The following is a 59040-nucleotide window of genomic DNA, read 5'->3' on the forward strand; positions in this document are numbered from 1 at the left end:
CTCCAGAAATGTCCATGGTCACAGTGTAGCACATCATCATATTAGGGACAGTGGATATTATTCGTGGTTCATTCACTCTTTTCTTATTGTCAATACCATGAATAAACTCGTTTAGAAGGGAGGGTTGGGTTTTGTTTTGTTTTGTTTTGTTTTTAAAGATAGAGTTTTGTAATGCATTCCTCCTGAGCTCCTGGCCTGATTCCAGAGAGTAGCACCTAGCCCTAGGCCTTCCTTTGTTTAACCGCGTCTTTTGTTTCTCTTATTGCCCTATGTGAATCTTGTTTGAGAGTCAAGGATCAGAGAATCCCCCAAGGATCAAAGGCCTGTGCAAAACTTGGTCCAAGAAACCCGGAAAACCGAGGTACCTGATAAATCAAGTAATTTGCACTTGGCTTTTGGTCTCTGGGAGCTCCTTTTAAGTTGCTTTGATGGTATGGAAGTTAATTAGCTAAACTGTAATAGAGAGTAAATAAATATGCCCTAGGCGAAGGGAAAGGCTTCAGTCCTTCAAGGCTGGAGCCCCCTGCAGCCATGAAAGGCTATATTCATTCTTAAGATGCCTCTGAGTCTTCACTCCATGGACCTGTTTGAACCCACACACCCGTGTCTGACACACAGATACAGAGTTTTTCTGTGTAGCCTTGGCTGTCTTTGAACTCACTCTGTAAACCAGGCTAGCCTCCAACTTAGAGATCTGCCTGCCTCTGCCTTCTGAGTGCTGGGATTAAAGGTATGTGCCACCACCACCCTCCTGGGGGCGGGGGTGGGGGCGGATTGATTTTAAAATTTTTCTTAATTTTTTTGTGTGTATGAGTGTTTTACCTGTATGTACATATTTATGCCATTTGCATGTCTGGTCCCCTCAGAGACCAGAAGAGGGCGTCGGATCCCCCTTGTGAACCACCATATAGGTACATAGGATCGAATCTGGGTCCTCTTGAACAGCCTTAACTGCTGAACCACCTCCATAGCCCTGGAATGGTGATTTTTTTTTTTAAGATCCCTCAAAGTTGCTCTATAATCCAGTCTGTGGGATGGTCTGTATGTCAAATGTGTTGCTGATTGGTCAATAAATAAATCACTGATTGGCCAGTGGCCAGGCAGGAAGTATAGGCGGGACTAACAGAGAGGAGAATTGAGAGAACAGGAAGCTGGGTGAGGGAGACACTGCCAGCTGCCACCATGACAAGCTGCATGTGAAGATGCCGGTAAGCCACGAGCCATGTGGCAAGGTATAGATTAATAGAAATGGATTAATTTAAGCTGTAAGAACAGTTAGCAAGAAGCCTGCCACGGCCATACAGTTTGTAAGCAATATAAGTCTCTGTGTTTACTTGGTTGGGTCTGAGTGGCTGTGGGACTGGCGGGTGAGAGAGATTTGCCCTGACTGTGGGCTAGGCAGGAAAACTCAAGCTACAAGTCTGGCTTTACCTTTCTCTTCTCTAAACTTGTCTGCACCAGTGTGGTGTTTTACAGTCTTGTACTGCTGCGGACCGCAGCGCAGCTGGAACAAGAAATCTGGCGAGGGACGCCGAGGTTAAACAGCACTCTAGACACCCAGTTTCAGTTCGTCAGGGAATCAGCTCTTTATTCGTACCAGCATGGGCTTATATGCCCCTCCAACAACAGGGGTCAAGGAATGGTTACTCTGTATCCGGAGGCAAGCCGGACACTGTTTTCCAAACAGGAAAAACCACAGGGGAACTGATCCCCAGCACCCTCCAGAACCCAACTGCACGTTTTTCACACAAACAACTTAACTGGGACAGGACAAAAAAGGGCATTTAAGATTAAGGCAGCAAACTTACTGCTGCCGACATTGTACTAGTTACTTTTTCTTACTGTTGTGATCCCATCAAAAAGCGGTGTAAAGGGAGGAAACATTTACTTGGGTTCCTAATCCAAGGGGAGATAGCTATAATTCAGGAAAGAATGGCAGCCGGGGGGCTCCGGAATGCTGGGAGTGCCTGCAGAACTCCCTTACTGTCTCACATCTTAGAGGAATGAAAGGCAGATGGCAGACAGGAAATAATCCCTGGGCTATAACACCTCAAGGTCAGCTCCCAGTGGCCCTACTTCCTCCATTAAAGCGCCACCTCCTAAAAGTTCCACGACCTTACAAAACAGTACCATCAGCTGGGGACTTAAATACAGGAACCTGTGGGGGGGACTTCACATTCAGACCACAAACTCTAAGCTTGTAACAAAGTTTTAAGGGCAGTGGTATCCCAAAAGAACATTAATCTGCTGATCACAACTCTGGGACCATTTCTCATGCAAACTAACCCTAGGGGAGGTCACATACTATCCCAAGATAGTATGGAGGTTAAAGCTTGTTGGTATTGTTCCTAAGGGCTCAGCAACTGAGGCTAGTACACATCATCACAGGCTGTGGCAGTGGCCACACATACGGCCTCTTCTTCACAACAAGAAGGTTGCCTCTTTAACAGTCAAGTTTTCAGTCTTGTGTATCTTCTGCCCAAATGACCAGGGGGGCACTCTCCCAGAAGCTGAGGTACACATGCCATTGACCTCTGCTCTGTCACCGTGCTTCTTGACTAGTCTCCAATCGCAGCATCAAAAATGGACACCTTTTTGAGACTTCCACACTGAAGGAAACTTGAGGAATTATTGTGTCATCTCTATTACCAGTACTTCCCTGGGTGTGTGTGACTCAACCCTCTAACAAGGTCATTTCCCATCCTAGCCAATGCTGTGGGTTGATTTCAGAATGTCCCCCTCACAGGCTCATGTTTTGAACACTCGGTCCCCAACTGTTAGTGCTGTTAGGGGGGAGTTCTTGAAACTGGAGCCCTAGCGAGAAGTAGGTCACAGGAGAGAAGGGGTCTTTGGGGATGTCTTGTCCGTGGTCTCTTCCTGTCATGCTTACTACTTCCTGCTTACATGAACAGCTCTCCACCAGAGCATGCTTCACCATGGGCCCAGGGTCAGTGGAACCCACCATGATGGACTAAACTCTCTGAAACGATGAACCGAAATAAACCCTTCCTCCTTGAAGGTGTCTCTGTCAGCTAGCCAGCCTGTCAAGGTGATGAGAAGTGACGGACACAGCCTCCAGCTGGACCTCTGTAATGACACATCGGGTCTTCCTCCACAGAAGTCTCCACCACTGGATTTCAGATCTGGTCTCCCACTTGCCTCATGGTTTAGAAGGTGACGTCTTTGGTCCATCTGAGTTCTGCCCACCACACACAGTGATGAAGAAAAGAGCGTCTCACCCAAAGGCTCGCACAGCGCTGCCATCGATGCTGTTCCTCCACGGAGCTCCTTACCTCCACAGTCACCTCCTCTCTAGTCTGAGCACTTGTACCCTGCTCCTACATTCCTCCTGCTCCCAACCAAAGTTCTGCTGACTCTGCAGGGGAGGGGCTTCCAGCACTCCTTCCAAACCACCTGATCAGCCTGTGGATCAGAATGGAGAGAGCACTAAACACAAGTATGCTCAGTTTGGTTTGTGTCCTTCCCTGGAAGCTGACAGCATTACATTCTGTTCTCACAATTCTCTAAATTTTCTCAGCTTGTAACTCAACAATGTCATCAGTTGAGGCTCGAATCCTGCTCCTGCTCTATGGATTTTCTTGCTTTCTTTTTTTTCCTTTTTTTGGGGGGCAGGTGGTGGTTGTTTGGTTAGGTTTTTTTTTTTTTTTTTTCCAAAATAGGGTTTCTCTGTGTAGCCCTGGCTGTCCTGGAACTCGCTCTGTAGACCAAGCTGGCTTCAAACTCACAGAGATCCACCTGCCTCTGCCTCCTGAATGCTGGGATTAAAGGTGTGTACTACCACTGCCCGGCTGCTCTATGGGATTTCTAAGTGAACTTGATTTTCCAGACTTGATCGTCAAGTTCTTAAGGACTATACATTGCGTTAACTTCTCTGGTACCTAAGGACCTATGTCAGCCTTGTTGGGTTAGGGCAGGATACAGTAGTAAATAAACAGTGTATATCAACAGCCCAGAAACCTAAATACAAGAGGTTGCTATTGTCTGTCCATCTACATGATGTATAGGGCCGCTCATCGTTTATCAGGGGATCCAGACTCTTGGGGACTCTATATCAACACCTGCTATGTCATGGTTGTGCTAGGAAGTTGTGATATATGCTGGCCATGGTAGCTCATACCCATAGTCACAGCACAAGGGAGACAGAGGCAGGAGGATTGCAACAAGTTCTAGGCTAACCTGGTCTACAAAGCGATTTCCAGTCTAGCCAAGGCTACAAAGTGAGGCCCTGTCCCAAGACATTAATTAGATAATTAATTAAATACCTCCTCAGGAAATAACATGTATCTCTACTCACGTTTTATGCTCATGCCTAACTTCAAGGAGGTAGGAAAGTACTGTGAGGTACAAAGTGGGCCCCCCAAATGGCAGTGCTGCTGACCATATCCTAAATGACAGTCTAGGCTCAGCTCAGGCTGGACTCTGACAGGGTAAAGAGGGTTGTTACCTAAACTCAGCACTCCGCAGGAACCTTGTGAAGTGGGTTTCTGGTTGTCGTGAAAACTATTACTTACCTTATCTGCCCCCTACAGCCAGCTACCTCCAGCAAGGGCATCCAGTAACAGGTCAAAGTCCCAGGCCGTTCTAGCTCTCTCTCTCTCTTTCTCTCTCTCTCTCTCTCTCACACACACACACACACACACACTCACACACTCATACACACTCACACACCCATACACACGCTCACACACACATACAAACACACATACTCTCACACACTCACACACATACACATTCTTACACATACTCTCACACATACACACACTCATACACATACATACACACACTCTCACACATATACACACACTCTCACATACATACACACACACATACACACACTCATACATACTCTCACACACATTCACACACATACATACACACACTCCCCTCGCACACACATGCATATACACACATACACTCACACACACACACAAACACACACACACACACACACTCACACACACACGCTGCCCCTACCTGCTCCCCCTAAAACTGGCAAGGCTCTCCCCTTTCTGCTGTTCTCTCTGCCTGCTGAGAGAATCTGTCAGTTTGATTCCCCAATAATCCTTTCTTTCTACCCACAGGGTAGTTTAGTTTTGTAGTTGCATTGCACCTTTGCTTACAAGTACCATTTACTAAATAGAAAAACCACTGGGAGGTTTGCAAATGGTCCAGATGAACAGGCACAGTAAGGCACGACCCACTGTGTGAGCCACATCAGGGCCCACCCCGATGTCCTAGTCCTCTCAGCCACTCCTTGTTCTTAAAAGTGGTCCAGTTTCCTTTCTATTGCTGTGATAAAACACTCTGGTCAAAAGCAATTTCGGGGAGGAAAGAGTTTCTTTGGTTTACACTTCAGATTCCAGTTCATTATTTGGAGAAGCCAGGACAGGAGCTGAACAGAAACCATGGAGGAACACTGCTTGCTGGCAGCATTGTCAAGGCTCATGCTTAGCTAGCTTTCTTTTATTTTTGTTTTTTGAGACAAGGTTTCTCAGTGTAGCCCTGGATGTCCTAGAACTCACTTTGTAGACCAGGATGGCCTCTGAGAACTCAGAAATCTGCCTGCCTTTGCCTCCCGAGTGCTAGGATTAAAGGCGTACGCCACCACTGACCAGCTTCGCTGCCTTGCTTATACAGCCTACGTCCACCTGCCCAGGGAAGATGCTGCCCACAGTGGGTTGGGTCCTCCCACATCAATCAACAATAAAAAGAAGCCCCCGTAGACATACCTGCAGGCCAATCTGATCTAGGCAACTCCTCAATCAAGGCTTTCTTCTCAGATGACTCTAGGCTGTGTCAAAGCTAACTAAGACAAAAGGCCATTCTCCATACCTGTGCACACATTCCACATTGTCTCTCTACCTGGCTACTGCTCTTCCCATCAGTAACCAACCGTCTGTGTATGGTTTCTTTTCTAGCCTTTGACGCTGATCTCAACCCTCTGGCCCCATGCCATGGAAACAGGGAAGAAGGTATTTTTCTTTATAGGCCATGCCTGGAGCCCTTCAAAGCCAAGCTAGTTCTTCTATAACCCCCATGTAATAGAGGAGACTTAGAGACTCCGTGTTCAGAACTTATAAGTAGAGGACAGATTCCAAGGCTCTGTCCAAGAGTGGATGCTGCTGAGGTGACTCTGCCAAACCCATCTATCATGCAAGGAGCCAGAGGCAAGTAATGAGATCCTAAAACAAGGTCAGGGAGCTGGAAAACATGAGAGTGAATATTAGCAGAGAAGGTCCTACAGATAAAAACTCTGTAACCATCCCAGAGTCACACCTTGGTATTCTCTATGGAATTGTATTTGGCCAAAGCAATGGGGATAATTCGTAAAATCAGTTGGCTTTACGAGGCCCATAGTGAAAAATCACCAGTCTACTTCTTCTCCATGGAGGCAACATTTTAAACATTTTTAGCTGCTTCTTTTGATGATAGATAGGTATATATATAGAGAGAGATAAGATTATAAGTCGATAGGTAATAGACATTAGGTAGGTGACAGGTTGATATGTAGATAGATGATAGATAAACAGATGATACATAGATAAATGATTGATAGATCAAATAGATGATTGATTGACAGAAGAAATATATATGATAGCTACATAGATAATAATAGGCAGATGATAGATACATAGATATCCTCATATTTCAATAACATGCATATATATTTACTGTTGTAATTGTTTTAGTTTTAAGCTACCTAATGTATCTATTGCCTTTCTGCAATGAACTATGGAAAGTCTGCTCTCTTATGCCATTCATAGTTTTCTATTCTCTATCCTCTCCATATGGATAGCTCCAAATTTTGTTATGTTCGATATGCACAAGATCACAATATGTAAACACTGCTACAGAGCACAGCAATGAAGAACTCTGCACCTAGATTTCCTGATGTGGGTCTGGCTTTTCCCCAGAGCTTCACATTGCATTTTGAAGGATGTTTGTGAAGAGATGACCACATACTGGGCCCCAGAAGCTATGGAGGTTTGACCAGCCAGTGTGGGACAGACTTTGTATGTGTGCTTAAATTTGGGATTCTGAGCTGGAGAGATTATCCTGAGTTGCCGAGGGGGAGGGGGTCAGCAGCATCATAAGAGTCCTGGAAAGGAAGGGAGAAGAGTCAGTCAAGAGGTATGAGGACAGGCAGATAGCAGAAGGTGAGAAGTCGTTATATTTCTGGCCTTGAAGATGAAGGAAGAAGGCACAAGCCAAGGAATAGGAGGTAACCCCTAGATCAGTGGTTCTCAACCTGTGGGTTGTGACCCCTTCAAGGGGGTCCAATGACCCTTTCATAGGAGTCACCTATCAGAAAACATAGATATTTACATTATGATTCATAACAGTAGCAGAATTACAGTTAGCAATGAAAATAGTTTTATGGTTGGGGGTCACCACAACATGAGGGACTGCGTCACAGCATTAGGAAGGTTGAAACTTTGCCTTTAGAGGAAAGAACTGAGTTCTCTCTGAGATCCTCTATAAGGTATTCAGACCTGCCTTTACTTTAGCTCTTAGAACATTCCAAAAGCAGAGGATGTAGCTCAGTGATGGAGCACCTGCCTAGCATGTATCAAGCCTTGAGTCCCACCACTAAACTCAACGACAAACCCCAAAACGTATGGATTTCTGCCTCTCAGACCTGTACAGATGTGTTGTTTTAAGCAACTCAGTGCTGCAAGAAGGAGCTGGCGCACACTGTGGGCTCTCTGTCAGGTGTATACCTTTACTCAGCCTCTGCGCTGAAGATTCCTTCTGCAAAATAAGCGGATAGGAGCAGCACATGAGTTAATAAACTCAACACTTAGAACAGAAGGGCAGTGAGGGACTTGTGCCTGTAGTCCCAGCGTCAGGCAGAACAGGAGGATAGTAATGGATTGAAGGCCAACCTTATCTATATAATGATAACAGACCACTCAGGGCTACACAGAGAGACCCTGTCTGAAAGAAAAGGGAATGCTTGGAGCTTGAGAGATCACCCAGTGGTTAAGAGTGCTCGCTGCTCTTGTAGAGCACCTGGGTTATCTTCCCCGCACCCATATGGCAGCTCACAACCTTCTGTAACTCCAATTCTACCGCATCTAACACTCTCTTCTGGCCTCCAAGGACATACATGTTGTACATACATGCATGCACAAAAACACTCATGCACATAAAATAAAAATGATTAAGTGTTTTTAAAGGAAATGTAGTTTCTCTCTTACCAGATTTTTTCCCAATGTCACACATCATACTATACAGAGAATTAAAAATAGAGTCAACATAATGGTATACATAAAGGGTCCCTGAGAGGTATATTCCTGGCTCCTTGCTTCTCGGTAAATGTCTTTATTTCACTCCCACGCTGCACTGATCAAGTGGCTGAATATAGATTTCTAGCTCAGAAGAATCAACCCTCAGAGTTTTGAAAGTATTCCCCCACTAGCTTCTGTCTTCCTGTTTTGGCTTTAAAAAGTGTGGTTTTCTTCTGATTCCTGATTCTTTTTTTTTTTTTTTTAATTAAATTTTTGTTTTGATGTTTTAAGACAAGAGTCTTGCTGTATGTCCCTGGCTGGCTTGGAACTTGGCAAGTAACGACACTGGCCTCAAACTTGCCACTGCGGTCGAGTGCTGAGATTACAGACAGGCATGTGACACCATGCCCAACCTGATTTATTTTTGTATGTGTGTGTGGATGAATTTGTGCAGGTGTGCGCACATGTATGTAGATGCACAGCTCTGCATGCCCACGTGGAGGATGTAGATTGACATCAGGTGTCTTTCTCAGTCTCTCTCCAACTTGGTTGTTTGTTTGTTTGTTTGTTTTTGAGATAGTGCCTTTTACCAAACCTGGAATTCCTTGATTCAGCTAGACTGTCTGGCCAGCAAGTTCCAAGTTCCTCCTCTTCCTCCCTCCCCAGGGCTGGGATTAGAGGTAGACACTAGCTTTTCCAAAGGTGCTGAGGATCTGAACTCAGGTCCTCAATGCTGGCATAGCAAGCACTTTACAGAAGAAACCATTTCCCCAGCCCCCTGACTCATCTTTATGAGACTGTTTCCTTTCTGGAAGTTCACAGGATCTTCTTTTCTCTTCTGCTTTATGAAGCTGGGACTTGAGTTGGAGCAATGAAGCCTCTGACCCCTCTTGCTCCCAAACAAGTAGGAAGTGCTTCCCTTTAGCCCTAATATTCCCTCCTTCAGAGATTCTAAGTTTGCAAGCATACCTATGATAATCCTTGTGCAATTTCCATCTGAACGGAATTAAACCTGAAGGCGGTCACATGTCTTGTCCTCTCAGGGCATTTCTGATCTGCCTGGGAGCTTAGACACAGGACCTGTTGCTGGATTTATAGCACATCTCTCCATGCCTCCTGGTATGTGTGTAATTTTGTTAGTATGCTATCTGAATCCATTCCTTCTCTGTGGGAACACAGAGTGCCTCCAGCGGCATGATCTGTCTCAGCTTGGCTGTTTCTAAAGTGGACATCATCCAGCACTCCTTCTGTGGCTTAGAAGATGTAGTGAGATAATACATATTTAGTGCTTAAAGTCATATTTGACTCGTAGTTAAAACTGATCAAGTATTGATCATTACTGATATTGGCCCTCTACACTCAAAATGTGTGGTTTTTGTTAGTCTGTTGCTTTGTATTTGAGACAAAGTCTCACTAGGTAGCCTAGGATGACCTTGAACTCAAGATCCCCCTTTCTCCTGAGTTCTGGGTTTATAGTTGTGTGCCATCATACTGGACTTCTTGTGGAGCTCATTTTAATAAGGGACTTAGGTTATTTCAGTTAAGAAATGTCTTCATTATCATTTTTATCCTTCCCTATTGGAAAGAAACTACTTTCTCCTACAACATTTCTCATGTCTCTCATGTCTTCTGTGTAAGTTTTTGTTTTCATCTTGCTCTGTGAGACCTTTAATCAACTTTATCTTTAAGTTCCCAGCTCTTTCGTCGTCTTCTACCCCCATTTTCCTCATTTTACTTAACCACTTGTTCATAAATATTCCGTTTTCTAGATTTCCTTGCAGCTAAGTTTGTCCATGATGACTAATTCTGGGTGGTCAGTGGAAATGCAAGTTTCGGGTGAAACAGAGTTCCTAAAGTCACACCCTGTGTGTGTGTGTGTGTGTGTGTGTGTGTGTGTGTGAGAGAGAGAGAGAGAGAGAGAGAGTCTCGTTCATTGCAGCCTGTCCTTGAACTCACTCACTATTCAGCCTAGGATGACTTTGAACTACTGATCTTCTCATCTTTACCTTACAACTGCTGGGGTTACAGATGTGTGCCACCATGCCTGGTCCAGGCAGTGCTGGAGGTGGAATCTAGGGCTTCACATAGCCTCCCTGTCCCTGTTGACGTGTAGGACATGGGAACCTGCTCTATTTCTCGGAAGTCTTAGAGTAAAACAATGCTCTAGATCCTGGGGAGTTTTTCCAACTTCCAAGAACTCTTTGGTACTTTCTGAATGTTTCTCATTGGAGAGCTTACTTTGTTGTCCTTAAAGAGTATAGAAGTTTGTCTCACTTTTTCATTGTTTCTGTTGGAGACAGAATCTTATATTGCTGTACAAACCAGACTAGCTTTGAACTTGTGATCATCCTACCTCAAGCTCTCCGGTGCTTGGTAACAGGTGTGAACCACCATAGCCAGGTTGTTATCACCCCCACTCCCCCCCCCCACCCCCCACCCCCCCCCCGTCCTGTTTTTTACATTGTTTCTGTCTCCACTGAGCTCATTTTTGTCTGTTTCTCTATGCTTACCTTTGTCTTTCTGGTGATTGGTTTTCCTCAATTATCTGGCTGTCATTGACTGTGTATATTAAAGAATGGGGTACAAAGGGCTCTGGCATGTTCAGCAGAGCACCTACTTAGCATACATGAGACCACAGTTTCAATCTCTAACACTGAAAATAGAACCAACAGGCATTATAAAATTAAGTGTACAGAAAGAGGATTGCCGACCCACTGATCTGTCTGTGAGGACTAAGGTGGCACCCAGATGTTTATTGAAAAGCTCAAAATACTGCATCTCTAGGTCTTTTACGTTGGGTTAGTCAGTGTCGGTTAGTCAATGTCTCGGCAGGAAGATTCTGGTGGTAGAATCTTGACTGCCTAGACTTATCAGTCAGCGGATGAGTGAATTATGCAACATCAAAAAGAAGTGTTGTAGGGAGTTGGAGAGATGGTTTAGTGGCTAAGAGTGCTTGCTGCTCTTACAGAGGTTCCAGGTTCTCTTTCTAACACCAGCCACCCCCACCCCCATGCACATCATGTGGCTCACAACCAAGTGTAATGCCAATTGCAGGGAATATAATGCCTTTTTCTAGCCTTAAGGACACCTGCGGAGCACATACATATGCTCAGTTTCTTACACAAACATGTAATATCTCATAATAAAATTCTTTATTTAAAAAAAGTTTATTAAAAACATATTCCCCCAGGGTTGGCAACCTGAGTTGTAATAGTCTTTTTGTTTTGAGTATGCAAGGGGAGAATAAAAAGGTCAAAGGGATCTCCCTGGGAACCCACTACAAAGCCACATAATCTTGAGGATGTACTGCAAGGTCCCAGTGTGGCTGCACCTTATCCAGATCCAGTGAGCATCCATCCATGTCTTCATTTGACCTCTTGAGTTGATCTGATTTTCTACTAGGCATCTTGCTGGATTGTGCAGCCCAGTCTCCGCCCTGCCCCCTCCCCCGTGTGTGTGTGTGTGTGTGTGTGTGTGTGTGTGTGTGTGTGTATTCCTGAAATCCAGAGAGACTCTGGATTCTCCACTATAGTTTGAATCTTCATCTGGCTCAGCTAAGCCACTCCTGGGTACTGACCCCAAGAACTGCAAGTCAGCACATCACAGACCCTTGCACATCCATGCTCACTGCAGCACTATTCATCATAGCTAAGCTGTGGGAACAATCCAGATGTCCATCAACAGAGAAATGCATAAAGCAAATGTGGTATTCATACACAATGGAGTTTTTTCAGCTGTAAAAGAGAACGAAATTGTGTAGGAAAGTGGATAGACCAGGAGATCATCATATTAAACAAATTAGGTCAATTGTAGGAAGGTAAATACCATATGCTTTCTCTATATGTGGGTCTTAGGTTTTTATATAAACACATTATATAAAATAATGCAGGTGTGTATGACATGAAAGTAGATGCCAAACTGTCTAGAGGACACAGGAGGCTATCTGGAGAGGGGAGTGGTAAGAAAGCAGGCAGGGGGGAGACTATGCTGGACATACAATATACACGTGTATGAAAATACCCTTGTGGGCCGGGCGATGGTGGCGCACGCCTTTAATCCCAGCACTCGGGAGGCAGAGCCAGGCGGATCTCTGTGAGTTCGAGGCCCACCTGGACTACCAAGTGAGTCCCAGGAAAGGCGCAAAGCTACACAGAGAAACCCTGTCTCAAAAAAAGAAAGAAAGAAAGAAAGAAAATACCCTTGTGTAACACAGTATCATGTACAATGAATATATACACGAACAAATCTGAAATCTTCATCAGGCTGTCAAATGGACCCTCAACTCTTAGAGAGGAAGAAAAGCTCTGTCTCCACAGCAGGCTTCCCATGCCTTCCTCTGCTTCTTCCTGGGGTGCTTGTTGGTGTGTGCTGAGAAAGGATGCCTTAGATGATCTCAGGCTCCCTGGTTCCACACAATCAGATACTTTTTAAACATTAAAGGCACTGTCAACAGACAAAAAAATAAATAAAGACAACCCAGCTAGGCATGATGCTACTGGCTTTTAATTACAGCACTCAGGAGACTGAGGCAGGAGAATTGTGAGTTTGAGGATAACCTGGGAATATACAGTTAGACTCTGTTTCAAAAAAGGAAAAAGGGAGTGAAGGAAGGAAGAAAGAGAGGGAAGATCAGGGCTATTCACAGAACAAAATATCTGCAAATAATGTATCTAAAAAGTAACAATATCTAGAATACATAAATAATTCCTAGGCAAGCATGGTGGCACACACCTTTAATCCCAGCACTCAGGAGGCAGAGGCAGGTGGATCTCTGAGTTCAAGGCTAGCCTGGTCTACAGAATGAGTTCCAGGACAGCCAGAGCTACAGGAAGAAATTCTATTTTGAAAAACAAAACAAAATTCCTGTGAGTCAAAACAACCAGATTCTAAAGCAAACAAAGGATTTGAAACAAGAACGTCCATCGTGGATATGAGCAATGCATCCAGCTTCGGAATACTGTTAAGCCTGAAAAGGGAGTGAACTACAAATACAGGAACTTGGATGGCGTTGAATTACAAAAGGACAAAGACCACGTGATTTCTCTTATATGAGATCCCCAGAGTATTTAAGTTTGCAGAAACAAGAAGTAGAATTGAGGCAAAAGCAAGAGGCTAGTTTAGCATCTGCGACTCCACTTAGCCTGGGCTCTGCACACACCCCTCTTCTCACAATGCACCTAGAAACCCAGGGGACGCCCTCTTTTAGCTTCTGTAGGCACCGTGTGTACATAAACACACACACATACACACTTAAGAGCAAGTTCTAGGACAGCCAGGGATACACAGAGAAACTCTGTCTTGAAAAACCTAGCTAGCTAGACAGATGGACAGACAGACAGATCTTTTTATTTATTTATTTATTTATTTATTTATTTATTTATTTATTTTGGTTTTTCGAGACAGGGTTTCTCTGTGTAGCTTTGCGCCTTTCCTGGGACTCACTTGGTAGCCCAGGCTGGCCTCGAACTCACAGAGATCCGCCTGGCTCTGCCTCCCGAGTGCTGGGATTAAAGGCGTGCGCCACCACCGCCCGGCCAGATCTTTTTAAAAGGAGTTAAGATAATAGATTCCGTGTACCCATGAAAACAGAGGGCCAACCTAAGGGACCTGTTCTAGCTTGCTTCCTGTTGCTGTGATAAAATACTATGGCCAAAAGCAACTTAGGGAAGGAAAGGATTTATTGGGCTTACACTTCCAGATCAAAGTCCATCACTGAGGGAAGTTGGGACAGAACTCAAGCAAGAACTTAAGCATGAACTAGAGGAATAAATACTGCTTACTATTTCACTGACAGCTTCCTGCTCAGCTGGCTTTCTTGTACAGCCCAGGACCACTTGCCCAGGGAATAATGCTGCCTACAGCAGACTGGGCCCTCCTATGTCAATTAACAATGGAGACAATCCTCCACAGATAGACCCACAGGTCTGTTTGATTTTGACAATCCCTCAATATCTCTTCTCAGGTGATTTAGGCCATGCCAAGTTGACAGTTCAAGCTAACTGGGACAGGACCTGAGTGTGCATGGATTTTGTTCAGGGATCCACAGTTAGGAGTCACAGGATCATCAAAGAAAGCCTTAAACTTGAGTAGGCATTCTTCAATGGATTGCTTAACTACCTAACCACACAGCTTCATAAGGAATGAGGTCACATAAGAGAGATTCTGGAGATGTGTATCTTAGTGGCTGTTTCCCAAGTTTCACTTTGTCACTTAATTTGTGTCTCTGTGTTCAATGATGTCTTTGCAGGGCTCTTAAACTAACAATTCTACTTAAAATAGCCATTTTCCCTGGCCATTCAGTAATTCTGCCTTTTCTTCGTTAGCACTCATAACACGGCACTTGAATTATCTTGGGTTACTTCTTTGCTGCCAATCAGAGCCACTGCACACAATCCACATATTTTCATTCTTTCAGCCACATCATTTGCACAGAGCCTGGAATGTTGTAGATGCTCAGGAATATTTAGTCAATCAGTGGATTTACTTGTGTATTTATTATTCATTATTATAATATTTAACACTTAAGTATATATCTAATGCATTCATTTAGAGTGTTACTTTGGAGTTTTGGTATTTTCCAAATTTCTTTTATTTTTATATATTTAAGTGTTTACTGCACATATGTATGTGTACCAGGTGTATGTCTGGTGCCTAAGGTCAGAAAAGGACATCAGATCCCCTGGAACTGGAGATACAGACAGCTGTGAACCACCATGTGGGAACCAAACCTGAGTCCTGTGCCAGAGCAGCAAGTGCTCTTAACCTCTGGGCCATCTCTCCAGCTCCTAGGGTAGTATTTTTGAACAGTGGTACAATTTATGTAGACAGAAAACCCTGGTTGAGGCATAAGAGCAAGACTTTGGGGTCAGATCATTTTATTTTGTTCTGTCTCCCAGGCTACTGAGTTAGAATTTCTACTGGGCAGTTGTAAATATGATTCTGGATGGACATAAGATGAAGGTAGACACAGTTGTTAAGATTCAGCTCCTAGGGCCTGGAGAGATGGCCCAGCCATTCAGAGAACATACCACTCCTACAGAAGATCAGAGTTCAGTTCCCAGCACATTGGGCAGCTCAACTGCCTATAATTTCAGCTCCAGGAGAATCCAATGCCTTTGGCCTCCATGGGCACCTGCACTCATGTGTACTTACCCACACACAGGCACCCACATACACACAAATTAAAAATAAATATTTTTTTTAAAAAAATGAATCAGATTCTGGGCTATCAATAAGCCCAGAGAATAAAAGGTACCTGCCACATGTGAAAGGACCGAACTGACTCCTGCAAGCTGTCCTCTGGCCTCCACACATGCCCACACACATTAATAAATACATAAATAAGCAAATAAATGTGTACATTTAAAAAAATCTGTGCCTTAGAAGTAGATTAGGTTCTCCAAAGGTGAGAAAAAGAATGGGTGATAGACCTGGAGTATCCAGAGAGACCAATCAGGGTAGGAGATTCCCTGAGGAGGGAGAAAGGAAAAGTTAATGTCAGATGATGAATTTATCCAATTATCTTCATTATCTTTATCCACTCCTTTACTAAGCGTATACTTTGTGTTGTGGTTTTAATTAGCACAGTAGTAGGTAGGAGGATGTATGAAGAGTTCCATTTTTTTAAATGTATGAATAAGTTTAAAAGAGTATGAAAATGATGTATAAAGAGCTCCGTGTTTTTAAAAAAAAATCCACTTTAATAAAAAGATTTATGTGCATGAGTGTTTTATCTGTGTACCATGTGCATGCAGTACCACTGGAGGCCAGAAGAGGGCGTACGATCCCTGGAGCTGGAGTTAACGCCGGTTGTGAGCCACTGTGTGTGCTAGAAATCCCTTATGCAAGAACAGAAAATGCATTGAACTGCTGATCCACCACTCCAGCCACCAATATTCCATTTCCTTTTTATGAACATAACTCAAGATTTGGATATCGTCAATCCAAAGAACAGACAAGGTTTTCTGTATGTGGATTGCCTTGTTTTTCTGAGACTTGGTCACACAATGTAGCTCAGGCTGGCCCAGTAATTTTTGATCCTCCTGCCTCAGCCTCGAGCCTGCTGGGACTGAAAAAGTCAAGTTTGTTTCTAAAAACGTGGAAGCGTCACTCTCCGTTCTTCCAAGTAGTCCCACTTCTTAACCTGGGGACCTAACACAGAGGCAAATCCCTGCTCCATAGCTCTTAAAACTCAGCTCTAGCTAGTAGACAGCCGAGGAAACCCCTTAGAGACCCGCCTCCCTCTTCCTGAGTTACCAAAACAGGCGAGAATGACTGCCATCTTAGCCAATGGGCGAAGTAGAAGCCGAAACCATTGTAAACAAACCCGGAGTCGCGGCGCTCGGGCTCCTCCCCAATGTGGGGATGATTCATCCTAGGGTTGAAATCTAGGCGTGACCAGCGCCTTCTCAACCAATCAGAAATGGTGGTCTCCAGTGAGGGCGGAGCGAATGGACAGATGCGAAGACCAATCACAAGCTGGAACTTCTGAAAGAGGTGGGCGGGCATTGTTTCACATTTAGACCAATCAAAACCAGGTCAGTGAGCGGCATTCTCTGCTATCCAATAGATGCATGGGGCGGTGTCCAGCAACCAATGACTGGCGCCAGGGGGCGGGGCGAGACGCGTGTGTGCGGCCAAGGTACCTTGAGCGTTTGTGCGCCGAGGCTCGCGCTCCGAGAAGGCGGCGCTGTGCTGTGATACGGACCTCGGGGCGGCGTTGTCCGCGCGGCCAGGTGGGTTCGGGCGTCAGGACTGGACCCTCGGCCGTCCGGGGACACGCACAGCCTCGCTCCTTTTGGACCTCCCGGGAGCGCGCAAAGCCCCTCTCCCTCTCCCCGCGGGCTGTCCGAGAACGCGCAAATCCCCTTTCCCGGCGCGGCCCGGGCCCAGCCCTCCAACGCTCTGGCGCTGGCCGGCCAGCTTCTCTCACCTCATCCTCTTTCACCATCCTTGCTATGACCCGCCTTCTCAGGCCGCTTCTCCTCTCTCCTGCCTTCCGTGACTGTCCCCCTCAACCTCGGGATTTCAGCCTCTTTTTCCCTGGAAACTAACGTCTCTCACTTTGCTTCTTGTAGGCACCTGGAAGGGTGAAGGCGAGAGAGGCAGATGACAACACTGAACACAGGCTCTGCAAGGTACGGAACTGGAATGGGCTTTCTTAAAGTATTTCTGCCTCCCTCCCTTTACGTGTCATTTGATCACTCTCCTCTTTTAGAGTCTTTGTCCCCCCAAAAGTGCTTTTGCTCAAAACTGCTGAAAATCCAGGTGAAAAGGCTTCCCAGTAGCAACCGATTTGAAATCTGTTACGTGGATGGAACTGGATTCTATTTGACAGAGCTAGCCAGAGCATGAGTTACCTTGTAAGGAGGGGCCTGGTCATCCAGGACGTCCATAGGATACAGGACATTTATCACACACAACCTCTGAGTGAATTACAACGGCTCAGAGACGACCTTCAGCATTGTCTTTTTACAGAGAATGTTTGCACCTTCATAGTATGGCAATGTTTGGCGTCCAGTAGCAGTTCTAGCCGTGTTTTTAGATGGTCTTTTACACTATCTTATACCCAAATAAAATTATACCAGACATTTATTGGGAAGAAATTAGCTCATCACTCGTAATTTTGACTTGAGTTTTAGAAGTTGAAGAATACTGGACAGTGAGAGTTTTATTTTGGAAGCTGGAGGAATATTGGAATGAATATTGGAATGAGAGTCCAGTACCTTGGGCAGAGAGGGAGGGAAAATGAGAATATAAGTGTGTACAAAACTGCACTGTTCTCATGTCATTTCATGACTGTCTGGAGTTGTTTTTCTTAGCTCTCAAAAGAGAAGAATAAGCTGTGAATTTGGCATCAGATTCACTGTGTTTTGGAGTTTGTAGGCTTTTGTGGAAAAGCTTTACTGTTTTGCTTACCTGACCTGTAGCACATAACAATATAGTTCCTTGTGTTTTGCTGTGGTAAGATTTTAGTCTTAATAGAGAAAGAAGTCAAGTCTGTTCCTGTGACTTGAAAGCAGTCTTTACTCTGAGGTGACAGCATTGTCTCATAAGCCATATGTTTGAGCCTTGTTAGTGAAACACACTGGAAGGAGCAGGCTCTTACAGCTGTTGTAATTCATGTCAGTTACAGTAGTTGTCAAAGTCATGGGCAAACTGCAGATCTCTGAGTTGGTCACTGTTATCAATTGTTGTCAGTCTGCAGTTGAAAACCAAATGTATATGTCATGTCTTCGGATAAATCTGTACTTGGTGGTTACTTGTTTAGAGATTTAGATGGTAGCTTTTGCTTCCTTCCCAGAGATCTGACCTTGATCATAGAGTTTAGTAGAAGAGAGACCGATAAGCCGAGGATTAAATGCATAGAGGGTTCTGCAGTTCAGCTTGTGGGACAAGGGAGAAGTCCTATTCCTCCATGTTCTAACCGCTTCTTTCATTGCTCTAGACTTCCTGAAGTGCATTTCCTTAACCTACCTAACCCATGTAGATTATAATCTTAAATCCTGGAAACCATTTTCCTGCTAGATTTCTGTTTCCTGTATTTTATACAACAGGAAATGATTTTCAGAAGTGTGATTTGCCCACTAATAGGTGCCAGAGTTAAAACTCAAACTCTCTCCGTTTAACCCCAAAACTAGAGTTTATAGCACAAAACTACCAGACTGCCTCTGTCCTCCGGCCGTCTCTGTGTGAGTGCCAAACCAAGAAAGCCCAACCTTGCCTTACTGACCCAGTTTGGGACAAGCACAAAGAACAATAGACATGTGCTCCTATCATATCCATGTGCATGACTTAGTTTTCTTTTAATGACAAATACCTAACAAAAACAGCTTAAGGAAGGATTTGTTCTGGCTCACATATTGAGGAGTACAGGTCATCATAGCATCTGGAGCTGGAAGGAGCTGGTCCCATTGCATCCACAGTCAGTAAGCGGAGAAATGAATACTTGGCTCACTTTTTTTTCTTCCCTAGTTTGGGATGTTGCTGCTCACTTTCCGGCTGTTCACATTTCCATGGTGATTCTAAATCTAGTCAAGATAACAATGAAAAATAATGATTACACCATGCATGGCTTCAAAGGCACCACCAGTATTAGTTTGGGGATTACATGCAAATTTTAGCAAGTAAAAAGATTTGCACACAGAATTGTACTTGTGAACGATCCCTAGTTCTCATTTCATGGTATTCCATGCCTCCAAATCTATCTAGAATGATCCTTTGATGTATTGGGAGTTTTCTCACTTATTCATTTAACAAGTATTTATTAAGCACTTACTATAAGCTGTACTCTACATGATAGCAAATGAGCAATAGATTAAGGTCATGTCCTCTAGGTCTTGTGTTTGAGTTAGAGAGATAGACAGCTAAGGCTTGCATAGGTTGAAATTAGAGATTATCTCATCTGGGTTGATACCAAGTGTACTCTTTACTGCTTCAAAGCCCAAGAGGACTTCCAGACCACTTCTACTCTTTTTCAGATTTTGAGCCTTTCTCCAGTAACCTGTATTTGTGTGTGTGTGTGTGTGTGTGTGTGAGAGAGAGAGAGAGAGTGTGAGTGTGTGTATGCTGTGCGCATGTGTGGGGGTGGAAGGGGCGGTATGTATGTATGCATGTGAATATGAAGACCAGAGGGCAACCTTAGGTGTTCCTTATGACCTTTTTTTGTGTGGGGAGGAAGCATAGGATTTCTCACTGGCCTGAAACTCACCAATTAGACTAGGTAGATTGGCCAGCATGTTCCAGGGATCTGCCCAGCTGCCCCAGCAGGGCTGGTATTACAAGCTTACAACACCATGCTTAAATTTTAAGGTGAGTTCTGGGGACCATTATCAGGTCCTTATGTTTCTAACACAAGTACTTTACTAACTAACCATCTCCTCACTTGTGGGATATAATGCTGACCTGTTCTTTGAAATCTGGATCTGTCATCTACTAAATGAACAGCTGTGGTACAACTTGGACTTTTGAACCTGTGTCCTAATTTCAAGATTGATGATGTGTAGACACTTTTACATTTCAAGGGAGAGGCATACACATGCTACCTGTGGTGATGGGAGATGAATATAAAGGAGAATGGGAAATCATTTCAGCATCCATATTTAGACCTTAGTGCTTTCAAAACTGTATAGAGTAGTGGTTCTTAACCTTCCTAATGCTGTGACCCTTAGTACAGTTCCTCGTGTTGTTGTGACCCCCAACCATAAAATTATTTTTGTTGTTACTTCAAAACTGAAACATAGCTACTGTTATGAATCATAATGTAAATATCTGATATGCAGGATATCCAATATGTGACCTCTGTGAGTCATTTGACCTCCAAAGGGATTGTGACCCCCAAGTTGAGAATCACTGATACAGAGCAACAACTTGACAGTACTTAAGATATGGTTTTAGTCCTGGATACCCACCTTCTCATGCTTTGTCCACCTAACCTTTTTATTTTCCAAAGGAGACTACGTGATCTTTCATCTTCTAAAATGGAAGAGTCCTATTGGGCAGAATTTTGAGTCAAGCCAGGTTTTTGGTTCCTGATCTCCAAGTTTAACCTGTATGTCATCTTTAGCTGAGGTACTGAGTCCTGGTCTGGTCTCTCATAGACAAAGAAAAGGGATTGTTTCATGTATTTGTCTGTCTCACAAACTAGTATATTTGAATAGGATTCTGGAGACAGTTACTTTTCTTCAGAGAGTAACTGAGGCATCCTAGGATTTTGTGGGCTTTTCTTTAGACACTATCTTACATGATAATACTGTCAGATAAAGCATCTAGCAAAATGGTTGGCACGTGTCAAATATTCAATACATCTTCTTCTTCCTCCTGGTGCTGCATCTAGTTGTGTTGTGATAGAACTACTTGTTCAGATGGCTGTCTTCCTTACTACCCTGTGAGCTCCATAGCAGGTTCCACAGTTCCATCCTTCTGCCTTTGAGAATCTGATGTATGGCAACTGTTGCACAGGTATCTGATCTGGGGACTTCTCAACTCCTCCTGAAAGGGCGGGGGGGCGGAGGGGGTGGAGGGGAGCAGGGTTACAGGCTTCCCAGAAAAGGTGTCATGTAAATTGATTCCCCCCTCGCACTCAGCCACCTCTCCCAATCTTTTCTTCTTCAGCACATAGATCATCTTTCTCCTCTGCACTTCACAGAGTACCACGGTTTACGTAGCCGTTTCCCTTTGGTGGATAACATTGTGCTATTACAAACAACCACGCGTCCATTTCATGCTCATGCACCTTGGTGAAGCCTCTGGAATAGTTTAGATTGGATCCCCAACTGGTTACATGTTTACCTGGCTAAAAGTTAGCCCCATTCATAATTCTTATTATGTACAGAAACATGAAGCAAGACTTCTTTGGACAAAGCTTGTGTACACTTAATGGATGTTTATGTATCTCATCAAAATGACTAAACACCAAAGATTAACCCATTTCTATTTTATAAATGCATATATCTGTATGTATACACATGAACATACAGAGCAAGTATAAAATAATTACTGTCTGAGGAAGCTGGCTCTGTGTAGTGCTCTGTAGGCTCCCATCATTTTGTCTATCCTAATTTTTTGTGCTTTCCAATTTTTACAACAGTATGTGCTATTTCTGTACTATAAAATTTTAATTGAAAATACCAATTCAAGTAAAGTAGGACCCACTCCTCTTATCTGCATGTCTGTCTGGTACCTCTGTGTGCTCAAAGAGCACTTCTGAAAAAACATCCCTCAACAATCTGCATGTTACTAATCACGCCTTTCCTTTAATTTAGACTGCATTTCACTGTTTCTTTTACTTCCCATTACATGGTAAATCAGTTGTTCGTCTGTCTCTTCGCTGGCTTGTGAGCTCTATGAGAATGTGTTTCATTATATTTTCACCAATTAAACAGTGTATGATGCATGGGAAATTCATAGGTAGTGAGTGAGTAAACACAATGTCACTGTGTTATAGACTGCAGAATTTAATACCTGCATTAGTAAGTTGTCACAGACCCTTCAGTCCCAACCACAGTTTTACATTCTCCCCCTAAAACTTATATCTGTTGTAAGTTTCTGCAGTCATGGTTAATTCATTTGGACCATGCTCTCTGGCTGAACCATTTGCAGGGTTTTTTTTTCCCTTGAGTAAATTTTCATTGTTTATTTTTTATTTTTATTGTGATTTGTTTTAATCTGCCAGCCATGCTCAGGAAACTTCATCATCTTTTCATATCTGTGCCTCCTGCACCTGCTAGTCTCCTTGAAATGCTAATTCAAGGTTTTTGTCTATCTAGAAAACAGTCCAGAAATAATCTTGAGGGCTGAGTGCAGATCAGTGCTAGAGCCCACTTTCTCTCTCTGTGTGTGTGTGTGTGTGTGTGTGTGTGTGTGTGTGTGTGTGTTTTAAAGTGGTTTGTCAGTCCACTGAGTGGTAACAGTAAATCCTGAAAACCCTTTGAAACTAAAAATGGAACTAGAGAGAGGGCTCAGTGGTTAAGAGCACTGGGTGCCTTCCAGAGAACCTAGGTTCAATTCTTAGCACCTACATTGTGTCTCACAAATGTCAGTAACTCTAGTTTCAGGATATCTGATGCCCTCTTCTGTCTTCTTTGGGCATCAGCCATGCATATGATACACAGACATACACAAATAAAATAAATAATTGAATATTTTTAAAAAGGAAAGAAAAAGTGAAAAATGAAGCCAAAGTCAGGCCTGACATAGAAGCTGAAAACTGGAGACATTACTTAAGGAGCGTGTGAGTGTGTGTTGCACACACACTACATAAGTGTGTTATGTTTAGATACATAAATACTGTGTACATGTTTAAGTTTTTGTTTGTGGCTTGTTTTGAGATACTCTCATGTAGCCTAGGCTTGCCTGGAACTCGGTGTAGCCAACATGTGCTAGGGTTGCATGTGTGTGCCAGCACACCCATTTACGGATAATTTTTAGATTCTTATTGTTTGCCAGAGAAGATGGTACTGTCCGAACTGAGGCATCATATGCAGGATGTTTGGGTGAGGATAAGGGGAGCTCTGGAAGCCACACCTCTGTATAGAGGAGTTTTGCTTCAGTGAGATTTTCTGGCCTGTCAGCTCTGTAATGTCTCCTTACCTTCTCTCAGTCTCCCTTTTCAAATTGAGCAGCTAGGTCAACATGGACTGTGTGGAGAAGTAGCTGCTATGCACAGTGGTCTGGTGCTTTCCTGAGAGAGCACATGCTCACTTTGTTCCCTCCTCCCAGGGAACAGTTTGGGTGAGGAAAGGGAAGGGAGAATTAGATTCTATGCTAGCCACTGTTCTGAAGTCTGGCAGCACATCAGAAACAACACAGGGATTTTCTAAAAACCAGTGTAGGTTTCTGGGGCCTCTCCAGACTATCTGAGTTATACTCCCTTAAGGTGGAGCCTCAGAGCCTACAGTTTTAGAAACTTCAATAATTGTGTAAGTGTGCCTGGATGTGTTTGTAGGCCAGAGGTCAGCCGTGTACTTGTTTGTTTGTTTGTTTGTTTGTTTGTTTGTTTACACAGTCTCTCTATGTAGCCCTGGCTGTCCTGGAACTTTGTGTGTAGATCCTGCTGGCCTGGATTTCACAACAGTCCACTTTACATTTTGAGACAGGTCACACTCACTTTACATGGTTCTCACTGATTCCACTAGACTAGCAGTGAATCCCCAAGGATCTTCCTATCTCTGCTTACCCAGTGCTGGGGTTAGTGGCATTTTACATGAGTTTTGGGGCTCACACTCAGGTCCTCATACTTGAGCACTTTGCCAACAGAGCCATCTCTTCAACCCATCGACCTAAAGTAATTTTATATAAATAAACATCTTAGTGCTAAATCTTGAGTCAGATGGTGCTAGTCTCTTGTGAACATTTTCACCAGCCTGTAGAATAAGAAAAATGAGGACCTCAGAGTGTTCTTCATAAAACTAAATTCATATGGCTTATCAGATTGTCTTTTGCATTGAATTAAGACTTCCCTACATTTTTCAAGGCTAAATAGTCCCTTATAAAATGATATCAATAAGGAGATTTTTATATTTTGCAATTTAAAAAACTTGTAATCCTGTTTTCCTAAAGATACTTCAATATTACTGGTTTATGAGTTCCTAAAAAACAGTAGAGTACCTCAGAAATGTAGTAACTCTCAGAAATGAGATCCTTTGGAAAGTGAATCTGTAGAGGCTCTGAAGCCTGTAAGGCCAGATGAGACTCAGTCTAGAAAGAAGTGTCTTTGTGGTATGTAATACTCTGCAGCTTCTAGGGCACCACTGTTAGACGTGTTCATACTTCTGAGCAAACAAGAGTATTTGTGCCAGGTGGGTAAATGAATGCTTCACATCAGTTGATCAGGTTTTACTACCAACTAAGTTCTGACATGAAATACATGGGGGAACAATTAAATTTTTAAAGCTTTTGGGATGTTAAGAGTTGCCTATAAAAGATTATAGGTAGGGGCTGGCAAGATGGCTCAGCAGTTAAGAACACTGACTGCTCTTCCAGAGGACCTGGGTTCATTTCCCAGCACCCACATGGCAGTTCACAACTGTCTGTAACTCCAGTTCTAGGTGATCTGACACCTTCATACATACATACATTCAAGTAAAACACCAATGCACATAAAGTAAGAATAAGTAAATCATTAAAAAGTTTTCAAAAAAGAAATGATAGGATTCTGAAAGTATTAGCAAGCATCAGATTGAATGCAACTTTGAATGTTTATGGTAAGGGTTATTGTATATTATAATTTAAACGTACTAATGAGTAATGTGAGTGTGTTCCTTTCAACTACCTCAATTCTCTTACCAAATAGCATTTTTCTTCAGCTCCTATTTCCTGGCCATTTGCAGTATTTGAAAAAAAAAAATCAGTTTGTTTTTATAGCTTTTCTGAAAGTAAATGGGTAGTCATTAAGAGCATAGGCTTATCAGGTGAGGTGATAACATGCAATTAATTCCAGATGCCCAGAAGGCTGAGGCAGGAGCATGGCAAGTTTTCGGCCAACGTGGACAACTTAACAAGACCCTGTCCAAAAAACAAAACAAGCCAGGTATGGTGTCTCAAAAAACAAAACAAGCCAGGTATGGTGGTGCATGCTTTTAATTCCTGCACTTGGGAGGCAAAGGCAGGCAGATCTCATTCAAGGCCAGCCTGGTCTACATAGTGAGGTCCAGGCCAGCCAATGTTGACATACTGAGACTCTGTCTTAGAATTTAAAAAAAAAGGAAAAGGAAAAGGAATGTCAGTGTAGCTCCATGTAGGACACTTGTCTCCAGTGTGGGCTTCAGGAAAGAAAGGTCTAAGCTGAAGTCAGGTTCTGGCACTTCCACGGGTGAATTAACACCTCAGACAGATTGACCCTCTGGAATAGCCTGTGAAAGGAGGACAGCCATCAAGTACTTGAAGGAGCTGTAACTTCATCCTTGTTCTTTTTTTAAGTGTTCAAGTTGTGTGACGACTTGGGATTTTTTTTCTTTTAAGATTTATTTATTTATTATGTATACAATGTTCTGCCTACATGCATGTTTGCAGGCCAGAAGAGGGTACCAGATCTCATTATGGATGGTTGCGAGCCACCCTGTGGTTGCTGGGAATTGAACTCAGGACCTCTGGAAGAACAGCCAGTGCTCTTAACCGCTGAGCCATCTCTCCAGCCCTCATCCTTGTTCTGTCCCCTGGATTTTGAGTGGTTGACTGGTTTTGTTTGTTCGTTTGTTTGTTTTTGTTTTGTTTTGTTTTTGTATATACTAAGTTATTGGGAAGGGGCTTACTCTAAAAAGTCTAGTGCAGTGGTTCTCAACTTTCTTAATGCTTGCGACCCTTTATTACAGTTCCTCATGTTATGGTGAACCCCCAACCATAAAATTATTTCATTGCTACTTCACAACTGTAATTTTGCTACTGGTATGAATCATAATGTAAACATTTGATATGTGACCCAAAGGGGTCGAGACCCACAGGTTTAGAACTGCTGGTCTAGGGGAACTTGGATTAAATGCTTTCTCATTTCATAGTGACATTAGTTCTGTTCTTACAGTTTACATATTCCAAGGCTCCTGAGCAGTTTTTCCCTCAGGTCCTGAGGTGTAGTTCACATTCCACCACTGAAGCCTTTCCCTCTCTAAAACCTGCTCATTCCTGACTGATCTTGTCTTCACTGTGCTGCAGCAGAGGGAAGCACCCTCCTCCTTCCTAGAGAGCAATTCTTCCCTGACCTTGGCCTTCTGAACAAGATTTCATCAATAGTTAACTTTGAAAGTCTGTCCCACTTAAAATATGGCTCTTCCCAGGGAACATGTATGTGTGTGTGTGTGTGTGTGTGTGTGTGTGTGTGTGTGTGCGCGCGCGCACACATCTCCTACGTTTCTGTCTCATAATATATTTAGGCTCCCTTCTCCTCTCTTAGTTATGACAATTCTTTTTTTTTCTCCCTCTCAAAATTGTATCAAATACAATGGTTATTTGGTTGGTCTTGGCAGTGTAGAATTCTTTTTGAGTTCAGATGATTCCACTGTGGTAGCTTTTATGTCTAGGCTTTAGCTCATAAGAAGATTATAGCCACTAATGTCATTGAGTGCTAAATAGTAAACAAAAATACATAAACATTTTGTAAAAGTCAGTTTTAAGTAACTGAGACTGTCAGAAACATTTGCATCAGTGTTACAAAATGCAAAGTGATCAGATTCTTACCCTGAAAAGCACAGACATCCTTGAGAAGTCTAGAAATGACATTCTAGAAATGACAGATTGTCAGCAAAATCCTTTATTGAGGACCAGGAGGTGGGCGCACATATGTATGCTAGATGCTGACTCTCAGGAAACCTTCAAAGTTACAAGTAGACTATTCCTAATACAAATAATTTGAGTCCTGTTTTCTCAGATGTGTGGTCAGATGTCAAATGGAGGTGATTACAGGAGAGATCCTTGGCAGAACTGTATCCAGACTTCTAAAGTGGGGAAGACCCCTGGCAGAGATGTTTCCAGACTTCTGTCCTATCATTTCTGACAATTCTGCTTTTGTTATCAGTTGACAACATTAGAGACTTGGTAAGAAAAGTAACACATATTTTATATGTAATAATTGCCTCCCCCCCCCCCCCCCAGCTGAGGACCGAACCCAGGGCCTTGTGCTTGCTAGGAAAGCGTTCTACCACTGAGCTAAATCCCCAACCCCTATTTTTTAATTTTTATTATTTATTTATTTATTTTCTTTTTTGGTTTTTTGAGACAGGGTTTCTCTGTGTAGCTTTAGCACCTTTCCTGGAACTCACTCTGTAGCCCTGGCTGGCCTCAAACTCACAGAGATCCACCTGCCTCTGCCTCCTGAGTGCTGGGATTAAAGGTGTGTGCCACCACCACCGGGCTCATTAATGTTTTTTTATTAGTCTTTGTTTAAAAGACATTGTCTTATACAATGGTGTGTTTCTTTTTGGAGCTAAGCTGGAGAAATCAGGCCCTTCTGCTGACCCCTGTTTGATGTTTTCCTGGAAAGATGAGTTACTGCCTTCAACTAGGGAAAATTTCAAGATGGGTCTGGGTACAATCTTGTCATTAAGTATTGGTGAATCTGTTGGTTCCGCCTTTGGAAGGGCTTTTAAGTGTGTTATGGAGCCTGTTGTTATTTTTGTACATATTCAATAGGATAATGTCACAGAACATCTCTCTTCAGGGCATTGTTGATAAAAGTCTATGGTCTGTTAATAGGCAGTAGGTTAAAAATGAAATAAATAGCTAGTTGTGGCGGTGCACATCTTTAGTCCCAGCACTCTGGAGGCAGAGGTGGGTGGATCTCTGAGTTCCAAGCCAGCCTGGTCTACTTAGTGAGTTCCAGGACAGCCATAGTTATATAGAAAGACCAGATCTTGAACAAACAGACAAACAAACAGGTATCTGAGTCTGATTGTGCAGTTATAATAAAATACTTTTGACTAGATATTTACAAAGAACGTAAGTTTTATTCCTTATAGCTCTGGATGTTAGGATCAAGGCAGTGACAGGTTTGCTTTTCTGGTGAGGCTGTCCTGCTTGCAGGATGCCACCTTTTATCCTCTCTGCTGTCCTCACAAGGTAGAAGGCAGAAGGGTGAGAGAGCCAGATGCTGTGTGAAACCCCTTGGAAAGCCTTTAATCCCACTTGAGAGAGGAACTCCTGGGCCTCATCCCCTCCTCAAGGTGATGCTCTTACTGTTGTTACGTGGTAAGTCTGCACCTGAATTTTGGATGAGCTACATTCACATCATAACAGTAATAAATTAATAGATAAAAATAAATGACTAAAATACTAAAATTAGGAAGTATTTGTTAAATTGAACAAGACTTCTTAGCTGTGTATTCCATGACTGTGTGTGTGCATATGTAAGCATATATAATTCCATGTGTGCACATGCAGAGGTCAGAGGTCAACATTAGGTATCTTTCTCAGTTGCTCTCTACCTTATTTTTTGAGACAGCATCTCTCTCTGAACCTGGAGCTCCTTGATTTCACAAGGCTGGCTTGCCAGCAAGCCTCGGAGATCCTCTTGTTTCCACTGGCCCAGCCCTGGCATTATAGGCGCATACCAGTGCATCTGGCTTCTTACATCGGTGGTGGGGATTGAATTCAGGTTGTGGCATACACAGCAAGTGCCGTACCCACTGAGCCATCTCTCCAGCACTTAGCTATGACATTTTGTTTCAAAGTTTTCCTTAGACTTGTGTTTAAAGAATGTCAATTTGAGAATTGTTGTAGAAATTAGACTAATTAGAATTTCGGTTCCACATAGAATTTTGCCACTGTATTAAAGGAATGGTCTATAGTTCTCTTTAGTCTTTCCATCAGAATGATCTTTTGCAAATTAACAAGCAAAAATAAAAGTGTTGACTTAGACCTGACATAGCAGAATTGGGAGGGGATAAGGAAGCCATGGAAATGCTTCCAGGTGACACATTCCTAACAGAAAACGTTGGATTAGAATGTGCTTTCTTGATGCTTTTCAAATGCTTTTTAAATTCTTTATGTTTTGTGTTCTTGGCTCTGGTCCAAGGGCAGAACTGCTTGCTACCTTAAGCTTAGGGTGATGATTCTTCCCAGAGGGTCTGCATCAGTCTGTCCATGTAGGGCTCTTTATAGATCTATAATAGGGTGGAGTGTAACATCAGCAAAATGGTTATATTTCATTTACATTGTCTTTCTAATCTGGGAGTCTTCACTTTAAAAGCTGCCTCTGTAATTCTTCTTTGTTTTTTGTTATATTATACTCTTAGGAATCACAAAAGTGATTTTTCTGTTTCTTGACTTTCTCATCCATTAGTAATTCTTTGTTGTTAGGGGATGTTGTGGTTTTGTATTGCTGTATGTATTAACCAAGATAACCTGAAATTGGCTATCCTCCTACGTCATCTTCTCTGGTGCTAGGATTACATTCATGTACCACCACAGATATCTTAACTAACACGTTTTTGAAAGTTGTAGTTTTTGTTTGTTTTGTTTTGTTTTTTGTTCCTGTTTTTCAAGACAGAGTTTCTCTATGTATCCCTGGCTGTCCTGGAACTCGATCTGTAGACCAGGCTGGCCTTGAACTCAGAGATCCTTCTGGATCTGCCTCCCAAGTGCTGGGATTAAAGGCGTGAGCCATCACCACTAGGTGGAAAGTTGTGTTTTATTTTTCTTTTAGTAATACAGATTGAACCCAGGGCCTTTCACATGATAACAAGGCTCTATCACTAAACTGTATTCCCATTCCTCTTTATATATATATATATTAATTTTGAGGCGGTATCTCACTAAATTACTCAGTCTGATCTTGATGTCACTATAGTGCCGGCAGGCCTTGACTTCCCAATCCCCCTGTCTCAGCTTCCTTAATATCTGAGATTACAGGCCAGTACCACAGGCCTGGCTTTGTCAACTTGTAATTACAGGACAATTCAGTTTTCTATGTTTTTGACTAGCACATCAACAGTGTGTTTGTAAGTGCTGTTTTGTATTAGGTGGAGGGTATTGGAGTATTTGTGTCTTGTGGTCAGCATAGGAAGGCCTAACAGGATAATTCCATACTTGTTTTCTGCTAAAGTCTAAGCAAGCTCTCATAAAAATGGAAATATGGAAGATAAAATCATTCTAATTAGAGGGTATCTGAGACTTGGTTTTTCAATCTCTGCATAAATATTCTTCTGATCCTCCCCACCCTACAGAAACAAGCCACCACTCCTGCTCTTGTCTTGCCTGGGCCCCCACCAAATGAGGAGTTTGTATACTTAATAAAGAAAGGCTTTGTCGAATATGATGAGAGAGAAATACACATAGTATGAAGTAAAATATCTTCTGCATAAAAGGCTTATGAAGTTGTGTGTTACTGTTTGTTTGAGACAGTATCTCATTTTGTAGCACAGGCTAGCTTCAAACTTATGATCCTCCTGCCTCTACAGTGCTGGGATAACTGTGTAAGCCATCACACCAGGCTATAAATTTGTTGTTGTTGTTTTCTTTTAGTACCACAGATTGAACCCTATATAGTATGTGTCTGAGTCTAGCACCTGAGAAGATGAAGCAGGTGAATTTCAAGTTCAAGGCCAGCTTGGGCTACATAGTAAGACCCTGTGTTAAAAAGAAAATGTGTGTGTCCATGCAAGCATGTGTATGGGTAGGACCCTGCAAATAATTAGGAGAAACCAAAAGATAAAAGCAGGGGGCTGGAGTTTGATGGGGTACTGTGGCAGCTGTGTAGCAGCACTACTGCCACAAGTTGGAGTGTCTCATGTGGCTCTCTAGTAGGTGATCTCTCTCTACATGCTCTTCCTCTCATTCTGATTCATTGCTCACCATGACACCATCTGTTACTAGTATGAATTCCAGGCATTTGGACTTTAGATCATGGGAATAGCTGAGCTATTGAAAAATAACAGGTGGGCCAAGCATGGTGGTACACACCTTTAATCCTAGCATAGCAGGGTGAGTTCAGGGCCAGCCTGGTCTATATGGTGAGTTTCTTGAATACTGTATTCTCTTGAATATTGAATTTACAGATGTATACCACTGCACCTAGTTTTGTTTTATGTGATGCAGGTATTAAGCCCAGGACTTTGTTAGAAAATGTTACTTTTATTAACTCTTTAGTACACTTCATTAATAGTAATTCATTCAAAAATCTTAAATATTCTATACAGAGAAATTGTGAACATGGACATGTTGCAGGCTATAGCTCCTGAAAAGCCAGGGACACTGCCCAGTTAGTACAGCATTTTGCCTGGCATGTTAGAGGCCCTGGGTTTGATTCTATGGTACCACATTATAGATGTGTTTGTGTATGTGTGTATATACATACACTAAATTTGGTTCAGAGAACAGCCAGATTTGGGTGTTAACATATTGATCTGGGAGTTATACAAGTTCATAGTGTTGAACTGACAAAGCATGTATTTTTAAACGGTCCTAGATACATTAATAGTCCTGAAGCACATTATGGCTGGGAATTGAGACCCCTATTTTAAACTCTTGACTGTGATCATTCAGGTCTTATGCAGCCTCCATGCTCCTGCCTCCTGTGGACAAGGTTGCACACCCTGCATCTCCTGCTTTCCCAGTTTTTTTGTTTGTTTGTTTTTTGTTTTGTTTTGTTTTTTTTTTTTGGTTTTTCGAGACAGGGTTTCTCTGTGTAGCTTTGCGCCTTTCCTGGGACTCACTTGGTAGCCCAGGCTGGCCTCGAACTCACAGAGATCCGCCTGCCTCTGCCTCCCGAGTGCTGGGATTAAAGGCGTGCGCCACCACCGCCCGGCTTGCTTTCCCAGTTTTATCTGTAATGACAGTTCCATTTTCAGCATGTTTCCTGTTGATGGTTTGAATGTGAAGTGTCTTCCAAAAGGCTTGGTTGAAGAGTTGGTCTCCAGCTGGTGTCACTATTGAGGTAATTAGATCACCAGGATACTAACTTCATCAGTGAATTAATCCGCTGTTGAGTTTATTGATCATTGGGCTGTTAGGGCTTAGAGGAAGTCAGTCACGAAGTATGCCTTTAAAGGGTTTGTCTTAATCCCTGTACAGCCCAACTTCTCTCTGTTTCCTGGATGCTATGAGGGGAGCAGCTTTCTTCAACCATGCCCCGCTTTGATGTTTCCACTGTGGCATAGGCCTAAAAATAGTGGGGCCAGTTGGCAGTGGATTGAAACCACTGAGCCAAAATAAATCTTTCCTCTTCTAAGATGTTTGTCAAATATATTGTGACTACATCAAAAAACGAATGTATTTCTTCTGCCTATTTCAGATGCAGAGGAAGAGTAACTTTTAATATCATTCTTGGATTTCTGGAGTGCAGTGTAGACCCAGGCTAGACCTGAAATCTGCCTTAAGTAGGGTCTGATCTTGAAGCACTTCTCAAGCACTGTCCTGCTCCACACTTACTTGTTACCACATAGTACATAGGAATTAAAGCAGCAGATACTTACTCTGTGGGTGAGGAATCTGGGAGCAGCCTAGCCCTGTGCCTCTGCCTGAGACTCGGTCATGAAGTTGCAGGAAGGCTGTCAGCTGGGGCTGTGCTTGGCAAAGCTTGATTGTGGAAAGATCTTCTTCTGAGCTCACACACAAGCGGCTCACTTCCCTGTCACACAGACAACTCTGTGGCATGGCTGACATCATGGCAGATACTCTGATTCTTAATCCTGTTTATGAAACTGAACATTTTTTTTAAAATCTGACAGCTCTAGATGTATTTTCTTCATCCGTACTACATTAGACTTTCAGAAGAATGTGCCTAGGTGTGTGGAGAAGGGTCATGTTAGATACAGCAGACTGACAAGGTGGAATGACCAGAAGCAGCTCAGTGTTGAAGCATTTGGGTGGTAAGCTGGGGAAGAGCTGTGAACAGAATGTTGCATAAAACTTGCTCAGAAGTCAGTGATGTTCAGGGTAGTGATCCCCCATCATCACATATCTTCCCCACACTGAAACATCTGTGTGCCTGCCAAGGAGCTGCCCTCTCCAGCAGAATCTCCTGTTCCCAGCCAGCTACTAAACAAAGTTAGGGACACATTAAGGTACCAGTTCCCACTCACCCAACAGTATGATTCTTAAACTAGCCTGTAACACAGAAAAGTGCCTTAACTCCTCAGTCTGGTGCCCTCCCTGGCCATTTCGCTGTGTGATACCTTCTCTTAAATTGCAGTTGAGGGCTGGAGTGGTAGCTCTGTGGTAAGGGATATATCCACCATACACAGGACCCTGGGTTCAGTCTCCAGCTCTGAAAAAAAATTAAATATTGTTGGATAGATTATGTCTAGTCAATCAGAATATAGATGTGATAGTACTTCATTTGTTTTTAAACACTATACAGTTGCATGGTTGTGTTATATATATATAGATTGCTGCTGTTTGGAAAAAACAACTTCGCACTTAGTGGAAGCTGCAGGTTGAATGTAAAGTACAGATCAGTACTGTGTGAGCACTGAGAATTGCAAGAATTGTTTCTGTGTTTTCCATTTTTTTTTTGAAGTATTTATACTTAGTTCTATAGCCTGATGATACTACAGGAAAATGAACCCAGTTTCTACTATTGTGTGTTTGCAGCGTAGATCACCTCTTTGATCTCAAAGTATGTGTGTCTGTCTCCTTCCAGAAAGTAGTCTGCTATGTAGCAGAAACCAGCTGGACAGTTTAATTCTGGCGCTGTCTACCAAGAAGTAATGTCAGGTTCCACAGATTGAGAGCACAGTCCCAACACATAGCTTCCTCACTTCAGACACCAGTTGAAATTTCTAGACCTCTGAAACTTATGACCAACTGGCTGTCAGTTGGGGTTCCCAATCCCCCATCCTTGGGTTTAGCTTGCTGGTCAGCTTACAACTCAGGGAAATACTGATATTTCCTAGTTTAGTCTAAAGGATATTTGTAGGAGACAAATACCATAGCGTTTGGTGTTACATGCCTGTAGTCCTAGCATCTGGAAGGCAGAGTCAAACAATCACAGTGAGGTAGGGGTCAGTCTGGTCTACACAGCCAGTTTCAGACCAACCAGGGATACATAATGAGACACCCATTGCAAAAATAAAGAAGACAACAACAAAGGGACAGATAGCCAAACAAAGAGATTGGTAGGATGAGGTTTGGAAATATTCTGGGCCCAGGAATTCCCATTCCTGTGGAGCTGGGGTCACCCCCTCCCAGGTCATGAATGATTTCTTATTTATTTTTCTACAAGTTTCCATGTGTTCAGCTGTGCAGAAATGCTCCAAAACTCACCTCTTTGGATTCTTTATCAAGTCTTCATTATAAAAGCATGATTGAAACAGGATAACCCTGTAACAGTATGACCAGACCTAAAGGGTGTGGTCTAATGCTAGAAGACTGCATAGGGAAACCCAGCAGGGCCTGTCTATCCAGATTTTCTTGGCCTCTGCAACAGTCTATCCTCCCAGCTATGGGCAGGACCTCTACTGAAATGGAGTTTTATGATCATTCTATAAGATCAGAGGATTTGTTTATGGCCAGTCTGAGACAGAAAGAGAGGGGAAGCTCAGAATATATCTTTGTTTTTTATTACTTGCCTAGGGGAAAAGGAATGTTAGTTTCTATGACCTTCTGGGAGGAGAAAAGGGCAGAGGACAACTGTGGTTTCTCAGGCTTAAAGCACCTCAGCATTACAAGAGACTGTCCAGAGCTGGGGTGCAGCTCAGTGGTAGAGTGTTGCCTACGTGTGTAAGGCCCTGGGTTCTATCCCCAGCACCGGAGAAAGAAGAAAAGAATAAAGGACTGTCTTCTACCCTTATTAATAGGTTTTCTGCGCACACACACACACACACACACACACACACACACACACACACCCATAATAGGTATCTCCATTGATGCAGTAAGCCAGATCAAACCAAATTGAAAAAGTATAACAACAAGTTTATTTAAGCAGAGCAACTCCCTGCTGGGTTCTCCAGTCCCAGAGATGGAGGCTGGAGAAGCCATATGCCCAAACTAAAGCAGGGAGATTATATAGGTTGTAGGTGAGGGGTGATGATGTGTCAGTCACAAGCTGGGTTTGTGCCCAAGTATGGTCAAAAGCTGACCACTTTAGGCGGCTGGCAACTTCAGAGGAGGAGCTGCAGTAGCTGCCAAGAATGCAAAACTGGGCTTTTTGGTGCCTTCCCCTTTGTTTGGAGATTGTCTGTGTGGGTGGGGTTTGGAGAGACAGGAATGGGGCTTCTCAGACCATGCAGGAGTGAACTGGAGGTTCCAACAGAACACTGATTTGAAGCCAGATTGAACCAAAAGGCTGTGGTTCTATGAGCCAGAAACCTTTGATGAGTCCCAAGATGGGTCTGTCATAAAATCAAAAGCCAACACAACCAATGTTGTGCTTGGTTTCTATTCCCACTCCATGAACAAGTGTATCTTGGAATTACTGTGTTCTACCTTGCTCTGCACCACAGTTTTTCTTTTACTGCCTTTTTATCTGTACAAGCATGTGTACAGGATTTATTCATTTATTTTGGACAAGGGTAGATTTTTTTAGAAAACTGTTCTGCTTCTCTGGATGGTTTCTGTATGGTGGGCAGAAATAACTGCTTGTTATAAACAGCTACCAACTAAGGCCTTGGGAACGACAGCCCAGCACAACCTGGGCTAAGTGAGGTGGGAAGACCCACCCTGAATGTGCATAGCACTATCCCTTGGGCTAGGGTTCAGGAATAGATCATAAAAAGGGGAAAGAAAGCTGAGCATCAGCATTCATTACTCACTACTTCTTGACTGTAGTGCAATGTGATTAGCTCCTTACTACTTGTCACCATGCCTTCCCCAAGATGGACTGTACTTCTTTTTTCAAACATTTATTTATTTATTTATTTATTTATTTATTTATTTATTTATTTATTTATTTATTTCATCTGTTCAGAGAGCTATGTTTTACTTAAGTTGTGTAAGTGAGATTCCTATTAATCTTCCCCTTCACTGTTTGATTTATGGCAGACATTTTTCTATAGGCTAATCCATAATCTAAAAAGATTTTAGCCTCCCCTCCTGAAAGTATGGCCAGCATTTTCTTTCATCAGCTTGATATAGTACAAATTCTTATCCTAATAGTGAAATGTTTCATTAAGCTTGCCCAGTGATTGGGTAAAACCAAAACTTATTATAAGCCACATTCATCCTTGGGTCCCCCCTTCTTGGTAGCCTCCCTGGATCTGTGGATTGCAGTTTGATTGTCCTTTGCTTTATATCTAGTATCCACTTATGAGTGAGTGCATACCTTGTTTGTCCTTCTGAGTCTGGGTTACCTCACTCAGGATGATATTTTTCTAGTTCCATTCATTTGCCTGCAAATTTCATGCTGTCATTGTTTTTCTCTGCTGAGTAGTACTCCATTGTGTATATGTACCACATTTTCTTAATCCATTCTTCAGTTGACAGGCATCTAGGTTGTTTCCAGGTTCTGGCTATTACGAGTAATGTTGCTATGAACATAGTTGAGCATGTATCTTTGTGGTATCCGAAGTATATAAAGAACTCAAAAAATTAGACATCAAAATACTGAACGATCCAATTTAAAAAAGGGCTATAGAGCTAAACAGAATTCTCAAAAGAAGAATCTCAAATGGCTGAAAGACATTTAAGGAAATGCTGAACATCCTTAGTCATCAGAGAAATACAAATCAAAATGACTCTGAGATACCACCTTACTCCTGTCAGAATGGCTACACTAATGACAGTCTATGTTGGAGAGGATGCGGAGCAAAGGGAACACTCCTCCACTGTTGGTAGGAATGCAAACTTGTACAACCACTGTGGAAATCAATATGGTGGTTTCTCAGAAAATTGGGAATCGATCTACCTCAAGACCCAGCCATACCACTCTTGGGCATATACCCAAGGAATGCTCAGTCATACCACAAAGATACATGGACTGTACTTTAAAACCCTTCCTTTATAAGGTATTTGGTCCCAGCAGTATGTAAAGTAGCTAATACAGAAGCCAAAGTAAGCAATTATAGACATTTGCACCTTAGTTTACTTGTGAATTTTGCCATGCTGAAGATGAACCACTGCACTATAAACTCAGCCTATGTATGCCTTTAAAAGCTGTAAACAAAAGAGCTGGTGAGATGGCCCAGCGGGTAAAGACACCTGCTGCCAATCCTGATGATCTGAGTCCCATCTCTAAGACCCACAGAGTAGAAGAGAACTGATTTCTACAAATTGTCCTTGGCTTTCACATGTGTACCATAGTGTGTGTGTGTGTGTGTGCGCGCGCGCGCGCGCATATATACATACATATATATATGCATGCACACACACAAAATAAAGTTTAAAAAAATTTAAAAATCTATAGACATGTATGAAATTGTCAAAAAATAATTTTTTTTTAGAAAAAGTATACACAAGATAGACAAAATTAAGATTAATAAAAGTGCTGCCAGCCGGGCAGTGGTGGTCCAGGCCTTTAATCCCAGCATTCGGGAAACAGAGGCAGGCGGATCTGTGAGTTCAAGGCCAGCCTGGTCTACAGAGCTAGTTCCAAGACAGCCAAAGCCACACAAAGAAACCCTGTGCCAAAAAACTGCCAAGAGTTAAACAAATAGTCAATGAAAGTAAAAAAATAGGCACTACTGGTAAGTTTTTTATCTCCACTCCACTCCATCCCGTGTGTGTGTGTGTGTGTGTGTGTGTGTGTGTGTGTGTGTGTGTGTGTTTAGAGAATAACTTTTGAAGTTACTCCTCTTCCTTCCACCATTTGGGACCCAGGAATAGAACTCAGTCATCAGGTTTGGCAGCAAGTGCTTTTACCCTCTGAGCAATCTCACCAGGGTGACAACAAATCAAGAACTTCAAAAAAGTGAATATAACCAACACTGAAGCAGCTGTGTTTCTGGGAGATAGTCTCGGGAAATCAGTAGGAAAGGTGGACAGAGGCTCTTTCAGACTGTGTCACACAGAAACACTGGACTCAGTTCCCAAGACAGGTTTGCATGCTAACATAGAACATGTTAGAAGTGGTCCTGTCATCATACTAGTGAGAAAGGATACTGGAGAATGTATGTAGTTGCACACATTAGGCGTTTAGGTGTAAGAAGGCTGTGTGCACCGTGTTGCTCATTGTTTTTAACTATAGATGGTTGAGGAGCTGGTGGATTTCTTTCTCTTTTTTGCTTAGCAATATAGTGGGTTTTTTTGTTTTTGTTTTTTTAAAGACAAGATCTGGCTACATAGCCCAGGCCTCAAAATTATAGTAATCCCTCCAACCTCGCCTCCCATGAATTGTGTTATTTTTGGAATACATTTTAAAGAGAAATAGAACTTGATACTCAGAATAAAGAGCAAGTGCTTACACTGTTCATTAACAGTGTGTTTCTAGGATGCTGGAAAGATAGCTCAGCTGTTAGAAGCACTTGCTGTTCTTGCAGAGGACCCTAGTTTGGTTTAGTTTCCGGCTCACATATCAGGCAGTTCACAACTACCTATAACTCCAGCTCCTCCAGGTGATCTATTGCCCTCTCCTGGCCTCTGAGCATCCTCACACATGTCATACACTCATAGACACATATACATAAATGAAAATATGCATAAATAAAAATATTTTTAAAAAGAACGCACTTCCTCTTCCTGCTTAAATATTAAAGAAGTTGATCTGCAGTAGGTTTTAGAATGTTTAGGAATTTGGCATAGGAAAGTTTCTATTACCATATCCTTTGGCTTTTGTTTGGGAAAAGTAAGCTTAGACTCTTTTTTTAATCCCTTTTGTTTGTTTTTTATTTTGTTTTTGTTTTTTGTTTGAGAAAGGTTTCACAATAGCCCAGGCTAGCCTGAAACTTGAGGCAGTCTTCCTGCTTTGACTTCTGAGTGCTGAAATGACAGGAGTGAGCCACCTGTCTTATTTAGGGTTTCTGTCACTGTGAAGAGACACCATGACCATGGCAACTCTTATAAAAGAAAACATTTAATTGGGTGGCTTACATTTAGTCCATTATCATCATGGTGGGACATGGCAGCATGCAGGCAGACATGTTGCTAGAGCAGGAGCTAAGAGTTAATACATTTTGACTTGCAGGCAACAGGAAGTGGCTTGAGCATATGTGAGACCTCAAAGCCCACCTCCACAGTGACACACTTCCTTCAACATGGCCACACCTCCTAGTAGTGCCACTCCCTTTGGGGGGCATTTTCTTTCATATCACCACACCACCATGCCCACTCCTCAATTCTTAAAGAACTATATACCTGTATAATTGGTAACTGTATAGATGTGATTGATATCATAACACTTACAAACTAGCAATCATGTTCATTTTCATTAAAGTTATTGGCCTACAACTTGAGAAGCATCTGGAAGGACCTGGATGTTTTAGATTCAAATTTTCTTAGTCCTTATCTTCACTTTTTGCCTTCTTTTATCTGTTTAGAATCTCCATAATGAATGGATCCAGTGTGGCAAGTACATCACCCAATGTGAAATGCAAGGAGGACCAAGGATTAAATGGACATGAAGAAAAGGAAAACCCATTTGCAGAATATATGTGGATGGAGAATGAAGAGGATTTCAATAGACAGGTAGGCAAAGGTAGAAGGCAGTCATCATCCCTGTGAGCTACTGGAATCTTTTGCTGTACTTGTAGGAACAGGGTGGCTCTTCTAGAGTTGATAAAGGCCTGACACAGAGAACAGGGGTTCCAGATCTTAGCAGCCAGAGGCATATAGCTCAAATTAGAGTCTAGCTCTGGGTTCTAAGCTAAGGCCTAACCCTCAAGACATAGTGCAGTCCTCTAAGCAGCAACAGTCAGAGCCAGCCAGGATTATAGCTCCTAAACCCTCAAAGACCTGTAGTCTCTCCCTCCTTCTTCCCTTCCACCCTTTGTGGGTCTCTGTATTTCCACCCCATGGTCCTTCAGTGTCTCTGCTGCTTGTGTGGAGTCCTTCCTTGCCCTCTTGCCTCCACTCACATTGCTGCTATCATTGTCAAGGTGGTGGCTACTACAACACTTTGCTGACATGCCCTTGCTGCTGTTTGTATATCTCATTCTGGAAAGTCATATTAAAATTGACAAGACAAACAATAAAGATTTAAGATGAAGTTTAAAAAAATTGATAAGACAAGAAGTTACTATATCAAGGTTTCCAGTCAGGCCACAATTTCTGTATCATAAGATTCAAGTCAAGGTGCATGGTATGAAAAACATCTTATGGGGCCTGTGAGATGGTTCTGTTGATAAAGGCAATTGCTGCCATTGCCTTACAACCCGAGGTATATCCCCAGGGCCCACATAGTAGAAGAAAAGAACAACCTCTCACAAGGTGTCCTCTGACCTCCAGGTGTGTGCAGTGACACATGCGTACCTCCCTCCAACAATAAGTAAACAAACATAATAAAAAAAACTTCAAAGCTGTAATCCCTAATACTAGTATCAATTGCCATTGGTTGGGTCGGAAGATACACATCCTCAGGCACCTATGCATGTGGAGGCCAGATGTCAATATGTGTCTTCCTCTATCAGTCTCCACTTTAGTTTTTGAAACAGTCTTCAGTGAATCTGAAGCTGGTGATTGGCTAGACTGGCTGGCCAGTGAGTCCTTAGATTTCCTCTGTCTCTGCCACTGGACACTGGGATGACAGACATACACCACCACACCTAGCTTTTTACACAAATTCTGGGGATCCAAACTTGGTCCTCATGTTTGTGCCACAAGCACTTGACCTGCTGAGCCATTTCCCCAGCCCCCTTTGGGGAAAAATGTTCACTGAAAGATGGTCATGGTGGTGCATGTGTGTAATCCCAACATTTATAAGAAGCAAAGGGATCAGGAGTTCAAGGCTCTGTTTAAAAAAAAAAAAAAGGTGAACAAATATGAGGCGTTTAGAACTAGATTGAAATGTCATATTGAAGGGGAAAAGACTAAGACCTAAATAAGGAAATATCACTTGTTTGAGGTCTCAGCAAGTAGTGGCATGTGATGGTACATACTTTTAATCCCAGCACTGGGGAAGTAGAGTCGACAAGAACAGTTCAAGGTCAGCTTCTGCTACCTATCCAGCTTGAGCCTATAAACAGGTACATGACACCCTGACCCAGATAGATAATAACAACAAATGGAATCTCAAGAAGTCTATAACTCAAGGGGCTGAAGAGGCAGCTCTTCAGTCTTGTGCCTGCTGTTCCTGCACAGGACCGGAGTTTGGTTTCTAGCACCTCTGTGGTAGCCCACGACCATCTGTAACTCCGGCTCCAGTGGCCCCAGTGCTCTTCTTCTGGCCTTTTCATTCACCTGCACTCGTGTGCACTCACCCCCCACCCCCCACCCCGATTAAAAATAATAAAAGATTTTTTAAAAGAAGGATAACTCAGGAAAGGGAAGGATTCTTATAAGAAGAAACACATTAGTTCTATTTGTGAATGATTTATATTCATACATAGATAATTTTAATACTAAAAAGAGAAGAGTTTTGCTAAGTGGGGGGCAACCACCAATTCTGTGCAAGTTGTAGGATGTGTTGCCACTGGCGAGGTATGACATGGAATGTGAGAAGATAAAAACCACTTAGTTGGGTGTTAGGGATCTTTTACATACATATTCTCTAACTGGGTTTTTTGTTTTTGTTCTTCTGTAAGCTCCTATCATTTCCCCATGGGTATCTAATAACTAAAGGCAGAACAGACACAATACTCATTCATGCCTCAGAGTCGAGACTTAGGATCTTTTGTTTGTTTTCTTTTCCTTTTTTCTTTTCTTTCTTTTTTTTTATGTTTTTAGTGCTAATTTTCCAACTCTTTCACAAGAAAATAGAATATTGCTATAATAAGAGAAATAGATTCACATGGCAAGGTCCTAAAAGAAACAGCTATAGTAAAATACTTGAGCAAGGGAATATGTAAGAGAATGGAGAGCAGGAATATTGTGGCTTATACCTGTGGTATGACTTGGTAGGCTGAGGCAGGGGGATTGATGTGAGTTCACAGCCAGCCTGAGCTATATACATTGTGAATTAGTCCAGCTCTGTCACAAAGAGAAATAGAGAATGGATAAATACCAAACATTTCAAACACAAAGCTATAAAATCTTATGGCTTACAAATACTTTGTTGTAGTTTCTTAAGAGCTTCATAACTATGTAATTTATGAGATTTAAAAATGTTTGGGCAATTACAAATTTAAGATACTCTTCTTAAGCTGGGTAATAGAACATGACTTGATCCCAGCACTTGGGGGGAACAGGCAGGAGGATCAGAAGTTCAAGGCCAGCCTCAGCTACATGGAGAGTTCAAGGCCAGCCTGGGATATATGAAATTCTGTCTAGAAACAATAGAAACAATTAAAAACTTGCTATTAACATATGAGGCATAGTTGAGTGACTTGTTGTTGTTGTTGATGTTTGATCTGTCTTGTGGAGGTAATGAGCTGTGATCCTGTTACCTAGCAGGAGGTGAGAAAGAGATTTGGCAAGTGTGGAGCAGCCAATGAGGTCACTGAAATTTGCCCAGTAAACACTGTTTGCAAAGGACTGGAAAATCCTAGATCTCTTTACTTCAGTTTGTGATAGTGTTTAGGATGTACAGAGTAGTTTAAATTATTGTGTTTTTGTTTTAAGAGAAAACTGTATTGTGACATATATTTCTGGTAATGCACCAGAAAGTGTCCTTTGTATCTTTCTAAGGTTCTAAAAGTATTTTTCTGCCTTAGGGTTATTACTAAAAAAGTGGGTCAGGAGTTAATAATTGGTTTTGATTTCGTTTTTAGTAACCAAGAAGCAGACCAATAACATACTTCCTTTGTTTTTTACATGTTCCTTGTAAAGTGGGAAATTTAAGAATTTTGTTTTGTTCTTTTGAATCAGGGTTTCACTATGTGGCCCTGGCTGGTCTACAACACAGACCAGGCTGGCCTTGAACTTACAGAGACCCACCTGTCTGTGCTTTTTAAGTGCTGGAATAACAAGCATGCTGCCACATCTGGCTAGAAAGAATGCTTTTAACAAGATCAAGGAAAGAATTCAAGCTATAAAATGATTTTTCCATACCATCGTAAAAGTAGAGAATAAAAAAAGCAAGATAGCCGGGCAGTGGTGGCGCACGCCTTTAATCCCAGCACTCGGGAGGCAGAGCCAGGTGGATCTCTGGGCTACCAGCCTGGGCTACCAAGTGAATTCCAGGAAAAGGCGCAAAGCTACACAGAGAAACCCTGTCTCGAAAAACCAAAAAAAAAAAAAAAAAAAAAAGCAAGATAAAAAATCAAAAGTAATAATAAAAAAGTGTCCCATAAAGATTTATGAAGACTTGAAGTTTCTGCCATTTTGAATAACTAAAATCATGTTTTCTTTATGTTTATCAGATCAGTTACTTGTCTGTTGTTGTGATAAAATACCATGACCAAAAGTGGCTTAGGGAAGAAAAGGGTTTATTTTAGCGTACAGTTCTAGGGGAGATCCAGTCAGTCCATCATGGCTGGGCTGAGCAGCAGATAAGCATTGGCAGCAGGAACAAGAAGCTGGCTGATTACATGTTATCTGCAAATTGGAAGCAGAGAGAAAATACAATGGGGTATGTCCATAAATCTCAAAGCCTGCCTGCACTGACATACTTTCTTCATCAGGGCTCTACCTCATAAAGGTTCTGTGATGTCCCTAAATAGCATCACCAACTAGGGACCAAGTATTTAGAAACATGAGCCAATTGGGAACATTTCTCATTTAAACCACAATAGTCCTTAGAAGCATCATTAGCTCTCCTGCCCATGGTTCTGAGTTGCAAAGTGAGGACCTCTGAAGGGCTGAGGACCCCAGAGGGATCACCCTTTGGGATAGTACCTCTGAGTATTCCCCTCTCTTGGCAGGTAGAGGAAGAGCTGCAGGAGCAAGACTTCTTGGACCGCTGCTTCCAGGAGATGCTGGATGAAGAAGACCAGGACTGGTTCATCCCAGCACGAGACCTGCCTCAGGCTGTGGGACACTTACAGCAGCAGTTAAATGGACTATCAGTCAGCGACAGTCACGAATCTGAAGACATTTTGGTAAGAGCCTTCAGTAGTTCCATGTGTGACATCCTGTAAGCAATATAGTGTTTGGAGTCGTAGATGCCTGTGTAACCCTACACCCTACATCAGATCTCTGGAGCCTCTCAGCTGCCATGTCTTCACCCCTTAAATGGCCTCCAGCTCTGTGAAACTGTAGTCATCAGCCTTCATTTACCCTGATGCTCTGTACTGGGATAAGATTAGAAGTCTGAGTTGGGCTTCAGTAGGACCACTTGATAATTGTCTTTCTCTTTCACTATCTGTATCTATTGTACTCTCGCTCTGCTAGGAAAACTGTTCCTATTAGAAGGAACACATTCCTGACAGGCCAGTTTATAGTTCAGTTGAATCAGAGAAGTGAGTTCCTTGCCTTTTATTTTGATGTGGCTGGAATCCTGTGAGCACTGTGGTTCCCACATGGCTTGTGAGTGGCTGTGCCTTGCAGTGAGCCAAGACTCAACAAGACCAGCAAGGGGCACAGAAAGATGAGAAAAATAAGAGGTTCTGGTATCCCAGCTGGCTTCATGGAATATTGTTTTTACCATGTTAATCTGTTCAGTGGCTTGAAATGCTATTTTGGAATGAATATCATTCAGGGGAATATCCTGAAATGGAGTGGGAAGAAAGAGGGAGGAGCCTCTGAGAATAATTCAGTGACAGCCTGAGGTGTTAAGAATCTTCCTTCTTTTCCGAGGCTTACCAGGAAGGGTACTATGGGTGTGGCTCAGTTGTGGAACACTTGCTTAGCATGTATCAGAACTGCAAAAACAAAGTTTTAAATGATTTGGTATTTTTCTCCCAGTCCCTGTCCCTCTTCCCTTCTCTTTCCCTGTACTTTCATCTTTCTGCAGGGCTGGGGATTTGAACCTTGTACATGCTAGGCAAGTATATTACCAATAAGCTACATCCCTAGCCTGAAAATAAGTTTTAAAGTATAAAATGACATGAAAGTAGAAAGGTGGCCATTGGTATGGGGAGGGATAAGAGGCAGGTATCAGCAAAGTCAGTGTATTGCATATGTATAAAATGTTATAGTGAAACTCAGTATTTTGTATGCTAAATTAATTTTTTAAAACATGAAAAATATAATAAAGTACAGCTTGCTTTGAGATATGTTTTCTCTTGATTCTTATTTCAGAGCAAAAGTAACCTGAATCCAGATGCCAAGGAGTTTATTCCAGGAGTGAAGTACTGAGTTGTTGGAAGCTTCCAGAAGGACTTGTCTTGTCCCCGTACCTGGGGTCAGCAATGCACAAAAAGGCAGAGCTGAAGGGGGGTGGCAAGGCTGTGTGGCCAGGGCGGGTTGGGTTGGGAAGGTGGTTTAACTGGATACTGTGACTGAGTAACTAATGTGCGAGGTACTACTCTCCAAGCCCTCTGAACTTGGCTCTTCTGTTCTGCTAACTTGTTCAGAGCAGTTTCCCATTGTATTTTATTTTTGAGAAGTTCTTTGGAGTTGTTTATCCCTTGTAAGGAATGTTCTGTATGCATTCAAGCAAAATAAGCTGACCAAGGAAAACAGTATTTAAGAAGTAATCTTCCCTGCTGTGTACCTACCAGGAGCAGGGCATCTGGAGAGCTTAAGGAGGTTGCAGCTGGGTGGTAAGAGGGAAGAACAGAACAGGAGATGTAAACCAGATGCAACACTCAGCTCTCCAACCCCTGACATTTCCATAGTGAACTGGGGTACTAGTGGCCCACAAAGCCCTTGTCTCCTGGCCTGAACTTTACTCAAGAAAAAAAAGATTTGGAAGTTCTTGGATGAATGTAACTTTGGATGGATGCAAGTTGTACATCAGAAGAACAGGGCTGGATGGTGTCTGTCATTTAGTTGCTGCTGGCCTGGTGTTGATCATAGGTGTGTAGCTGTCACTTATCATTTACAAGTCAAGGTCACATAGAGTCACTTTGCCTTCACGATCCATATAGGGGCTACTCCTGGCTTCTTTCCCTCACAGCTCTAGAAGACACTGTTAACTGAAGTCTGAGACAGGCCTTTCGTTGGGTTAGTTGCATCTTGAATCTTTTTGGACAGTTTTTTATTTTCCTTAGTCCCGAAATATCTGGCTTTTACAGTGTCTTAATTCTCTCAAAGATTTCTGTATTTTTTTTTTTTCAAGGAAATACGTTTTTCCAAACACTAGTAAGCTGCTCAGCTTAGTTTGGGTGCTTCTGCCTTACAGAGTGATTCCCAGAAACTAAGCTACTAAGGAGTCCTGCCTGAGAACACAACAAAGCTCCTTGAAGCTGTTAATGGGTATTATTGCTCCCACAAACTAGCTTTTTTTGTCCTCATGGGCCTGGCTGGGTGCACTCTTAGTTCTCCCTGTAACTCACTAGGGTTTTATTGATACTCTGTGGAACTGAATTCCACTGGGAGCTGCTGTTGTGAGTAGAGGTGAAGGTGGTAGTGTTGAGGGTGAAAGAACAAGTGTCCTGTCCTGTTCATACTCCCAGGACAAGGGATTTGGAAAGGCCTGAGAGTGCTGTCCCTGTGCTGTGTGTTAGGTCTGGAAAGATCATGTAACTTCCATTCTATCAGTTCAGCATGTGGATGTGGGCAGAGACTGGAAGAGCGGATTGAGTCTGGAAAGTTGAAACTTTTCCCTTTTTCATGAGCTAGTTTTCTGACCTTCCATTTTGGTTTGGTTCCAGGGATAGAGCCCAGAGTGTCACTTCTGTCAGGTTAGTCCTACCCTTGAGCTGTTCTCAGCCTTCCCTTGTTGACTTGTAACCAGCCCCAGCAGTTAAACACAAACTTCCCTGTTTTTCCTGTTAAAAGTCTCATAGGATGGCATCTTGTGACAGTGACCTTCCCCCTTAGGTCACATCATAGTGAGTAGCTCAGGGAACTTGTATGTCCAGACACATATTGACTCCCAAAGCTTCTCCCTCAAGAGAATGAAACTAGGAACTCCTAGTCCTCTGGGAGGACTTTATTCCTGCTTCAGCTTTTAGCTTGGCTTGCCACTTCTAAGGAGAAGGGTATGGGTAGGGCATAAAAAGATTCTGCTGCAGCCTCCACGAGGCTGTTGGAGATCAGAATGTATCAGGATTGCTGGAATATTCTTGAGAATCTCCACCTGAATATAGTGCACCCTTCTTTGAGTACTTGGCTGGCAAGCCTGAGGAGGTTTTGTTCCATCCTAAAGTTTTGCCCTTTGGAAGCCAAGCTGTTAGGTGTGGTCCCAGAGGCCTACCTCCCCTCCTGCTGTGCTGACTCATTTTACTTGGATGTCAATCTCTGTCTTGGTTTTGAGGGTGCATTTGGTTAATACTACTAGAGTGCTGTTGGGTTTACCTGAAAGCAAGTAAGTGCTGGTGTGTTGGGTCCACCTCAGAGCAGCATGCTGACTCTAGGCTTGGGATACAGCCAGTGAGGTAGGTGGTCCTCAGTAATATGTGGAATGACTTATTCCTGTGACCCAACTCTCCTATCATTCAATGTTGTGAAGTAGCATAATTATGCCCCAGACTACAGGCTCAGCCTTAGAGTTTGCCAGGTTAGCAGAAGAGTTTTGGGTTTTTGTGGGTTTTGTTTCCCCCTTGAGAATTTATACAGCAGTAGAAAATGTTCTTAATAGTTGCTGGTCTGGCTGGTCCCAGTCTTCATTTATTAGACTGAGTTCTAATTGTGATTATTTGACTCTAACTTTTCTTTTGTGGAGGGGGAAGGAATAAAGGAATGTCTCTTCAGGCATTTTGGACTGCTTAAGAAATTATGGAGGTAGCCAAAGCCTGGGTACTAGGGTACAAAGCTCAGGGTCTGGGGCCAGTTTCTATCTATAGTGTACCTGACTTTTGGTTGTCATATAAGCAAGCCAGAAAATAGTCTAAAGATTGGATCTTTTTTATTGAACTAAGATCTCACATGTGCTATGCAAACACTACACCAGGCTGCATTCCAGACCTGTGAGAGAGGCTGGGTCTTGGGAGCACCCCTATTTCCAAAGTCAGAAGAGCTGTGATTGCTTCATTAAGATTGTAAGGCTAACCATGTCTTAAAAATAAATGTTTTTAGTGAACTACTAAGCATTTTCCATATTATTGTTACGTCAAGTGTTTGTTTTGACTTTCAAGAGACTAAGATGCAGATAAACAGCTCTGCAAAGTCAGCACCTTCAATGAGTGAGCTGGGAAGGGTGACAGCCAGAGTGAACCTCTTGATTGGGGCTGTGGTAGATAAGCATGTGACTGCCTGGCTTCCTGAGTTTGTCCCCTGTTGCTAGAGGGGACAGATCTCTTCAGTAAGAGTCTTGGTATTAAATGCTATTAGTCTAGGTTTATAGGATGTTAAGAATAGGAGTTTCTAGAAGTTGGAGGTACCCATCTGGTGGAAAAGCTTATCCCAGCCGCTCTCCTCTGGGAGAGAGAGCAAGGGTGGAAGGCATTAGTTTTATCAAGTAGGGAGAGTAGAAAGGATGCTGATATGTGAAGCAGGGACCCTGAGTGACCTGTCCATTCATAATTGCCATGAGACTCGTTGCCCCCAGGAATGGTCAGTTTTGGGATAGCTCAGTGCAGTGGGTGTGAGCACCTTCCAAAATCTATTCTGCTACCTGGAGGATGTCACCAGACTTAGACAGTCACAATCTGGAAGGAGTGGGTTTCTTTTTCCCATGTTTAATCTTCCAAGAAGTCGCTGGTAGTGGTGGGAACAGAGCAGGAATCTGCCCAGGGACACATTAGACTGCATTCTACCTGCCCTCTGCCCTCATCAACCAACACACTGCTGGACCCTAGACGTTTCTGTTCCCTGGGAGTCAGGACTAGGTCGTAAGACACACTGCTCTCTTCAAGATGTCAAGCTTAGGAGCCACACTTCCTTTCCTGTTCTTGGGGAACAGGAAATTCAATAAAAGTATAATTTAAATGGAAAATTTGCTGAGCTTTCCTCCAAATTTACCTGACTACCTTTATTTTAAAATGAATAAACATTCCAGGTTACTTAATAATAATAAGATTTTTCTTCGGGGGGGAGGGGTAGTTCTTAGGATCAAACTCAAGACCTCACACAGCTAGGCAGCATTCTACCACAGAAGCTATCCTTACCCTGGGTAAGGATATTTAAAAAAAAAAAAAATTAGTCATAGTCTTGCTCTGTGATCCAGACTAGACTTGAACCTCTGATCCTCCTGCCTCAGCCTCTCCAGTGCTGAGATTATAGGTGTGGACCACCTGGTTGTCCTAAATAGCTTAATATTGTACTGTTACTAAATTGTCTTTCAGTGCTTGGGGTTAAATGGAAGATGTCATGCATGGGTGAGGAAGTGTTCCAACAGCAAACTATATCCCTTAACTATCACATGTATTTCCTGTAAAGTAGTAACATGTTTTGCTCTATAAACACACAAACAGAGAATTTTGTCCTGCCAGTTGTGAGCCTTCAGAAATATTTAACAGCAGATTGTGGGCAATACTCATCTTTAATATCAGGATTTGGGAAGAGGCAGAGGCAGGTAGATCTCTAGTTTGAGGCCAACACAGAGTTCAGACTAGCCAGGTCTACATAAATGAGACTCTGTCTATAAGTAAGTTAATAAAAATAAACTAGTACTTGAAAAGTAGAAACAGGGCCCCTAAAAAAAAAAAAAAAAAAAAAACAGCTTTGAACTGGGTTATTTCCCTAATGATGCCTATCATACAAATCATGAAACTCACCGGGTTTAAGTGTCTTTAAGTCACTGAGTTTAAGAATTTCCTTTAGCGCTGTAGCAACAACCACATTTCTCTCTCCCAGTCAGCTCTCTCATATGCTGGTCCCCAGGCCCTGGTGTGGCTGATGCACCTTTTCTGGACATTTCATGTCAGTGGCATCAAATACTATAATTAATTTGGCCCCTTTTTGAGGTGTTCTTTCAATGTTGAGCTGTTTCCTGTTGATGAATACGCTGCACTTTTGTCAGAGAGCCCCTTAAGCTTGGGTTTCAGCCTCCTCAGCTCCACTGGCTCTCCACCTCTACTTTGGCAAGTTCTCTGTGACCTTTGAAGCATCTGAGGCCCATTTAATAATGAGCACAAGTGGACAGGGAATGAAACTACACGAGTGTTTCACTCAGAATCAGTGCTGAAGACTGCAACTTTCTAGTCATGTCCATGGGTATTGGCGTTGTCCACCATGCTGGACCCTTGAGGTGGTGATGTACACAAGAGGAAAGAAGGTCAAAGTGGAGATGGAGGAGCCAGTGGAGCAAAGCAGCCTAATGATGCCCAGGCTGCCTGACACCTCCAGTAAACCTAGGTCTAGACTCTAGACTCTTGTCCCTGTTGCAAATGTTTAAAAGCTCACAGGGCCTTTAAAATCTAAAAAAAAAAAAAAGCTGGAGGGATGGCTTAGCAATTAAGAGCATGGTTGCTCGTGGTTCAATTCCCAGATGGCTTACAACCATCTGAAACTCCAGTCCCAGACAGGATCTGATTTTTTTTCTGGTCTCTGCAGGTGCACACACACTGTTCATAAATGTAGGCAGAACACCCAAACATAAAATTACCACAGAACCCTTAAAACAATTTTCCTAAAAACACCAAAAGTATGTGTGTGTATGTGTGTGTGTGGGGGGATTACTGAAAAGTTAGTTTTGCTCTACAAATCAAATGGCATCTGTTTAAAAACTCACTGAGAAAAAATGCACTTGCTGAGATGCTGAGGTAGCACCTTCCTGACTAAACCTGGTTCCCTCCTTCCACCTGTATGCACAGGTATACTGTGCCGGAGTTGAAGAGAGGGAAAACAGAACCCAGAGGTTAAAACTAGCATTGTGCACATCCAGACCTGGTTAATCTTAGTTGCCAACTGGTACTGGGAATGGCAGTGCCTCTGGGCAATTCAAGAGTATTTCCTAGAAGGATTAGCTCCAGAGGAAAGACCCTCCCCCCCAGGGCTGGCAGCAGCAGCCTAACTATAAAGATCTGAGAAAGAAGTGTCCCACTGTAACCAGAGCCAGATGAGCAGCAGTGAGGAATAGGCAGGCTACTTGACCCATAGGGATTCATTCAGACAAGAAACAATAAAATGCCTTGTGTACCTACAGCTCCCAAATCCAAGGTTAAGTCAAAACTGAGACTAGGATTGTACTGTCCCCTAAATCCTACTGGGAACCTTGGGAAAGGGTGTGATAGATCTTGGGTCATTCCCCGGGAGGTAGGCATGGATACAACTTAGTTCCATCATAAGAAATCGTAACTCTGCCAAGAGGAAACTGAGTCCCAGCTCCTGGCAGGCAAAGCATGTGGTGTGGAAATGGGAAGTGCGGGGCTATTACATGCTTAAAAGCCTGGTAGGTGCATGCACCAGAGCAATCACCTGGAGTGTATCTTTCAACACTGAACCTGTTAGGCTAACCTGCTGGAAGTGCTGAGGACATGCACAGCAATGTGTTGAGGATACCATCCTACTGGGGAGGGGGTAAAGTGCATTTATTTTCTTCCATATGTGTTTTTAACAACAACAAAAAAGCTCCTCCTTCTAACACTCACTGTCAGCTGGATGGGGGAGGGGGTGCAGGCCCTAGAAGGTATAGGAATAGAAGGCAGTGGCATTGATGCTATAGTCCAGGGGAAGCTGGTATCCAATGTGCTTGGCTCCTAGGCTGGCACCTCCCAGTGCAGAAGAATGCTGCAGCTTCATCAGGGTAAAGCTGGAAAAGGATTTCTGGGCCTGCAGCTCTCGGCCCTGAGTCAGTGCCAGGAGAAAGCCTGGAGAGAAGAACATAAAGAAGAGATCAGCAGCTAGGGCTTCAGTGGAGATGCTGGAGACCCCATGCCCAAGCATCCAGCACAGAGGCACCAGGATGCTGTGGGTCCTGGGACCAGCAGCCCAAGGAACACATACTCAACTCCAGAGCATGCAACACCCACAACTTCTTGGTGCCAGAATCCAGTAGGGACCCTGAGCTGTTTCAGAGTCTAATGTAAACCCTGCAACTGGCTGAGCTGAGGCTGCCATGCTAAATTCTTTCTTCTGACCAGAATGGTGACTAAGGCTACCACACTGGCCTGAGCTATAAGGGGATGGAGAGATGGCTCCGTGGTTAAGGGTATTTGCTGCTCTTCAGAGGACGTGGGTTCAGTGCCCAGCACCCACATGGTGGCTCACAATACCTGTAACTCCAGTTCTGACAACCCTCTTCTACTCCTCCTTGGGTACTGCACATCCATGGTGCACAGACATGCTGGCAAAAATACCCACACAACATAAAAGTAAATAAATCTTAAAAAGTGATTAACACATCACTTGGAATAGAACATCTTTTCACCAGCTCAAGAGCTAGAGCTGTATAGCTCTACAGTAGAGCACAGGTTTAGCAACCCCAGGAGGGGGTCACGTGCTGACCTCACTTCACCCTCCTTTCCAGCTGTATCTGTTGTCTTCGCCCACACATGCCCATGCAGACTCACCTTCCTTCAGCATCTCCCAGCTCTTCCACACTGAGCCCACACACACAATGGGGAGGCCAAGCTTCCCTTGGAACAAGACCTGGGAAGAAGGCAGAAATAGGACACTGCAAGCTGACCCTAGACCTTGTCAGGGCCTTGGGATGTTTCCTCAGACCAACTTCAGTCCAAGACACTCTCCCTCTAGTGGGGAAACTGAAGGTGGACTCAAGGAAAAAAAAGGGAGGGAGAAGCGGCAAGGAGGAAAACAGAAGTCATGAAAGTAAGGCAGAGAAGAGGAAAGGAATGGTCAAATGGGAAGAAGTTGAGTAGGAAGATGGAGAGCCTAGAAGACAAGCACCACATGAAGTCAGTCTCTACAGATTCAGATGCATCAAAGCACATAGAGTTTGATGGGGCAGTCTCACCACCCTAGGCCAAGGGCCAGACCTCCTCCAGCTGCCACCCGCCTTGGTGTCTTGCTTCAACTCACCGGGTCAATCACTGGCAAAACTGCCACAATATGTTTGCCCAGTATCTCCCCAGCCTTCCTGAAGATGTACCGGGAAAGGAGATCTCCCTGCTGTGCACCTGGAGCATGGAAGAGGAAGAGGCTGGAGAATACAGGAAGCAGCCTATCTACTCTAGCCACTCTCTCCCTTCCGTAAGGCAGAGGCCAAGTCAATGTTAGGTTGGATGCCCACATTGGTAAAGCAAGCCTCCTCCCACCATTCCAGGTACCTCCTCTTCCAGTGCCCTGCCCGAAGCAGCTCACTAAGCTTTGAGAAGATCCTCTCCCACCTCACCAGAGCAGTAGGACTAGACTCCAGTGAACTGTTAAACCATATTGCTGGTTATCAGCCCTACAGACAAGGGACCCGGAGAAGACTGCTGACACCCCTGTTGGTGACCAGCACTCCCAACAGTGTGCTGCTGGCCAGCCCCATCCTGGCTGGTATTTCGAGCCTTAGTTCTGAGATAAGTCCTGGGGCCAAGGAATCCAAGTTAAAGGGGGGCAGACCTCACATTGAAAACACAAGGTGTGACAGGCAAGCTCCTCCCAAAGCCAATACAAGCTGCCTGAACTTTCCAATCCCTGCTTCTGTGAATTTGCCCAACAGACACACTTCAGGTTCTCAAACTCACGCCTGTGGATTGCATCAGCCACATGGCCACCAGGGAGAGAAACACAAGACAATCCAGTGCTGTCTGCTCCCACCTTCGCCCCATCCACCACACCAAGTTGAGCCACAGACTCCAGGGTACTTGGTGAGACAGCCACCAGCACACAGGCTTAACCACGCACCACCCTCCCATTAGACATGCTTTTGTGGAACCAAGCTACAAACAAGCCGGCACCTGCAGTACCTTCTGCAATTTTCTGGCAAAACCCAGCAAACTTGGATTTATCAAAGTCCCTATACAGGTGGGTGAGGATTCCTAGCCGATCTGGCACCTGAGGAACACAAGAGACACAAGCAGTCAATAGACACAGAAAACCCCTAGTTTGTCACCCCAAGTGGCCTTCCCAGTATATATGTCCATTGGAATGACCAAAATATTTTGAGACTTTTTTAAAGCTTTAAAAATTACAGGAATTTGAGATTTATCATTTGAGTAGTTTTGTCTTCCTCAAGATCAAATTCACTGAAGAACTCTTAAAAAGATTGCTTGAGTTAAAGAGGAGTCCCCTACAGTCCCTAAGTAAGAGTAGCAAACCAGAGGTTCTGAGAAGTGCTGCAACCAAGATATGGATTCACCTCCCAAACTGTCTTCCTCCACCACCACCAATCTAACACATCACCCTTCTGAGTCCCCCAAAATACAGATTCTCCAGAGTACATTTTAGTGGGGGTGGGATAAATATATCTACAGAAACATTACAAAGTGTTTTATATACTTGTCTCATTTGGCTTTGTTTAAATTTTTTGCAAAAATGCTGAAATTCCTAAGAGGCAGTGGCAGCCACACTGGTCTGAACACACTGCCACATTACTCTAAATCCTGTCGTTTCCCTGTCACTTCTCCACGTTGCTCTTCTGACCCACCTGGAGACCCCCATCCCCTTCTCCTGCAGCCTCCCCTGTGGACTCCCCAGTGTCCTACACTAGGTGTACATGACTGTGGGGTAGGCAGTACCTGGAAATAGTTGAACATGGCCTGCTTGACATAGCCAATATCGTGAGGAGCTGCCTCCAGGTTGTCCATGGAATCAAACACAATTTTTATGGCTTGGTGTGAAATCCAGTAGGCTGCAGGAGCAGAGGGAAAGAAGACAGCCAATCACAGAGGCCATCATCTCCTCACCAAGAAGGAGTCTCAAGCCCAAGACCAGTTAGAAGTCAGTGATCAATCAGTGGCTCCCAGTAGGGAGGGAGGCTTTTAACCAAACTATCTGGCAGACCCAGACAAGGGAAAGCTGGTGGGAAGACTGAGTAGGTAAACTTGTCACACTGGCTCCCATTCAAAGACAAGGGTGTTGAGCTGTCATACACAGCTGCAGATACATCATGAGCTGGACCCAAAAGCCACCAAAGAAATGTATACATGCTGCCCTAAAAGTAGTGTCAGTGGGCAGTGTTTCTAGACCCCTTTCCCACTGGCAGAGAATCTCTGGACACCTATGGCCTTAACCTTCAGTTTGAATCCTTCCCTTAGGTCTCCAAAAGTCAACAGAAGTAGGCTGCACCACCATGCCATAAACTGAACCTTGGGCATGAGAGGCTACTAAGGAGCAAGATGGTAACTGTGATTCTCCTAACACTACCCTGTACTCTGAAACAGGTTTAGGTGCTATTTAGGGACATCTGTTTAGGTTTAGGGACCAAGAGGGCAGGGAGAGGGAGGGGGTATGTTCAGGCCCTACGTGTGCTCACCTGAGCCCTCATCTCCCATCATATGGCCCCAGCCACCGCAACCATTCTCGGAGCCATTGGGATTGACAAGCCTACAGTTGGAGCCAGTTCCAGCGATGAGCACAATCCCACCTGGGCAGAGGGGATGGGGGCTCAGTGTGGCCAAGAGCCTGCACAGAGCAGCAGCTTCCCACTGCAAAAGATAGGACAGAAACCAGCCCCACAGTGGATGGACCACCACCCAACCTCCCAGAGCAAGCAGCCCACTTGCTTCTGTCCAGGGGATGGAGGAAGAACACAAATCTGCATCTCTTCAAGGGAACATGGCTCCCTGCCAGCTAGATTTCAAATGATCTTGGTTTACTGAGTACCTAATGCCAGAGACTATAGCAGACTGTTCTTACAGTGACCATCAGCACCCTAAATCATAGACAGCCACTCCCCCTTCTACAGAAGTGAAAACCCTTCCACAACTTCTCAAAGATGGAAGGCCTCTCAAAAATCAGAGCCTAAGCCAGTTTCAGTTTTGAGATGGTCCCATAAGGTAGCCCTGGCTGACCTAGGACTTATTTATGTAGAGCAGGCTGGCCTTGAACTTGCAGTGGTCTGCCTGCCTCTGTCTCCTGAGAGCTGGAGTAAAAGGTGTTCACTGACATGCCTGGTGAGACTCAGTTATATACCAGCATACTACCGTACCCACAGAGTCCTACACTTTCTCTTTCGTACCCGCCATCTTCTGCCCCCATAGATTCCACCCCTCACTTCCCACCCAGACACTTATCCTGCCCTCCTTCCTCCTATGTCCCTGGTCCCTGGTCTAGCAAGGGTTTTAATATGCCCAGGAAAGGACAGCTGGGACAGAATAACAGTGGCTGCCTTCCAGATGTTTGTAAGAGAAGTTTTGCCAGTTGTAGGTAAGGGGCTTTCTCCATAAGACAGTTCAGTTCTCAACCCCATCCCCCCTTCACATCCTTACCATTCGGTGTAGCTGTGGCAATGGAACCTGCTGCATCAGTGGTGATTATGTAACTTTCACTCAGGTGGGGAAATCGGCCCTTCAACTCCTCTATCAGGAGCCTCACTGATTCCTCCTGCTCCCCACCACTCAGGGACAGGCCCTAGGCCACAAGGGAGAGGGACACGCTGAGCAAAGAAAGAAGGGAGCATCCCCAGATCAGTTCTTTTCTTAACCCCTCTCCTCCTGACTGACACCCATATGGCCATACTCTGCTCATCTACTCTATCTCCCCACCACCACAGTAAGCCCTTAGAAGGCCATGCCTACAGGGACAGCCTAGCCTAGGAAAGGGTGGAAGAAAGGAAGACACAGGCAAAGGAGCAAGGTGAGAGGATATGGAGAAAGCAGCTTGGCTTGACATTGACGGGATCTGCCTGCCTGCATAGCTCCCTTGCACATCTGAGAAGTAGCCAGTCACAGCAACCTGGGAGAAGAAGAGCTAACATTTAAAGAGCCCTCCAGGTTACAGGGTGCTGACCATTTTGGAACACAATCTCACTATCTCACTTTCCCAACAACTCTTAGTATTTGTATTTGCAAAATGAGGAAACTGAGGCTGAGAGAAAGAAAGGTGACTAACTTAAGGGACACTATGCTGGGTGGCAAAGCTGAGATTCAAATCAAGGTACCAATGGGTCTCTGGAGCCCCATGCTCTTAAAAAACATTCTCAGCTATATAAGATCGAGGGTCCTGGCCCTAGAGACCTTTTCCTCTCATCATCAAACTCATCTAACCCTACTGGCCACCTGCTTCAGCACTGTTGACAGCCCCAGCTCCAGGTGACTCACCAGGCTTCGAAGGGGTACCTGAGGATCCACTCCAGCCTTCTGTTTGGCAGTGGTCACCATCTCGTTGATCCTCTCAACACACTTGTCTGTGCCAATCAGCTGGCCCCAACAGGGAAGGAGGAGTTAAAAAGGCTTGCAGGACCTGTACTGCCCCTGTCAGCTGCTAAGAGGTCCAGCCACCACCTGAACAGGAGTTACAGCACATTAAATAAGAACCAAGCCCTCTGGTCCCCTCAGGATGGCTTTTTACCCAGTGGTTTGTGCTCAGTCCATCTGCTTCTGACAGGATTTTCCCATCCTCAGAAAGTAAAAGGGCTTTGGACCGTGTGCCTCCCCTATAAAACACAAGTGGGGAGGAGACTCAGTCCTGCTAAAACTGCAGACAGAGCCAAGCTTGCATAGTAGTCCCTTATTGGAGTCTAGGGTAGAGACAGCTTTAGCAAACCCAACCCCTACTTCCAAACCTACCTGTTTAGTGTCTGCCACACTCTGGAAAGGGAAATGGAGCCTTGCTCATTTTCTCCTTGTAGGTCCTACTTCCCCTGCAAGATCCCACTTACTCATCCCCTAGACCTTAAAACTTGTCTGATGGGGGCTTCTCCACACATTAGTAAGCCCTAGTGAGCAGGACTGCTCTGAATTAAGAGTGCATTAGGTTGTTTCGTGTCTGCTTCTCATTATGAGCTCCACTAGGTACAACTCCAGAGTGATTCCCTATCCTAACCGGCCCAGGGCCTGGCCAAAGCAACTTAGGGTAAATACATCGGAGGAGAAAAGCAGATCTCTGCTCCTCTCACAACAGCTGAGAGCCACTTTCGAGACCCATCTCCTGTCACCAGGGTCTTCAGGACACTTGTGAGAAATGATCACCAGGCAGGGAGAAATTCATACAGACCTCAACAACTAAACCCTCTGGAGTTAAGCGGCATAGAGGAAGAGTGGCATTCGGAGGAGTGATGTCCTACTGATCAGCACTTCCTGAAATGTAAAACTCGATGATCCAACTCAAAGAGGAAATCAAGTTCGGAGGGGATATTAACGAACGAGACAGCTGACTAAGAATCCCAAATCACTTCTTGACAAAATAGGGAAAATTAAGCTCTTCCTTCCAGATGACTATAACAAGGCTAAGCGCAAACTCCTACATTCTGCTAAGGGTTTTTCCTTGTTTGTTTTTAAGGGGTCACAAACCAAACAAAACAAAAAACACCAGAGGCCGTCCACCTTATCAATTCACGGAGACACTTTAAGGGTAAGTCAGCAGTGAGCTGTTATGATATCAGACCCTCCTCCTAGCATGTCCTGGTTTGACACACCCAGATCCACAAAAGAAGTTTATCGTGCGCAGGGGACAGGCCAAATCACCATCTTGCTCACTCTTGTTCTTGATTTACATATGTGGCAATTGAGGCCCAGAGAGGGCTGACATCGCACCCAAAGCCATGCCCGGCAGAGCTACTTCCCAAAGTCCAACAGACCAGTTTCTGAACAGGAGACTGTGGGAACCAACAGCAGTGGAGGGTCCCAGTCCCCAGGACAAGACGGTGGTCTGGGGGCAGCTGCTCAACTCCCGGCTTCCCTTGGCCATAGATCTCAGTCTGGGCTTCCGCCTCTTTCCCACGTCCACTCGCGACCAGCAACTTCCCACCTGTCCCCAGCTCTGTACAACTCTCTTCACGTTGACACAAGACCGCGGGAAGGTGGCGGCCGGGAGGGGTGTGGTCGTACCGTGGAGCCCGGAGGCTCGGCACGTGGAGAAGGCCGCCGCCCCCCGACCCGCCGCTCCCTAACAGACAGCCTCGGCCCGTCCAACGCTC

At 43.7% G+C, this 59040-nt stretch overlaps 2 protein-coding genes across 8 annotated transcripts in view; one reads left to right on the forward strand and one right to left on the reverse strand.

Moving 5' to 3' along the window:
• Positions 1-16873: 16873 nt before the first annotated feature.
• Paip2b (poly(A) binding protein interacting protein 2B) lies at positions 16874-45633 on the forward strand. Of its 4 annotated transcripts, XM_059258099.1 has the most exons (6): positions 16961-16987; positions 17330-17389; positions 27112-27278; positions 39590-39737; positions 44009-44185; positions 45327-45633. In XM_059258099.1, the coding sequence occupies exons 4-6, from the start codon at positions 39600-39602 to the stop codon at positions 45381-45383; spliced, it is 372 nt and encodes a 123-aa protein (XP_059114082.1). In that variant the 5' UTR covers positions 16961-16987; positions 17330-17389; positions 27112-27278; positions 39590-39599; the 3' UTR covers positions 45384-45633. The 4 variants fall into 4 exon arrangements, with proteins under 4 accessions (XP_059114081.1, XP_059114082.1, XP_059114084.1 ...); XM_059258098.1 differs by lacking the exon at positions 27112-27278 and having other exon boundaries at positions 16874-16987; XM_059258100.1 differs by lacking the exons at positions 16961-16987; positions 17330-17389 and adding an exon at positions 25210-25281.
• A 6044-nt stretch (positions 45634-51677) lies between these two features.
• Nagk (N-acetylglucosamine kinase) overlaps positions 51678-59040 on the reverse strand; it is a 7673-nt gene continuing 310 nt past the window's right edge. For 2 of the 4 annotated variants that reach the window (XM_059258105.1, XM_059258102.1), the window contains exons 2-10: positions 57474-57558; positions 57224-57322; positions 56393-56534; positions 55438-55548; positions 54701-54813; positions 53930-54017; positions 53055-53152; positions 52586-52664; positions 51678-51883 (exon numbers count right to left, since the gene is read on the reverse strand). In XM_059258105.1, coding sequence (XP_059114088.1) covers positions 51696-51883; positions 52586-52664; positions 53055-53152; positions 53930-54017; positions 54701-54813; positions 55438-55548; positions 56393-56534; positions 57224-57283 — 879 coding nt within the window. In that variant the 5' untranslated portion in view covers positions 57284-57322; positions 57474-57558 and the 3' untranslated portion in view covers positions 51678-51695. Of the gene's footprint in view, positions 51884-52585; positions 52665-53054; positions 53153-53929; positions 54018-54700; positions 54814-55437; positions 55610-56392; positions 56535-57223; positions 57323-57473; positions 57559-58871; positions 59003-59040 lie in introns of those variants that run through there. The other 2 variants (XM_059258103.1, XM_059258104.1) reach the window with 2 other exon arrangements.

This window comes from Peromyscus eremicus, chromosome 3, assembly GCF_949786415.1.
Source record: "Peromyscus eremicus chromosome 3, PerEre_H2_v1, whole genome shotgun sequence".
Lineage (NCBI taxonomy): Eukaryota > Metazoa > Chordata > Mammalia > Rodentia > Cricetidae > Peromyscus > Peromyscus eremicus.

Bases quoted from the DNA above. Each gene is read 5' to 3' on its own strand.
- Paip2b (XM_059258098.1), top strand. From the start codon at position 17,361: ATGACAACACTGAACACAGGCTCTGCAAG. The intron at 17,390-39,589 runs GTACGGAACTGG...TTATCTGTTTAG, and splicing joins CTGAACACAGGCTCTGCAAG to AATCTCCATAATGAATGGAT. The intron at 44,186-45,326 runs GTAAGAGCCTTC...TTCTTATTTCAG, and splicing joins ACGAATCTGAAGACATTTTG to AGCAAAAGTAACCTGAATCC.